General features: G+C 47.0%; 1 protein-coding gene across 1 annotated transcript; it reads left to right on the top strand.

Moving 5' to 3' along the window:
• Window positions 1-32,328: 32,328 nt before the first annotated feature.
• On the top strand, window positions 32,329-59,691 carry LOC141153487 (alpha-1-antitrypsin-like protein GS55-MS). The gene is made up of 5 exons (XM_073638320.1): window positions 32,329-32,485; window positions 35,086-35,728; window positions 44,218-44,488; window positions 58,946-59,093; window positions 59,458-59,691. Exons 2-5 carry the CDS (start codon window positions 35,092-35,094, stop codon window positions 59,644-59,646), a joined length of 1,245 nt encoding a protein of 414 aa, XP_073494421.1. The 5' UTR covers window positions 32,329-32,485; window positions 35,086-35,091; the 3' UTR covers window positions 59,647-59,691.
• Window positions 59,692-72,089: the final 12,398 nt, after the last annotated feature.

Raw genomic sequence — 72,089 nt, 5'->3', positions numbered from 1 at the left:
AGTGGGATCTCCAACCTCGTCATCATCACCCTGTGTGTTATCACACCCGTCGTCCTCAAAGCCAACCTCTTCCTGCCCTGACCGAAAAGTCAAGTTGTCGCTCCAATCAGGTATTTGAGTCTCATCATCGTCTTCATCATTGTCTCCACCAACAGGAGCGACAGTTTGGGAACGAGGGTCTACATTATGCTCAGAACCTTCTTCATCTGGTCCTGGATCCGACTTATAAAGATTCTGGGCATCAGTGCAGATCATTTCCTCGTCTGGATTAACAGAAGCTCTGGAGCAGACTTACGTTTCCCAGGCTATAGTATGAGTAAACAGCTCTGCAGACTCAACCATCTGTGTTACCCCATACTCAGACGGGCAGCTGGAGACTTGGGAGCTGTGAGGAAGCAAGTGCGATTGGGGTGACACCTCTGAGGACTGGAATATTTGTGATGTTGAAATTGAGGTGGAGGAGAGCCCACTTGAAGGAGCACTTGATATCCGCTGAAGCACCTGCTGTTTTTGTGCCTCATCTGGAATTTGTAGCGATGGGCGTGTCCGTAAGAAAGGGATCGTATCACATTGTCCACGAAAAGAAGTCGACATTTTAGCTTGGCTGGAAGATGGTCTTTCTTCTGCAGATGTTACCCCCCCCACTGCGGGGGGGCTCGACCCACCAGCGGACAGGCACCAGTATTGGGAGAGGGGGGCTGGCCGTCAGGGTCCACCGCGGCTCTGGCACAAACCTGGCGACACGGAGGTGGCACGGGCAGGAACGAACTGGCCGTGTCGGCTTCTCACTTTTTGGATTTTAGAAGGGCATGACATGCCTATATCTGTGTCTCCCCCTCCTTTTACTCCTCCACCTCTTTTCTTTTTGCATGACTATATGTACTTGTCACTTTTCCATGTGTTAGTTATGTCTTCTGAGCAGTTTGTCAGCTTTTGGACACCTTTGAAGGTGTTTTCTATGTGTTTCTATGTGTTTTTGATTGCCTGCCATTGGTTTTAACGGTGTTCGAAGGTGTTCGACGAACAGTTCGGCAAACACACGGGTGTTCGACGAACCGAACCGAACTCGAACACTACGGGGGTGGCTCAACACTACTGATAATGTAGACAGACTCACGTTCATAAAGATGAACAAATCATGGATCTGAAATGACTTTTCTACCCCTGTGTCATCCTGGGGAGAGTAAAAGCTTGATGATTTGTTAAAATCACCTCACCAACCGTTTAAAGCTTTAAAATTACTAATCATGTTTATCTTTATCTTGGCTGGAAAATAATTTGGGCTTTGTAGCAGTGTGCAGTACTGATTCTATTAGGCCATCTATACTAAGCTCCACCAGATTTAAAATTAATAATAATTTTTAGCTGCATCTAGCCCGGAAAAAAATTTTGGGGCTCCTAGATGCGCAAGACACATGAGTGCCTTCTTGCTGCACTACCTGCAACATGACCCTCAGATTGTCAGAATTCGAAGTAGTCCTGACTACTGGGTTGCCGCACTCTTAGATCCCCCACACTCTTCGATCAACCTTTTCATTTTAACAAAGAACAAAAAAATGGACATTTTTGAAATTATAAGCATTAGCAGGTTATTAGAAACTGAAATCAAACAGTTTTCAACTCAAAACTTTATTCTAGGTGATGTTACATTTGCACATAGGACCCCTTGTTCGAAAGGAGCTTATGAATTGTCTCGTTCATTGAATTTGTCAGGTTTTGGATGGTTTCTGCTTCAATTGTTTTGCATGAGGACAGAATACCCTCCCAGAGCTGTTGCTTAGATGTGAACTGCCTCCCGCCATCATAGACACTCCTTTTGATGATGCTCTAGAGGTACTCAATGGGGTTGAGGTCAGGGGAGATGGGGGTCACACCATAAGTTTGTCCCCTTTTATGCCCATATCAGCCAGAGATGCAGATGTGTTATGTGCAGCATGAGACGGTGCATTATCATGCATGAAAATGATCTTGCTGTGGAATACATGGTTCTTCTTCTTGAACCATGGCAGGAAGTGCTGTTTGAGAAACTCCACATACATTATGGAGTTCATCTTTACCCCTTCAGGGATCCTAAAGGGGCTGACAATCTCTCTCCCCATGATTCCAGCCCAAAACATTACTCCACCTCCTCCATGTTGGCACCGTAGCCGTGTTTGTGTGGGGTGTCCATCAACCAGCCATCCTCCAGTCCATCCATCTGGACCATCGAGCGTTGCACGGCACTCATCGGTGCACAAAACAGTTTTGAAGTCAGTCTTCATGTATTGTTTGGCCCACTGGAGCCGTTTCTGCTTGTGTGCAGTGGATAGCGGAGGTCGACAGGATGGCTTACGCACAGCTGCAAACCTCTGAAGGACTCTTCTATTTTTTTGTTCGGGGGACGTTGGAGGCACCAGCAGCTTCAAAAACTTGTCTGCTGCTATGACAAGGCTTTTTTGCCGCTGCTCTTTTAACCTGACGTAATTGCCTGTAGGAAAGAGTCCTCAATAGTGTTGAGCATTCCGATACTGAAATATCGGGTATCGGCCGATATTCGCGGTATCGGAATTCCGATACTTAATTCCGATACTTTTGCAATATCGTATACCGGAATCGGAAGTACCCATAATGCAATGAGCCAGTTTCATTTTATTCAGCCAATGAGGATCCTAAGAAGTGTGGGCACATCCTGTTAGGCATGTAGGCATCTTAACTAATAGCATGGCTGTGATTGGCTGCTGAAATGATGTCATGATGCACTATAAAAGCCGCCGCCGCCATTTTCAGCTCACTCTGCTGTGAATTCAGTTAGGGATAGGATGCTGTTGTTCTGAGGGACAGTTTTAGCTACCTATTTGGTCGATTCTGCTTTACCCAAGCTACTTTATAAATCGCTGTGCCTTGCAGTGCTAGTGCACAGTTCTCTGTACTGTTCACCGCTGTCTGCAAGGTCTGTGTGTGAGAGTGCAGCTCACCCTGTAGTGTGTGCTTCAGCCACGTCTGGTTGTAGTGCACTCAGTGTGTGTCACTGCCTCATACATTGTCCTTTTTTGCCAATTCATAATTTTTCCTGATATCTCCTATTAGTGTGGTGGTTCCATCCGTATTCAGCTAAATTGGTTCCAAACACACTATATAGGAGTAGATAGAGAAGTTTTTTTGGTCTTGCAGCGCTAGTGCACAGTGCTCTGCATCTGCACTGTTCACCGCTTTCTGCAAGGTCTGTGTGTGAGAGTGCAGCTCACCCTGTAGTGTGTGCTTCAGCCACGTCTGGTTGTAGTGCATTCAGTGTGTGTCTCTGCCTCATATATTGTCCTTTTTTTCCAATTCATAATTTTTCCTGATTTCTCCTATTAGTGTGGTGGTTCCATCCGTATTCAGCTAAATTGGTTCCAAACAAACTATATAGGAGTAGTTAGAGGAGCCTTTCTGCAGCATTGTGCCCTGCAGCCCCAGCCAGATTAGTATTAGCCAATTTTTTTTAGCCTCATCTATTGCATTGTAGGTTACCTTCCTACATTGTAATAGCTACAAAAAGTTTGTGATACTATCGGTATTACATCTTTGGGCACATCCAGTGTCTTTTTGTGACAAAAAAAACCTAAATAAAGTTCACCAAACACTCCACTTTACAGTTGTGTAGGCCACATTAGCTCATATTAAAGTCTAGTCCACACTTTATAAAATTAGAGTTTCTTATACCTGTTAGCTGCTGTTCAGGAATAGCACACTAAGCCCTTAGTACTTTTCTGCCTATCTTTATCAGTCTACCAAGATGTAGAAGGCAGGGAGTAAGGCATGTGGTCGTGGGCGTGGGCGTGGAGTTTCTGTAGGGAGAGGACGTGAGGATTCTGTGCCTGCAGGGAGAGGACGTGGGGATTCTGTGCCTGCTGCGGGCACCAGTGACTCAGCATCCCCCAGTTTTACCAGGGAACAGTACTTTATGCGCAGCTTTGTAGGAGCTAGCCGTACCCCACTGCTGCGGGAGGACCAAATTGAAGCCGTTGTTGGATGGATGGCAGCTAACGCATCGACTTCAATTAGTTCCAGATCCTCTCAGGTCCTGAGCACTGAAGAGCACCCATCTGTCTCTTCACCACCTGCCAAATTGCTCAGGCAGTCAGAGAGCCCTGAACAGGAGCCATCTCTTCTTCTGTTCTCTGAATCTCTTGACTTGGAAAGAGGGGGCCAGCCAAGCAGAATTCGAGAATTTGAAGAAGAGGTAGTATGCAGTGATGCGCAACCGTTTTGTCTCTCTGAATCTGAAGAGGCGGGTGGGCCAGTGCCTATGGTCAGCAGCACACCTCAGTACGCATCTGATGATGAGACTCAGGTGCCACTTTCTGGTGCGTACTGTGCTGTCGAGACTACCCAGGAGAAGCAGTTGTTTGAAGAGGGTGGTGTAGATGATGAGGTCCTTGACCCATCATGGCGTGAGGGACAGGAAGGTGGTGGGAGCAGCTCTGAGGAAGAGATTCCCCGAACAGCCCAAAAAGGAGGGAGAGGGAGGGGGCAGACTTGGTTGCCTGTAGCCTCCACTTCGTCACCCATTAGGAGCATGGCTCTTACAAAATCCAAAGCGGGCGCTCCCAAGACTTGCAGTGCCTGGTCCTTTTTTGACACAGTTGCAGATGACATTTGCTTTGTCAAATGCAAGCTGTGTAATCAGAAGGTGAAAAGAGGGAAAAGTGTCAGCAACCTCAATACTAGAGATGAGCGTTGTTCTACTCGAACTGTTCGCCAATCTCAAATTCGAGCTGTTTTGGGCGGTGTTCGAGCCGTTCGGCGAACACGAACAATTTGAGAAAAATTCGGCTGTTCGAGGTTATGTTCGATAACTGTTCGTGCACCAAAATCATAACTGGATTTTTTCTCAGTAATGATGAAAATTAATGTTAATACGCAGTTTGAGTGTACAGCGGGGTGGGGGGAGGGGCAGGGGATGGATCTCTGCAGGAACAATGAAGATCTCCATTTTTTTTTCTCTTTCCCGCATTTACAGTGGGGAGGTGCAATCTGTCAGCCTATCAGCAGCGCACACACGGAGCGAAGTGCTTTTTTTCACACAAGCAAGGGCATGTGTCATTGGCAGTGTATGTCACATGTCCTTGCCCTATAAGACCAAGCCATTTTCCCCGTCGCCACCATTTTCTCACTGCTGCAGCTGCGTGTTAGACGGCACCGCTGTTGCTGTGTGCGCTATACCTTGTTAATTTCAAGCCAATTTTCGCACAAATATACAGATAGCTTGGGAGTAGGGAATAGTTGTGATTGCAGTCCTTTTAAGGACTAGGTTACAGCATTTCCTACGACTTTTATCAGGGAGGTCTGTGCTTTTAAATAGATAGGTTGTGGGAGTAAAGACTAATTGTAATTGGAGTCCTTTTCAGGACTAGGTTACATGAGTTCCTATCAGTTTTTGCCAGGCAGGTCTGTGCCAGTGCTGTGCAAGTTTTTTTCACAGCATTTGGCTGAATCTAGCAAAGCTAATCTTTTTTGGCTTATTGCAGAGTGTGTTAGTCAGTGGAGTAGCCTATCTGTGTTGCAAGATATACCACCTGTGTATAGAATACCAATTTTTTTACTGCACCTAGTGAAGTAAAATCTTTTGGGCATAGCATCATTCTATTAGTCCATCTATACTGACCTCCATCAGGTTGCAAATTAAAACTAATTTTTATCTGCATCTACAGTACCTCTGAAAAAATATTTGGGCTTCTAGCTGTGTGTGGGACTTGTTGTATTAGTCCATCTATACTGACCTCCATCAGGTTGCAAACTGAATATATTTTTTTCTGCATCTACCTCTGAAAAAATATTTGGCCTTCTAGTAGTGTGTCGGACTTTCTCTATTAGTCCATCTATACTGACCTCCATCAGGTTGCAAATTAAAAATAATTTTTATCTGCATCTACAGTACCTCTGAAAAAATATTTGGGCATCTAGCTGTGTGCGGGACTTGTTGTATTAGTCCATCTATACTGACCTCCATCAGGTTGCAAATTCAAAATAATTTTTTTCTGCATCTAACCCAGCCAATAGTTTTGGCCTAATACCACAGTTTGGCCACTCAGCTCTGCTCGGTTACCATCCATTGTTTTTTTGTGCAAACAACTCCAGAGTTGTGAATTAGTTAACCACCAAAATGAGTGGAAAAAGGCCTGCTGCTGGTGGAAAGGGGAATAGGCGTGTTGGGAAGGGGAAAAAAGGTTGTGTCCGTGGGGTAGGTGTTAAAGCAACAGTAACATCTGCAGAAGAAAGACCATCTTCCAGCCAAACTAAAATGTCTACTTCTTTTAGCGGACAATGTGATAAGATCCCTTTCTTACGGCCACGCCAATCGCTACAAATTCCAGATGAGGCACAAAAACAGCAGGTGCTTCAACGGATATCAAGTGCTCCTTTAAGTGGGCTCTCCTCCACATCAACTTCAACATCACAAATACTCCAGTCCTCAAAGGTGTCACCCAAATCGCACTTGCTTCCTCACAGCTCCCAAATCTCCAGCTGCCCGTCTGAGTATGAGGTAGAACAGATGGTTGAGTCTGCAGAGCTGTTTACTCATACTATAGCCTGGGAATCAGAGGTCGACTCCAGCGCTTCTGTGAATCCAGACGAGGAAATGATCTGCACTGATGCCCAGAATCTTTATGAGTCGGATCCAGGACCAGACGCAGAAGGTTCTGACCATAATGTAGACCCTCATTCCCAAACTGTAACTCCTGTTGGTGGAGACAATGAGGAAGACGATGATAAGACTCAAATACCTGATTGGAGCGACAACTTTAGTTTTTTGTCAGGGCAGGAACAGGTTGGCTCTGAGGACGACGGGTGTGATAACGCACAGGGTGATGATGATGAGGTCGGAGATCCCACTTACTGTCAACCCACAGTCAGCCAAGAGATGAGGTCAGCAGAGGAGGTGGAGGAAGATGCTAGTGACGACGAGGTCAGGTTGCGCCTTCCTGGACAGAGACGTAGTACTGGAAGCACGTCAACAACTGCATCCTCAAACACAACTCTGCCTCTCACCACAAGTCGTGGTGGCTCTTCAGGTCGCATGGGTGCTAAGCCTTGCATAGCCTGGGCATTTTTTCAGATCGATAAAGATGACCCAACTCGTGTTATCTGTAACATTTGTCAGCAAAAGCTAAGTAGAGGCCAAAAAATACATAGTTTGAGTACTTCATGCATGAACCGGCACATGGACATGAAGCATAAGTTGCAGCGGGAAGCTCAGTGTGCTACAATGCGGCCTAGCCGGCCGGGCCAACCACCGTCTGCCATATCTTGTGCATCCGCGGCCTCTTCATCCTCTGTGACTGGGGGGACAGCAGTCACACCTGTTTTGGGGCGCAGACCTGCCACCTCTTTACCCGCAACAGCCAGCGTGATTGGCAGGTCATCATTTTCTTTGGAGGTGGTAACAGCAGCTGGTGTTGAGCGCTGTCCGACATCGATAGCACCACCTTTGGATGAAGGCAACCTAACATGTCCGCCTGCATCTTCCTCACAGACCGGCAGTTTGCCGGGGACACCCTTATCAACCCCGTCTAAGCACAATAGCCAGCCCTCGGTCCCTCAGATGTGGACAAGTAAAAGACCATTTCCTCCTAGCCATGAGAAAGCTAAGAGGTTGAATTTCACCATCTGCAAGCTCTTGGCTACAGAAATGCTGCCTTTCCGCCTGGTGGACACAGAGGATTTTCGAGACCTTATGTCCGTCGCAGTGCCCCAGTACCAGATGCCCAGTCGGCACTACTTCTCAAAGAAAGGTGTGCCTGCGCTCCACCAGCATGTCGCACACAACATCACCGCTTCTTTGAGAAACTCTGTGTGTGACAGGGTGCATTTCACCACAGACACTTGGACGAGTAGGCATGGACAGGGGCGTTACATGTCGCTGACTGGGCACTGGGTAACTATGGTGACAGCAGGACAAGGGGCTGCTGTCCAAGTCTTGCCGTCCCCACGAGTTGTGCGTCAATCCTCTTTATGTCAAAGTTCCTCCACTGCTTCTGCCTCCTCAACCTCCTCTCGGTCTTCCACCTGCACCCAAAGCCTGTCTGGTCATGCCACAAGCTTTCTAACTGCGCAGAAGGGATCCTGCACACCTCCTTACTATGCTGGCAGTAGGGCTCAACGTCATCAGGCGGTTTTTACATTGAAATGTCTGGGAAATGTGAGTCACACAGCTGAGGAGTTGTGGTCAGCTCTGGAGAACCAATTTCATGAATGGTTGTCTCCACTGGACCTGAAACCAGGGAAGGCCGTGTGCGACAATGCTGCAAACCTGGGTGCGGCCCTTCGCCGGGGCAATGTCACACACATGCCTTGTATGGCTCACGTGTTGAACCTGGTTGTCCAGCAATTTTTAGCCCACTATCCCAGACTAGATGGCCTTCTGCAGAGGGCACGGTCGCTGTGTGCTCACTTCCGCCGTTCGCATCCCGCAGCTCAGCGACTTACATCTCTACAGAAGTCGTTGGGCCTGCCACTTCACCGTCTAAAATGCGATGTGCCTACCCGGTGGAATTCAACTCTGCACATGTTGCAGCGACTGTGGCAGCACCGACAAGCCCTGGTGCAATACGTTCTGACGTATAGCCTGGGCCAACGAGATTCAGAGGTGGGGCAAATCACGCTGGAGGAGTGGTCTCAGATCAGGGACCTATGCACCCTTCTGCACAGTTTTGAAATGGCGACGAAGATGTTTAGTGCTGACGATGCCATTATCAGCATGACTATTCCGGTGATTTACATGCTGGAGCACATGTTAAACAGAATTCGGAGTCAGGTGGTGGCACAAGAGGAGGTGGAGGAAGTAGAGGAGGAGGAGTTGTATGCGGAAGGGCTAACATCTGCAAGGTCCAGAAGGTCGGCAGCACCAAGGCGGCAGGCATGTGAGGGTGGGGGAGATGGTTTTACCAGGGCGCATGGTAGCAGCCAAACTAGTGAGGAAGGTGCAAGAGCCCAGGAAGAAGTGGAGGACGAACTGATGGAAGACTCATCAGATGAGGGAGACCTTGATCACATTTCTGTTGTGCGAGGTTGGGGGGAGAGGACAGAGGAAGGAAGCATGATTGTTACCTCGCCACCAACACAACAGGGACTTGGTGCTCCTGGATGCGCAACACACATGAGTGCCTTCTTGCTGCACTACCTGCAACATGACCCTCGAATTGTGAGAATTAGAAATAATCCTGACTACTGGGTTGCCACACTGTTAGATCCCCGGTACAAAAGTAAATTTGCAGAAATTATTCCTGCCATAGAAAGGGATGCACGCATGCAGGAGTATCAGCAGAGACTGTTGCAGAATCTTACATGTGCTTTTCCACAAAATACCAGTGGTGCACGTAGTGAATCTCACAGTTCCAACTTGCCAACCGTGGGACCGTCAAGTGTTCAGCACTCAAACCGTAACAGAACCACAGTATCTGCTGGTAACATCAATTTTGCGGAATCATTTCACCACTTTTTTAGCCCATCCTTTGCAAGGCCACAGGAGACAAGAAGTCTGACACATAGTCAACGCCTAGAGACGATGGTACAGGAGTATCTCCAAGTAAACATTGAAGCCACGACTGTGTCACTGGACCCTTGCTCTTTTTGGGCTTCCAATCTGGATAAATGGCCGGAGCTAGCCACTTACGCCTTGGAGATCTTGTCATGCCCCGCAGCCAGCGTTCTGTCTGAACGTGTGTTCAGCGCTGCTGGTGGTGTGCTGACAGATAAGCGCACGCGGCTCTCCACTGATAATGTAGACAGACTCACGTTCATAAAGATGAACAAATCATGGATCCGAAACGACTTTTCTACCCCTGTGCCATCCTGGGGAGAGTAAAAGCTTGATGATTGGTTAAAATCACCCTACCAAATGTTTTAAGCTTTCAAATTACTAATCATGTTTATCTGTATCTTGACTGGAAAATAATTTGGGCTTTGTAGCAGTGTGCAGCACTGATCCTATTAGGCCATCTATAATAAGCTCCACCAGATTTAAAATTAAAAATAATTTTTAGCTGCATCTAGCCCGGAAAATAATTTTGGGGCTCCGAGATGCGCAAGACACATAAGTGCCTTCTTGCTGCACTACCTGCAGCATGACCCTCATATTGTCAGAATTCGAAGTAATCATGACTACTGGGTTGCCACACTCTTAGATCCCCCAAACTTTTCGATCAACCTTTTCATTTTAATAAAGACCAAAAAAATGGTCATTTTTGAAATTATAAGCATTAGCAGGTTGTTAGAAACTGAAATCAAACAGTTTTCAACTCAAAACTTTATTCTAGGTGATGTTACATTTTCACATAGGACCCCTTGTTCGAAAGGAGCTTCTGAACTCTCTCGTCCATTGAATTTGTCAGGTTTTGGATGGTTTCTGCTTCAATTGTTTTACATGAGGACAGAATACCCTCCCAGAGCTGTTGCTTAGATGTGAACTGCCTCCCGCCATCATAGACACTCCTTTTAATGATGCTCCAAAGGTTCGGAATGGGGTAGAGGTCAGGGGAGCATGGGGGTCACACTATAAGTTTGTCCCCTTTTATGCCCATATCAGCCAGAGATGCAGATGTTTTATGTGCAGCATGAGATGGTGCATTATCATGCAGAAAAATGATCTTGCTGTGAAATACACGGTTCTTCTTCTTGAACCATGGCAGGAAGTGCTGTTTGAGAAAATCCACATACATTATGGAGTTCATCTTTAGCGCCTTCAGGGATCCTAAAGGGGCCGACAATCTCTCTCCCCATGATTCCAGCCCAAAACATTACTCCACCTCCTCCTTGTTGGCGCTGTAGCCGTGTTTGCGTGGGGTGTCCATCAACCAGCCATCCTCCACTCCATCCATCTGGACCATCGAGTGCTGCACGGCACTCATCCGTGAACAAAACAGTTTTGAAATCAGTCTTCATGTAATGTTTGGCCCACTGGAGCCATTTCTGCTTTTGTGAAGTGGATAGAGGAGGTCGACAGGATGGCGTATGCACAGCTGCAAACCTCTGAAGGACCCTGCATCTTGTTGTTCGGGGGACGTTGGAGGCACAAGCAGCTTCAAAAACTTGTCTGCTGCTATGACAAGGCTTTTTTGCCGCTGCTCTTTCAACCTGACGCAATTGCCTGTAGGAAAGAGTCCTCAATTTGCCCTTATCAGCACGCACACGTGTGTACTGTGAATCAGCTACATACTTCTTGATTGCCAAGACACTTCCTCCTGATCATCGCACAATGTTGATTGTAGTCATGCCTTGACCTAAACACTCCACAATTTGTTGCTTCTCAGCAGCCGACACATCCTTTTTCTTTCCCATTTTGGCAGAAAATGTAGGCTGCTTAATAATGTGTGAGAGCCTTCTTAAGTAGTCTTGCCTTTCATTGGACACACCTGCCAAACTAATTAGCACAGGTGTCTGCAATTGCTTACAGTGATATAAAGAGCCCTGACACACATCACCATCAATGAGTTTAACTGACAAACAAACAAATTCTTCCCTTATCACTCCTAAACACTTTTTGCATAATAATTTGGAACGCGGTGTACATGTGCTTTTCCACAAAACACCAGCGGTTCACGTAGTGAATCTTACAGTTCTAACTTGCCAACCGTGGTCTGTATGGAATTGTTCAATAAAGGGCCCAAAATTAAGATAACATAGATGGGAGAGGTCTCTATGAATAGGAATTCCTAAGTATTTGATACCCTGTGAGGGCCAGGCAAAGGGAAAGTTGGACTGGATGGAATCCTATATGGATTTGGGGAGGGAGACATCGAGGGCCTCAGACTTCGCTGCATTGATTTTAAAATTTTACCATGTAACAAAGTGATCTATTTCAGCCATAACAGCATGGATGGATATATGTGATTGAGTGATATATACTAGGACATCATCAGCAAATAGAGAGCACTTGTACTCGGTGCCTCCCACCTCAATCCACCTAATATTGGGGTTATGGCGAATTGATGAGAGCAGGTGCTCCGTCACTAGGATGTATAAGAGAGGGGACAGAGGACATCCCTGCCTTGTCCCATTGGTGATTGTGAAAGGTGATGAAAATGTTCTGACGCACCCCCTGGGCCTTGGGACACCCGGAGCCGGACCCTTTTTGGTGGATGCTGGTGGTTGTAGTCTTCGTGGCGGCGACCCGGTTCCGTGGCTCAGGGCGGTCAAACCAGTGGCGGAACTATTTATGTGGTTTTGATGTTTAAATGTCCGACTACGCCACCCGTGGATTGCGGTCAGAGTGAACCGCCGCTACAGGGCAGACCGCTGAGGCTGGTGTTGTGGGTGCAGCAGAGCGTAGCATAACTCCCCACGGGAGGAGTATAGCCTCAGGGCAGTGTATGCGGAGGATGGGGGTGATGGTGCAGGGCAGCAGCAGTAACGACACGGAGTCAGTGATGCAGTCCAGGGCCTTTACTCACAGTTCTTATTATCCAGACCACGTCTGCAGGTAACGGCTGCCCACGTCGTACTGTGCTCACCAGGTGAGGGGCTCAGACAACTCCCAGATAACTTTGGAGCACTTCACAGGACCCCCTTTGTGTGTCCTTTGTCTGGCCTTTCTTACCAACACTTCTGTCCGGCTGCCTCGGGCCTCCTCTTGGTAAACTTGGCGCCAGTTTCCCTGACCCTATGTGGTGCCTTCCTAGCGGGTGTAGTGAGGGGCTGCGCCACATAAAATGTCAGAGCCTCCGGTTTCTAGCTGAGGGTCGTTTCCTGCCTCCACTAGTTCGGGGACCGGTCTCCCCCTTTGGCCTGACCCCTCCACGCAGGTGGATTCGGGCGTGCGGTGGCGACTCGCCCGTCCGCACCCCTGGGATCCCTTCATTCCTCGTTCCTGGAGCCTTCTCCGCTCCTCTTCCTTCCTTCTCCCTCTTCCAGGCCTGGGCCTCTGTTACTAGGCCCGCCTCCGGAGCAGAGCTCATGCAGAGCCCCTGCTCCCTGCCACTTCTGCTCAGACTTCTCTGCACTGAACTAAGATGGTGCCCACCTTTTATACTCCCTTCTCAATGCACCCAGGAACTGCTTCCTCCCTGCTCCTGCACTACAGGGTTCCCCTTCCTCAGTGTTCCCTCCCCCCACTCCAGCCAGGGACAGGGACTGTCGTGCCCATCTCAGGGGCATATTGGTCGCCCTGTCCCACGGCAATGTGGTGTAATGCATGCAGGTGTCGGGTCCTGATCCACACTCCATCCTTACCTGAGAGTGAGATATCACACCTCTGGGTGAGGTGCAATACGTCTGTAGCAACCGAGCCCTCAGGGTGCTACAGTTCCATTTATCTTCAGCCTAGGTGACGTATTGCGATACAGGGCCGTGATTTTGGCTATAAAAGGGTCCCCTAGACCCCTACCCCAAGCTTTTTAAGAGAATCATATATGGCGTGCCAGGAGACTCTATGGAATGCTTTCTCAGCATCCAACGAGAGTATCTAATTACAAATTTTTAACTGCATCTAGCCCAGGAAATACTTTGTGCCTAGTAGCAGTGTCTGCTAGTCAGCGGATTATCCCGGCTGTTAAGCAAGCTACACCACCTGTAGTTTAGACACTTAATTTTTTCAAAGGAAATGCTTCGGGACCATGGGATACTCAGTGAAGAGCATCAGGAGGCACCCCAAGGCATAGGGGCTGGGACTGGCAGTAGGATGCCTTGCGGTGGACAGCCGAGCTCGATCCTTATAAAAGCTTTTTAACTGCAGCAGCTTTAGTGGACGCTACTGGAGCTGGAATTACACGGCTGCTGGCATGAGACTTGCCCTCCAATAGATCCTTGTAAATGGATTTAAAGTGTATTCATTCAAATTAGAGAGACAATTTAAATTAAAAAGCTTAGAGCTGCCTCCACCACAGGGGGGCTCGCTCGACCCACCAGCGGACAGGCACCAGTATTGGGAGAGGGGGGCTGGCCATCAGGGTTCACCGCGGCTCTGGCACAAACCCGGCGACACGGAGGTGGCACGGGCAGGAGCGGACTGGCCGTGTCGGCTTCTCACTTTTTGGATTTTAGAAGGGCATGACATGCCTATATCTGTGTCTCCCCCTCCTTTTACTCCTCCACCTCTTTTATTTTCGCATGACTATATGTACTTGTCACTTTTCCATGTGTTAGTTGTGTCTTCTGAGCAGTTTGTCAGCTTTTGGACACCTTTGAAGGTGTTTTCTATGTGTTTCTATGTGTTTTTGTTTGCCTGCCATTGGTTTTAACGGTGTTCGAAGGTGTTCGACGAACAGTTCGACGAACAGTTCGGCGAACACACGGGTGTTCGACGAACCGAACCGAACTCGAACACTACGGGGGTGGCTCAACACTACTCAATACCACAAATATGTGGAAACATGTGCGGACCAAGCACGTGGTGGAGTTACAAAAACACACTGAAGACCTAGGCCAACCTACAGCGCCACCTACCACCTCTTCAGCTCGTGTTGTATCCTCTTCCTCCAGCTCACACACAGCTGGCTTGGCTTCCTCACAGGATCGCCATGGAAGAATCTCTGGCACTGTTGTACAGAGACACAGTGTAATTCCATCCACAGCACCACTTTCTGAATGCTGGCATTGATAAACTACTTGCCCTTGAAATGCTATCATTCAGGCTGGTGGAGACTGACACCTTCCGTAACTTTATGGCATTGGCAGTCCCACAATACAACATGCCCAGCCGCTTTTATTTCAGCAGGCAAGCCATCCCTGCCCTGCAACAGCATGTGGAGGGAAAAATTAAACATGCGCTACAAAATGCCGTCATTAGCAAGGTCCACCTGACCACCAATGCGTGGACCAGTAAGCATGGACAGGGATGATACCTTTCCCTCACTGCCCATTGGGTAAATGTTGTGGATCCGGGTACAGATCTTGAGAGTGGCGCTGTACGTGTTCTGCCAACTCCAAGGATTGCAGGAATCCAGTCTGTACACATTGACTCCTCCTCATACTCCAGTTCCTCTGAATCAGCGCTGCAGGAGCCGTCACGGTCTACCTCCACATCGACTCGTGAACGGTTACCTGTTATGATGATCGATATGAGCACAGCCGTGGCCAAACGTCAACAGGCCGTATTAAAATTAATTTCTTTGGGGAATCGAAGCCACACAGCGCAGGAGCTCTGGAATGCCATCAAGCAGCAGAGCGACGTGTGGTTTGTGCCAGCGAATCTCCAGCCAGGCATGGTAGTGTGTGACAATGGCCGAAATCTGGTGGCAGCTCTGTGCCTAGGCAACCTCACTCACATCCCATGTCTGGCACATGTGCTCAACTTGGTCGTGCAGAGTTTTTTGAGGGACTATCCGGATCTTGATGCACTGCTTCACAAGGTCCGCATAGAGTGCGCTCACTTGCGGCGTTCCAGCAACGCAAGCTCGCGCATTGCTGCTCTGCAGCGCCGATTACGTCTTCCGGAGCATCACATCATATGTGACCTACCCACCAGGTGGAATTCAACGTTACATATGTTGGAGAGGTTGTGTGAGCAGCAGGCAGCAGTAATGGAGTACCAGCTGCAGCAGGCGCAAACAAGTCTCAGTGCGCGCCATTCACACTTCACCACCACTGAGTGGGCCTCTACGAAGGACATTTGCCACGTTTTGCGTGCCCTCGATTATTCCACGCGGATGGCGAGTGCAGATGATGCACTAGTCAGCATGACTATCCCCCTTATCTGCCTGCTTGAAAAACACTGCAAGCACTAAGGGAGGAGGTTTTGGAAGAGGTGGAGCATGAGGAGTCACAAATGCCATCTGCTTCTCTACAGTCTGCGCAACGTGGTTCCTCACAAAGGCCTAGGCAGGGGACACTTTGTGAGGAGGATGAGGAGGAGTCAATGGAGGAGGAAGAGATCTGTCCAGAGGAGGGAGGTACACAATGCTCTAGTAGTCAGTATCTAGAGCGAGGGTGGGGTGATGCAGAAAAGGCAGAGATCACGCCTCAAGCAGGGGACAGCGTTTCTTGGCCAATTGGCACTCTGCAGCACATGGTTGATTTCATGCTGCAGTGCCTGAGAAACGACCGCCGCATCGCCCACATTCTCAACATGGCTGATTATTGGGTGTCCACCCTCCTAGATCCTCGCTACCGGGACAACTTACAAAGCCTCATAACACCGTTGAACCGGGAGAGTAAAATGCGGGAGTACCAAGACGCACTGGTGCATTCCATCATGTTCTCCATTCCAACCGAGAGCAGTGCTGCTAGTGCTTTACAAAGCAGCTCAGTGCGTCGAGGCAGTGGAGGAAGCTCTGCACAAAGAGGGAGCAGAAGCAGCGCCTCAGCACAAGGCAAGACCAGTATGGCCGAAATGTGTCAAAGTTTTGTGTCCCCGCCGCCACAAAAGTCTAAACCATCACAGACGGCTCCAGTCAGCAGGAGGCAACGTTTCCGTCAGATGGTGACAGACTACATGTCTTGCCCTCTCAGTGTACTCCCAGACGGCTCTTCTCCCTTCAAGTTTTGGGTCTGTAAGCTGGATACATGGCCAGAGCTTAGCCAGTATGCATTGGAGGTGCTAGCTTGCCCTGCTGCTAGTGTATTATCGGAACGCATCTTTAGTGCTGCAGGTGGTGTACTAACAGACCGTCGCATGCGACTATCCTCCGATAACGTTGACCGGCTTACTTTTCTCAAAATGAACAAGGCCTGGATCTCTCATGAATTTGCCAGTCCTCTTCCAGAATAAATAATTGGTTGGCAACAGTATCCAGGTCTCCTGTTGTGTTCATGTTTCTACCACCTGAACTTGCTGCCATGTTATTGGGGTTCAGTAACGTCAGCTGTTCCCCTGCTGTGCGGACGGCAATTTCTCCTGCTCTGTCCACATTCACACTACTACAGATTTTAAAGTTGCTCCAATTACACCTCTGGCTCCTCTGTTTTCAGTATTATCCCTGAGCTCCAACACCGCCAGTTGGCGCTCGGAAGTGCTGTCTGCACAGTCAACACTTGCTGCTATGTTTTTGGGGTTCAGTAACGTCAGCTGATCCCCAGCTGTGTGTCTGGCAAATTCTCCTGCTTTGTCCACATCCACTGTACTACTGATTTAAAACTTGCTCCAATTACACCTCTGGCTCCTCTGTTTTTAGTATTTAAACTGGGCTCCAATACCGCTAGTTGCTGCTCAGAAGTGCCGTCTGCACAGTCAACGCTTGCTACAGTGTTATTGGGGTTCAGTAACGTCAGCTGATCCCCAGCTGTGTGTCCGGCAAATTCTCCTTCTCTGTCCACATTCACACTACTACAGATTTTAAAGTTGCTACAATTACGCCTCTGGCTCCACTCTGTTTTTAGTATTTACCCTGGGTTCCAGCACCGCCAGCTGTTTCCCAGCAGTGTCTTTGGCACGGGTGCTCCCGCCTGCCCAGCCTGGTCCCAGCACGTCAGCTGTTTCCGGGTAGTGTCAATGTCACTTTGCCTCCAATGCGTTGTCCTGTCGTGTTGCGGTCGGGTTAACCGACTCTATGGTGCCTGCAGTTTAGGTGACTCCTATGTGGGCTGCGGGATCTGGCAATGAAGGCTGGTTCCATAGTGCCAATAAGACAAGCACCCCCTGTAGGACTGTGGGTTTCGGTAACTGCGGCCGGCTCGCGGCCTTGCAACTTTTTTTTTACATGGGTACCTTCTGCTATCCATCCGGGTTCCAGTACAGTCAGCTGGTTCTCGGCAGTGCCTTTGGCTTAGGTGCCTCCTTCTCGATATCCAAGTTCCACCAATGTCTGCTGGTCCTTGGTAGTGCTTTCTGGCACAGGTACCTCCTGCTTAGTAACCGAGTTCAAGTACCGTCAGCTGGTCCTTGGTAGTTCCATTGGCTCTTGTACCTTCTGCTACCCATCCGGGTTCCAGTACCGTCAGCTGGTCCTCGGTAGTTCCATTTGCTCTTGTACCTTCTACTACCCATCCGGGTTCCAGTACCGTCAGCTGGTTCTCAGCAGTGTCTTTGGCACGGGTACTCCCTCCTGCCCAGCCTGATTCCAGCACGCCAGCTGTTTCCGGGTAGTGTCAATGTCACTTTGCCTCCAATGCATTGTCCTGTCGTGTTGCGGTCGGGTTAGCCGACTCTATGGTGCCTGCAGTTTAGGTGACTGCTATGTGGGCTGCGGGATCTGGCAATGAAGGCTGGTTAAATAGTGCCAATAAGACAAGCACCCCCTGTAGGACTGTGGGTTTTGGTAACTGCGGCCGGCTCGCGGCCTTGCAACTTTTTTTTACATGGGTACCTTCTGCTACCCATCCGGGTTCCAGTACCGTCAGCTGGTTCTCGGCAGTGCCTTTGGCTTAGGTGCCTCCTTCTCGGTATCCAAGTTCCACCAACGTCTGCTGGTCCTTGGTAGTGCTTTCTGGCACAGGTACAGTACCTCCTGCTTAGTAACCGAGTTCCAGTACCGTCAGCTGGTCTTCGGTAGTTCCATTGGCTCTTGCACCTTCTGCTACCCATCCGGGTTCCAGTACCATCAGCTGGTTCTCGGCAGTGCCTTTGGCTTAGGTGCCTCCTTCTCGGTATCCAAGTTCCACCAACGTCTGCTGGTCCTTGGTAGTGCTTTCTGGCACAGGTACCTCCTGCTCATTAACCGAGTTCCAGTACTGTCAGCTGGTCCTCGGTAGTTCCATTGGCTCTTGTACCTTCTGTTACTCATCCGGGTTCCAGTACCATCAGCTGGTTCTCGGCAGTTCCTCAGCCTTCTTGTACCTTCTGCTACATTTCCAAGTTCAAGCTTTTTGAAATGGTTCTTGGGAATCACTCTGGATCTCCCTGACGAGGACCCTGAAGACGAGGATCCTGAAGACCACCCCGAAGAAGACGCGGACCCCGAAGACGAGGACCCTGAAGACGAGGACCCTGAAGACCAACCTGAAGAAGACGAGGACCCCGAAGACGAGAACCCTGAAGACAAGGACCCTGAAGACGACCCCGAAGAAGACGAGGACCCCGAAGATGACGACCCTGAACACGAGGACCCTGAAGACCACCCCGAAGAAGACGAGGACCCCGAAGACGATGACCCTGAAGACGACGACCCTGAAGACCACCTCGAAGAAGACAAAGAAGATGACCCTGAAGAAGTTGACCAAGAGGACAAAGAAGAAGAAGACAACCACCAAGATACAGAAGAACAAGAGACAGAAAACCAAGAAGCAGAAGAACAAGAAGCTGCAGATCAAAAAGCGGAAGAACATTAAGCATAAGACTAAAAATCAGAGCAAAAGATAATATCTAAATTATAAGCAGAAGATGACTAAGCAGTGTATGGGGGTGAGTCCGTTCCTCCTTGTGGTGCCCCTGGAAAAGACCTGCTGCTGCAGGCCAAACTGAACGCGGACAAATCCTGTTGTTAATCTTTTGTGACGGGCAGAACGAAAGGTGTAATTTTCAAACTTTTATAGATAACAACTACAGGAATGCCTGTCACAAATAGGAATATGATGAAGAAGAAGAATATGAAGAAGATGAAGAAGTAGAATATGAAGAAGAATAATAGTTGAATAAGAAGAATATGAAGAATGTAAAAAAAAGAATAATACGAAGAAGGTGAAGAAGAAGAAGATGAAGAAGGTGAAGAAGAAGTTGATGAAAAAGATGCTAATGCTGAGGATGATGAAGGAGAAAGTGTGGGAGAAGTAAAAAAAGAAGGTGAAGAGTATGGAAGTAGTGAAACATAAATATCTGACAAAATAGAAAAATACTTAACATAGTCAATATTTCCGTAACTCAGAACGTCTTAAAAAAATATTAATTCCTGCTATTCCATTTGATTGGGCTAAACCTCTATGCCTTTATTGTCTCCCCCACCTCCCCCAATACATTCTACATTATTCTTAGTTGTTTTCCTTCATGTAGAATTAACCTACAAGGAAAGAAAGGGTTTATTTTCATTCCGATATTTCTGTCCCATTGACTTACATTGGTTTCCGGTATCGGAATCGGCGATATCCGATACTTTTTGTGTATCGGTCCGATCCAATCCGATCTGATATTTCCCGATATCGGAAGGTATCGCTCAACACTAGTCCTCAATTTTCCCTTATCAGCACACACACATGTGTACTGTGAATCAGCTACATACTTCTTGATTGTGCGATGATCAGGATGAAGTGTCTTGGCAATGTTGATTGTAGTCATGCCTTGACCTAAACACTCCACAATTTGTTGCTTCTCAGCAGCTGACACATCCTTTTTCTTTCCCATTTTGGCAGAAAATGTAGGCTGCTTAATAATGTGAGAGAGCCTTCTTAAGTAGTCTTGCCTTTCATTGGACACACCTGCCAAACTAATTAGCACAGCTGTCTGCAATTGCTTACAGTGATATAAAGAGCCCCGACACACATCACCATCAATGAGTTTTAACTGACAAACAAAAAAATTCTTCCCTTATCACTCCTAAACACTTTTTGCATAATAATTTGGAACACAGTGTACATGTGCTTTTCCACAAAACACCAGTGGTTCACGTAGTGAATCTTACAGTTCTAACTTGCCAACCGTGGTCTGTATGGAGTTGTTCAATAAAGGGCCCAAAATAAAGATAACTGTCACACTGTCTCTGTATACTGGAGGTAGGGGGCCTAAGCTGACCCTAAGCTGGGGCCCTGACTAATCCCTCAACCTGGAGGTACTGTTAAAGGTACAGAGGTCCAAGCCGCCAGCGTAACCCCTACCTCCTGAGGATCCCTGCACCTAAGTAATCTAGTCCTGAGAAGGACCCCGATCACAACAAAAGAGGACAAGTAATAATATGCCCACACACAGTACTTAGACGAACGAGACAGTACAAGGGAAAAACCAAAACCACCTTGCATACAAAGACTACACAACTACAACAGAGGGAACACGAACGGGAAAGGAGATAAATGATAAAGCGAGGAAGGGAAAATACACTCCAAATACACTTATCTCAGAAACTCCAAATACCACGATCCGCTCTGTAAGTCTGTATGAAATGCTTTCACCGACACTTCCCAAACAGACCAGCAGGCATTTGAAGGAGACTCACTACAGCAGCATTGATTGCAGCTGGGCGAGGCTGGACCTCGTCTAGCACAGAGAGAAAGAGAATTAACTCCCTCACTGCCGAAAACACAAAGCACCAAAAAGTCAGCTGCGAGAAGTCAGGCTGTGTAATCGTGACGATCTTCGTGGCGACACACCCGTGACAGTACCCCCCCTTCTACGAGGGGCCTCCGGACCCTCAGGGCCAGGTTTATCCGGGTGAGTCGTGTGGAAGGCCCGAACTAATCGGTCTGCGTTAATATCCGACGCAGGAACCCACATCCTCTCCTCAGGACCATACCCTTTCCAATGAACCAGGTACTGAAGGGACCGGCAATTAAAGCGTGAATCGATGACCCTCGATACCTGGAACTCCAAGTTACCATTGACCACCACTGGAGGGGGAGGCAAAGGTGACGGTACCACCGGCGCCACATACCTCTTAAGCAACGATCTGTGGAACACGTTGTGAATTTTAAACGTAGGGGGGAGGTCAAGACGGAATGCCACCGGATTAATAATAGAACTGATTCTGTACGGCCCGATGAACCTGGGACCCAGTTTCCAGGAGGGAACCTTAAGTTTAATATTCCTGGTAGACAACCATACCCGATCGTTCACACTTAGGTCCGGACCAGACACTCTCCTCCTATCAGCCATACGTTTGTATCGGTTCCCCATAGTATTCAGATTCTTCAGCACCCCTCTCCATACTGAAGCGAGTGATGAGGAAAATCGTTCCTCCTCAGGAACCCCCGAAGAGCCCCCCCTACTGAAAGTACAAAACTGGGGGTGAAAACCATATGCCCCAAAAAACGGGGACTTACCAGTGGACTCGCTCCGCCTATTATTGAGAGCAAACTCTGCCAGAGGTAAGAAAGAAGCCCAGTCCTCCTGGTTCTCTGACACAAAACACCGGAGATATGTCTCCAAGCTCTGGTTCATACGTTCCGTCTGACCGTTGGTCTGAGGGTGAAAAGCCGATGAGAATGACAAATGCATCCCCCGCCGTGCACAAAACGCCTTCCAGAACTTGGACACAAACTGAGACCCCCGAACAGACACCACATCGGAGGGTACCCCGTGAAGCCTCACAATCTCCCCAATGAACACCTGCGCAAGAGTTTTAGCATTAGGGAGAGCCGGAAGAGTGATAAAATGTGCCATCTTGCTGAACCTGTCCACTACAACGAGTATGACCGTTTTACCCGAAGACGGAGTGAGGTCCGTAATAAAGTCCATAGACAGATGAGTCCAAGGACGCTCCGGGATCTTCAAAGGTAAGAGGGCCCCAGACGGACGGGTATGTGAGGTCTTAGAGCGCGCACAAACCCCACAGGACGCGACAAAAGTTACCACCTCCTTATGTAAGTTAGGCCACCAAAACCGACGCGAGAGAAGATCCACAGTTGCTTTACTCCCCGGGTGTCCTGCCAAAACTGAGTTATGGTGTGCCTCGATCACCTTTTGTCGCAACTGATCTGGAAAAAACAGTCTCCCCGGAGGTCCAACAGGGGCGTCCCCCTGAGCCTCCAATACCTCCTCCTCCAGCTCAGAGCATACTGCCGAAACCACCACCCCCTCCTGAAGGATAGGAATCGGGTCGTCCGTATTCCCGGCCCCAGGGAAACTACGAGATAAGGCATCCGCCTTTACATTTTTTGACCCAGGACGATATGTAACGACAAAATTAAACCTGGTAAAAAACAATGACCACCTAGCTTGTCTGGGATTCAGACGTTTCGCGAACTCCAGATATAGCAGGTTCTTGTGATCGGTGATGACGGTGACCGGATGGACTGCCCCCTCCAAAAAATGGCGCCACTCCTCAAAAGCTAACTTAATGGCTAAGAGTTCCCTATTGCCGACATCGTAATTCCTCTCAGCGGACGACAATTTTTTAGAGAAAAAGGCGCACGGATGCCACTTACCAGGGGACGAACCTTGTGACAATACTGCTCCCACCCCTACCTCGGAAGCGTCTACCTCTACAATGAATGGCTGTGACGCATCAGGTTGAATGAGTATGGGTGCCGAGGCAAAACATTTTTTCAAGCAGGAGAATGCTTGACAAGCCTTGTCAGACCACCTAGAAAAATCCGTCCCCTTTTTAGTCATGTCTGTGAGAGGCTTAACCATGGACGAGAAATTACGAATGAACTTCCGGTAATAATTAGCAAACCCCAGGAAACGTTGTAGTGCCTTAAGATTCTCTGGCCGATCCCACTCAAGAACTGCCCGCACTTTCCCAGGGTCCATACGAAAACCGGACGCTGAAACCAGGAAGCCTAAAAACTGGAGTTCCTGTACGGCGAACACACACTTTTCCCATTTGGCATACAGTTTATTATCCCGCAAGATCTGTAACACCTGCCTAACGTGCTCCTGATGAGACACCAGATCCGGCGAGTAAATTAAGATATCATCCAGATATATGACAACAAACTGTCCCACCAGGCGGCGAAAAATGTCATTAACAAAGTGTTGGAACACCGCTGGGGCATTAGTCAGACCGAATGGCATGACAAGGTTCTCATAATGCCCCTCCGGAGTGTTAAACGCCGTCTTCCACTCATCCCGCTCCTTCATCCTAATCAGATTGTACGCCCCCCTGAGATCCAACTTAGAGAACCATTTGGCGCCCACGATCTGATTAAAGAGATCGGGAATAAGTGGGAGTGGATACGGATCTCGGACCGTAATCCGATTAAGTTCACGGAAATCCAGGCAAGGGCGTAGGCCTCCATCTTTCTTCTTAACAAAGAAGAACCCCGCAGCCACCGGTGAAGATGAAGGTCTAATATGCCCCTTAGCCAGACTTTCTGAAATATAATCCTTCATGGCCTGCCTCTCAGGACCAGAAAGGTTATACAACCTAGCTTTAGGTAACTTGGCCTCAGGGAGCAGTTTTACAGAACAGTCATACTCGCGATGAGGAGGTAGTTCCTGACACCCTTTCTCCGAGAATACATCCTCAAAGTCCGCCAGAAATGGAGGTAAGACCCAAGGAGTAACCGCACCGATGACCGTGTTCATGCAGTTTTTATTACAGAATTTACTCCATTGGCTTATCTCTCTGGTTTGCCAATTAATAACCGGGTTATGCTTAGTTAACCAAGGAAGGCCCAACACTATAGGAGTGGGAAGACCCTCCAACACGTAGCAAGACAACAGTTCTTTATGTATCGCCCCCACTTGAAGTTTTACGTCATGCACAGCTTGCAAAAAACTTCCCTGACCGAGAGGCCTGGCATCGATCGAGAATATGGGGATGGGTTTAGCCAACTCACTCAATCGCATACCTTGAACCCGGGCAAACCGAGCATCAACCAGATTAGCCCCGGCCCCACTATCCAGAAGAACAGATATCCTCTCAGTTCTCGTACCCACCACCACCTCCGCCGGTACGAGAAACTGAGACGAACCTAGGGACGAAATACCTACTCCCAGATTGCCGTCCACCACACAACCTGGGATCAACAGTTTTCCGACGACTCTTCACTCTGCAAGGGACGGGATGGACACCCCCCAATAAAATGTCCCTTTCTCCCGCAGAAGAAACACCTTCCTGTCTTATGGCGCACCACCGGTCCGCTCCCCCGAAATGATGTCCCTCCTAATTGCATAGGCTCCTCTGGACTGACCAGGGGAACCACCATATGAGGGGACCTTGTAGGAGGTGGAGTCATCACAGGGGGTCGAGTTATCCCGCACCTCTCCCGAAGCCGTCTGTCAACGCGAATAGCCAGGGCCATAGCGGCTTCCAGTGACGCGGGAGAGTCATACTGTGCCAACACATCCTGTAATTTGTCGGATAAACCTTGACAAAACTGGCTCCTAAGAGCCGGGTCATTCCACTGGGTGTCCGTGGCCCACCTACGGAACTCCGAACAGAATTCCTCCGCCGGACGATCTCCCTGCTGGATCCTACGTAACTTAGACTCAGCAAGGGAGATCCGATCTGGGTCATCATATACGAGTCCCAGAGCAGCGAAAAACCTATCCACTGACTGGAGAGCCGGGGAGCCCGGGGGAAGAGAGAACGCCCAAGACTGTGGGTCCCCTTGTAGGAGCGAGATGACAATTCCCACCCTTTGTTCTTCACTCCCCGATGACCGAGGCCGCAGCCGAAAGTACAATTTGCATGCCTCCCGGAAAACAAAAAACTTGTCCCGCCCCCCAGTGAACCTGTCAGGGAGAGCTACTTTAGGTTGTGGTCCGGCTTGCTCCAGAGGATGCAAAACCTTGGACCTAACGTCCGCCAGCTCCATGGACAAACTCTGCAACTGCCGAGCTAGACCGGCTACTGGATCCATGGTAGCTGGAGAAAAACTAAGTGGGTCGGTGAAAATGTCACACTGTCTCTGTATACTGGAGGTAGGGGGCCTAAGCTGACCCTAAGCTGGGGCCCTGACTAATCCCTCAACCTGGAGGTACTGTTAAAGGTACAGAGGTCCAGGCCGCCAGCATAAGCCCTACCTCCTGAGGATCCCTGCACCTAAGTAATCTAGTCCTGAGAAGGACCCCGATCACAACAAAAGAGGACAAGTAATAATATGCCCACACACAGTACTTAGACGAACGAGACAGTACAAGGGAAAAACCAAAACCACCTTGCATACAAAGACTACACAACTACAACAGAGGGAACACGAACGGGAAAGGAGATAAATGATAAAGCGAGGAAGGGAAAATACACTCCAAATACACTTATCTCAGAAACTCCAAATACCACGATCCGCTCTGTAAGTCTGTATGAAATGCTTTCACCGACACTTCCCAAACAGACCAGCAGGCATTTGAAGGAGACTCACTACAGCAGCATTGATTGCAGCTGGACGAGGCTGGACCTCGTCTAGCACAGAGAGAAAGAGAATTAACTCCCTCACTGCCGAAAACACAAAGCACCAAAAAGTCAGCTGCGAGAAGTCAGGCTGTGTAATCGTGACGATCTTCGTGGCGACACACCCGTGACAATAACATAGACGGGAGAGGTCTCTATGAATAGGAATTCCTAAGTATTTGATACCCTGTGAGGGCCAGGCAAAGGGAAAGTTGGACTGGATGGAATCCTATATGGATTTGGGGAGGGAGACATCGAGGGCCTCAGACTTCGCTGCATTGATTTTAAAATTTAACCATGTAACAAAGTGATCTATTTCAGCCATAACAGCATGGATGGATATATCTGATTGAGTGATATATACTAGGACATCAGCAGCAAATGCAGAGCACTTGTACTCGGTGTCTCCTACCTCAATCCACCTAATATTAGGGTTATGGCAAATTGATGAGAGCAGGTGCTCCATCACTAGGATGTATAAGAGAGGGGACTGAGGAAATCCCTGCCTTGTCCCATTGGTGATTATGAAAGGTGATGAAAATGTTCTGACGCGCCCCCTGGGTCTTGGGACACCCGGAGCCGGACCCTTTTTGGTGGATGCTGGGGGTTGTAGTCTCCGTGGCAGCGACCCGGTTCCGTGGCTCAGGGCGGTCAAACCAGTGGCGGAACTATTTACGTGGTTTTGATGTTTAAATGTCCGACTACGCCACCCGTGGATTGCGGTCAGAGTGAACCGCCGCTGCAGGGCAGACCGCTGAGACTGGTGTTGTGGGTGCAGCAGAGCATAGCATAACTGCCCATGGGAGGAGTATAGCCTCAGGGCAGTGTATACGGAGGATGGGGGTGATGGTGCAGGGCAGCAGCAGTAACGACACGGAGTCAGTGATGCAGTCCAGGGCCTTTACTCACAGTTCTTATTATCCAGACCACTTCTGCAGGTAACGGCTGCCCACGTCGTACTGTGCTCACCAGGTGAGCGGCTCAGACAACTCCCATATAACTTTGGAGCGCTTCACAGGACCCCATTTGTGTGTCCTTTGTCTGGCCTTTCTTACCAATGCTTCTGTCCGGCTGCCTCGGGCCTCCTCTTGGTAAACTTGGCGCCAGTTTCCCTGACCCTATGTGGTGCCTTCCTAGCGGGTGTAGCGAGGGGCTGCGCCACAAAAAATGTCACAGCCTCCGGCTTCTAGCTGAGGGTCGTTTCCCTCCTCCACTAGTTTCGGGGACCCGTCTCCCCCTTTGGCCTGACCCCTCCACCCAGGTGGATTCGGGCGTGCGGTGACGACTCGCCCGTCCGCACCCCTGGGATCCCTTCGTTTCTCATTCCTGGAGCCTTCTCCGCTCCTCTTCCTTCTTTCTCCCTCTTACAGGCCTGGGCCTTTGTTACTAGGCCCGCCTCCGGAGCAGAGCTTATGCAGAGCCCCTGCTCCCTGTCACTTCTGCTCAGACTTCTCTGCACTGAACTAAGATGGTGCCCACCTTTTATACTCCCTTCTCAATGCACCCAGGAACTGCTTCCACCCTGCTCCTGCACTACAGGGTTCCCCTTCCTCGGTGTTCCCTCCCCCCACTCCAGCCAGGGACAGGGACTGTCGTGTCCATCTCAGGGGCATATTGGTCGCCCTGCCCCACGGCAATGTGGTGTAATGCATGCAGGTGTCGGGGTCCTGATCCACACTCTATCCTTACCTGAGAGTGAGATATCACACCTCTGGGTGAGGTGCAATACCTCTGTAGCAACCGAGCCCTCGGGGTGCTACAGTTCCATTTATCTTCAGCCTAGGTGATGTATTGCGATACAGGGCCGTGATTTTGGCTATAAAAGGGTCCCTTAGTCCCCTACCCCAAGCTTTTTAAGAGAATAATTTTTGGCGTGCCAGGAGACTCTATGGAATGCTTTCTCAGCATCCAACGAGAGTATCTAATTACAAATTTTTAACTGCATCTAGCCCAGGAAATACTTTGTGCCTAGTAGCAGTGTCTGCTAGTCAGCGAATTATACCAGCTGTTAAGCAAGCTACACCACCTGTAGTTTGGACACTTAATTTTTTCAAAGGAAATGCTTCGGGCCCGTGGGATACTCAGTGAAGAGCATCGGGAGGCACCCCAAGGCATAGGGGCTGGGACTGGCAGTAGGACGCCTTGCGGTGGACCGCCGAGCTCGATCCTTATAAAAGCTTTTTAACTGCAGCAGCTTTAGTGGACGCTACTGGAGCTGGAATTACGCGGCTGCTGGCATGAGACTTGCCTTCCAATAGATCCTTGTAAAAGGATTTAAAGTGTATTCATTCAAATTAGAGAGACAATTTAAATTAAAAAGCTTAGACCTGCCTCCACCACAGGGGGGCTCGCTCGACCCACCAGCGGACAGGCACCAGTATTGGGAGAGGGGGGCTGGCCGTCAGGGTCCACCGCAGCTCTGGCACAAACCCAGTGACACGGAGGTCGCACAGGCAGGAACGGACTGGCCGTGTCGGCTTCGCACTTTTTTGGTTTTAGAAGGGCATGACATGCCTAAATCTGTGTCTCCCCCTCCTTTTACTCCTCCACCTCTTTTCTTTTCGCATGACTATATGTACTTTTCACTTTTCCATGTGTTAGTTGTGTCTTCTGAGCAGTTTGTCAGCTTTTGGACACCTTTGAAGGTGTTTTCTATGCGTTTCTATGTGTTTTTGTTTGCCTGCCATTGGTTTTAACGGTGTTCGAAGGTGTTCGACGAACAGTTCGACGAACAGTTCGGCGAACATACGGGTGTTCAACGAACCGAACCGAACTCGAACACTACGGGGGTGGCTCAACACTGGTCATGATGAGCAGCACGGACAGGAGGTTATGATGCAGCGGAGCTGAACATGCCGGACAATATGTAAAACAGTGAGAACCAGTAGAGATGGATATGCAGGCTAGCAGGTGCATCTGTGGAAGCACTAAATGCAACAGAGCCAAATGTGTGGACAGCACATGCACATGAACCTTAACTTCAAGAGTGTAGTAGCACACAGTAACAACAGATTTGTGTAGTAATTCATAGTACACATAGCTTAGGAGCAGGAGGGCTTCTTCCTCCATTCTGCACCCAGCGATTTAATGATAAAGACTCTGGAGAGATCTATTTCTTATCTATGTCACCTATGTCCTTGCACCTGTAATCTTTGGCCGCATGTCTGCACAATAAATAAACTATTTTCATCCTTAAAATAAGAGTGTGTGGTGATTTAGTCTCCTACCTAATCACGGGTTCCAAACCCGCTTTACCAGCACCTCCACAAACCCATTATGCACAGGACAATTTCCTCTACCAACAGAGTTGTGCAGGCAATCAGCAGAGTTGAGGCTACGGAGATGATCAGGAATAGCAGGGATGAGCTGGTTATCAGGTACCTTGATTTGGTAGAGTTGCAAGTAGGGCATATAGAGAAAAAACAATGATCAAGGAATCCCAGTCACAAGAAAGAATATATAAAAAGCTACACATAGTGTAAGAGAACTCGTGGAAACAACGTGTACAAATAATAGCAAAACACAAAGGACGTTCTGCACAAACGAAGGTGCGGCAAGGGAAATATATAAATAGTTCTAGACACTCACTCATGAGACTAATAAATCAGCAATTCCCTTATGACTATAAAAACATAAGTTACCCAAGAGCTTACAGCAAATCGGTAGTGCAATATCTATATTAACAATAGTATATCAGATAGCTACTGGGAAGCAACAGGAGATAGGCACACACCACAGGTGGTTACAAGTTCACCCCTGCGCGCGTTTCGGTGTTCCTTCATCAGGGGGCGATGTTAGAGAGGGTTAGCCAACTATTTATACTATAATCCACCAATCAGCTTCCACTCAACCTTTGGTGACGCATGCTGCATCACCGCTGGCCAGATAACCCGCGGCATAGGCATCTGGAAGGACAGCCTCCGGGTCATGAGGGGGACCCGTCATCTCATAAGGTCCTAGCAGATAGATGTCGAGAGCCGGGAGATGTGAGGAACGCCGCGATGTGAAATCATACAGGTCCGGTGGTGGCTGTATGGGGGCCGTAATAAAGGGCAAAAAGCTATAAGGCCAATAGTATTTGGTGGTGTGTCAACTGTGGAGCATAATATATATTATATAGGAAAGAACGCAAGAAGGCTCACTGATTAAAAAACATAAATAGAGCAGACAGAGAATGACTGATGGCTAGATTGCACCAATCATAGCGCAGGTATAAGTAACCGATTCAATAAAAATATTGGTAAGTATATATTATAATAAAATAAAATCATCAGCGCTATGATAGTTAAAGAAAGTCATAAGTCAATGCTGCTATACACAAGGTAAGGGACATGCATGATACTACAGGATAAAAAATCCTAGAATGTACTTGATGATACAAACTGGTCTTAAAACACCATACAGCAAACATATCCCATAGCAAAAACTCTAATAATCAATATAAAGCACATAGATATTATCACAAATATATCGAACACATAGAATATATCAAATAACATTGGGCTAAAGTAGACCAATGCAAAATATAGTGCTAAAGATAGATGAAGTAGCAAAGAATACAAATAATCAAAAATGAGCCTTCAGATGATAACAATAGTCTTCATCCACAAATGACTATAAATCATAGCTGTATACGGCAAATACACACTCAAATCTAAATGCATTTTAAAGATGGCCAAATCCTATAGTGGAAAGGACGACCCGCAACAGACAACACAGGAATCCATATGAGGTAACCAGCAGGAAGCGACTATGTGAATATCTAAAACGATAAAAGAAGAATTAAAACCAAACACCTAAAAACAGTATCTGAACACGCTACAGCACACTGATGATCAAATGAATGGGACAAAACTAAGAAGTTCATTTAGCCCTTTGGGGTGAACCGTATTCAGCGTCCATTTCATCTCGATTCAAGTCTAGCCAGACGCTGACTAGTTACCCCCACGTATATCGATCTCCATAGTATAAATAGTTGGCTAACCCTCTCTAACACCGCCCCCTGATGAAGGTATGCCAAAACGAGCGTAGGGGTGGACGTGCGACCACCTGTGGTGTGTGTCTATCTCCAGTTGCGTCCCAGTAGGTATCTGATATACTATTGTTAATATAGATATTGGATTACCAATTTGCTGTAAACTTTTGGGTAACTGGTGTTTTTATAGTCATATGGGAATTACTGATTTATTAGTCTCATGAGTGAGTGTCTAGGACTATTTATACATGTCCCTTGCTGCACCTTAGTTTGTGCAGCACGTCCTTTATGTTTTCCTTCTATTTGTACATGTTGTTTCCACTTACACCGAGTTCTCTTACACCATGTGTAGTTTTTAATTTTATTTCAAAAAAAGATGATAGAATATATAAAAATATCTTGTGACTGGGATTCCTTGATCGTTGTTTTTTCTCTATATGATGTTGTTATATCCCTGCGGTATAGAGTCCTAGTGCATTCTAAATGTACTTCCCTTAATACTTTATATAGTGTATTAAGTATGATGCACATGTATTGGGTTCATCCTATACAAAGTTGAAAGTACGTACAGTAGTGGGATTAGCAGGGCTAAGCTACTAGTAAAAGCTGAATGCAGGATAGCACTTAGGAGCAGCTGAGAAAATAATCAGACTCCTGGCTGATGCAGAGACAAGTGGGAAATGACACTTGACTCCTGGAAAGCTCATAGTAGCAGAGCGCACATCTACCTGAGTACTGATCCAGCCTCAGTGACATCGGACCTACATGCCGGGCTACTGTAGTACCTGGCGCGGACGAACACAGAGCGAGCTGGCCATAAGGGAAAGAAGCAGAAGCCGGCGCTGCACTTGGGACAGGTGAGCAGCAATATTGATGCTATACTGGGTCATTTAAGATGTCTAATGGAACAGAAATGGTGACCAAATAGAGAACAATATAAGTGGAAATAAATCATACAAGCAAACATAAGAAATTCTGTAACATATCTTATCAGAGGAATATGATCTCATATAGACCTGGATTCACAGCTACACTGCTAGGTATTGCTGTATAATGTCCTCCATGTTGCTGTTGCTTAATGATCCAAAAGAAAAATTCAAAGCTACCCTGATCAGTTTTGCTATAAAATGACCTTCATGCTTTTGCCACTGCTTTCTAGTAAGTGTGTTATCTTATCCAGAGATGGATTCTGAGCTGCACAGCTCAGTATTGGCTTATAATATCCTCCATGCTTCTGAGCATGTGCTACATAGTGACAGAATAGCAGGAATCCCTCATGTCTGGGTTTAGGATACATGAGAGATATTATAGCATCTAGTCCGCTCCTTCTAGGTAAGAGACAGGTGAAAATTTTGGATAGCGCCTGGGAAACCGGTTAAAACTGCAGAACACAAGTGATTTAATGACCAGAGGTAGTGTTATTCCTTACTAAAACATGACAGCTTATTCTGAACAGTCACCTAAAGCAGAAGACATTGTTTAAAGATTTTGTAATTTTTCCACCCCACAGTTTTGGGCAGAGCTGGCCTCACTGTTGCATCACTGTTTAATCAGTTGAATTAAGGATACAGGAGAAAGGTTGCTGCAATCTAATTGGAAGAACTTCAGCATTGCCAAAGTACAAGAGTAAATATACCTATATACATACTGGGAGAGGTGGCTTTATAACTCCACTCATCCCGGAGAGCTCCACAAGCTGCTGGTGAGTATTACATCTATAATTTCTACCTAGTCTTCTGTCCATGCTATAATTCAAATAATCTCTCCTCGTGGTGACTTCTTGTATTTTATCTAAACAAGCAAAGCTTAAGTGTAAAGTATGGGAGCGATAAAGGACAGCGTCCTGAGGCTCTGATAAAACAGAAGGCATATTTGAGACTAATGGAGAGACTATGCGATAATCTTACCGATGCTCATTCCCAATTATTGGCCCCTGTAAACATGTCTGCGATCACTTGACAAACAAACATTATGATCAGACGTTTTATGCCGACATAAGAATAGCTATTATTGGCAGAACATCGCACTCCTCCACTTTCTTTCTTTCTTTTCCATCCTAGTAACTTTATTTTCTATTTCTACTTCTCTTTTCTTTATTCTTCTTTGTGTCTGATTCCTGAATTTCCTCTTCTTTTTATATCCTTCTCCTTCTTGTTTTTCTTTCTTTCTCATTTATTCTCCTCTTACTTTTCGTCTACTTTGTGTTTCCTCCTACTTTTCTTCTTTTCCTTCTTTACCTATTTCTATTTGTCCTTTTTTCTTGCCCTCTTTTATGTTCATTTTCTCTATTGCATATTTCCTCTTTCCTCTTTTTCTTGTCCATTTTTCTCCTGTATTTCCTTTTATTTGTCCTTTTCATTTCCTGCTTCTTATTCTTCTCCTCATTGCTCTTCCCAGCTTCATATTTTGACTTATCTTTTTGTCTTATCTTACTGTGTTTTCTTTCTTTTCTTTCCCCACCTCCTTCTTTTTCATTCTTCTTCCAATTGTTCTTCTTTTTATTTATTCACATTTCTTCCTCTTATTTTCCTTCTTCTATTTTTAATTTTCATCTCTTCTAATATTCCTGCTTGTTGTCCTTCTTCTCTCTCTCTTTTTCCTTTTCCATTTCATCTTCCCTTTTCTCCCCTTGTTTTATTTTTGATTTTCCTCTTCTCTTTGTGTTTTCCTTCTTATTTCCATTTCTTTTTCCATTTTGTCTTTCATCTTCCTAATTCTCTTTCTCCTCATTATTCTTCTTTGCTCTCTGATCTTTTACTTTTTTACTTCCATTAACTCCTTCTACTTATTTTCTTTCTTTTCTTCTACTTCTCATTCATCTCATTGCTCTTATTCTTCCTTACCTTCCTTTCTTCTCCTCCATTTATTTTTCTCTTCCTTTATCTTGCATTCCCCAATTCTTCTTCTTCTTGACTTTCTCTCCTATTCCTAATTTTCTTTTCTATTTATCCTCCTCCTTATTGCTTTTCATCTTAATCTTTTTCTCCTTTTCTTCCATTTTCTTCTTTCTAATCTTCTCTCTACTTTGAGAAGTTGCTGTTGTCTTTCCTCTCTGCTGTTGAATCTTTTGCCTTCTCTTTGTATTGTTTCTTCTTGGACCTTCCATCACTTTTGTTCTCTGTGTTTTAGTGAGCTGATCTTCTTCCAGATATTTTCTCCTTGGTATTTCTTATCCACATTGGTATTTTTTAATATATTCTTTATTATTTTGTAAGTGAAAAATGAACATAGAAGTGAACAATCACATTGATACAAAATGCTACATGTGTACAAGCAGAAAACAAGAAAACAATTATAAAATGTAACAATATAATATGGTGCGATTCCATTCAGTCATTAAAACTTAAAGGAGTTGTCTTTTAATACTTTTGTCTTTCTTTTAAAGGCTCACACATGTGGAAATTAATAAATACACTAATAGTCACCTTCCCTTGGCCCAGGAATTCCTTTCCATCATGCTCTGATCTTTAGTATTTATTCTCTGCAGCAGCCAATAAAGTTGCTAAACCTAGTGATTGGCTGCAGTGGTCACATGCACTAGAGACATTACAGCACAGTTTTTTTGAGGATGTTTGTATTTACAACATTTAGCGTGCAGTAAGAAAAAGGCCTTTTAATTTAAAGAGGACGCGTCACCAGGTCAGAAGGAAGCAGGTTCTTATCCGATATAATTCCTGCTGCTTCCCTGAATATCACATTTTTTTTATTTTTTTATAAAATCCGACATGTTTCCAAAGATATGTGTCTTTTAATTTAGTGCTAATTTTTATGGTCTTTATCAAGAGGGCGGTGCTCACAGGGAAATTATGCAGAGCAGCTCAAGACACTCCCCCAGAAAAAAATGTAATGAGTCACGCCCATTTGGTAAAAAACATAGAAATCAGCATTCAATAAAAAGCCACATCTCTGGACCCATATGGTGGATTTTAATAAAAGAAAAAATGGCATACTCAGAGGAGCAACGAGAATAAAAGAACAAAAACTGGTGAAAAAAAATTGTTAAAAAAAAATCAAAGAATAACAAAATAAATTTGTCTGTATCTCCTTTTTCTGAGACGCATAACTTTTTTTATTTTTACATCTATAGACACGTGTGGGCTTGTTTTTTGACTGACGAGTACATTTTTTGTGGGGTACATACCATGTTTTCATTATTTTTTACTGCATTATTTTGGGCAGCCATAAAGACCTTAATACAGCAGGAGCTTTGTTCACCAAGCTATACAAAAAGCCCTGAATATAATTAATGAAAAATATAGGGGTTCACATACTTATGATGAATTAATAATATGTCTGTTTCAGAGAAAAATGAAGCTTTTTGTCTTCCTGTGCTTCAGCCAAGCTCTGCTTAGTGCACTTGTGTGTGGTCACCATGGAGGACCACATGATGATGACCATGACCACCATAGCCACCACGACAACAATGAAGCAGAAGCTTTGCTCCCGATATCCAGAGCAAACCTCAAGTTTACCTTAAAGTTCTACTACACAATGGCTGACGCTCACCCCGATGACAACTTTTTCTCCTCTCCAATTTGTATCGCAATAGCATTTTCTTTACTCTCACTTGGTGCCAAGTCCAAGACCCTCAGTCAGATCCATGAAGGATTTGGTTTCAACACATCATCGATCTCAGAGGAAACGATCCACAAAGGCTTCCAGAAGCTTCTAAAGATCATGAACCAACCAGAAGGTAGACAAAAGCTAGACTGCGTCAGCGCGCTCTTCATTGATAACAAGTTGAATCTTGAAGGAAAGTTCGGAGACAACACCAAGAAATTCTACCAATTGGAAGCCATCGCCACCGACTTCCACGAAGAACCAGAAGCCAAAAAACAAATGAATAGTCATGTGGAGAAGAAAACCAATGGGAATATTAAAGATCTCTTAGACAATCTGGATCCGCTGACGGCTCTGATTATCGTCAGCGCAATATCCTTCAAGGGTAAGGAGCAAAGCTATTATTAATTGATTTTAGGTAGTGAATATATCAAATATGGCTGCTATGGGACTCAAGAGAGGGGGAAGCCCCTATTTCCCCTAAAAACCATAGCAGGACTCCATATGCAGCACAAAGTACACAAGAGAACGTAGAATGTTTTTATTTTCTATTGGGCTCTTCCTCATGAAAGAGGTTTTATGGGGGTTGAATTCTCTTCACCTTCACCAGCTAAATGAAAGAGGCCAAGTTGCTCTTTTGAGTGTTGCGTTCCTTTTTTGTTTACCAGTCATGGTCCTGGATATTTGGTAGTGACTGTTCCTGGTGCCTGAGATCAGTCCTAATCAAGTGATTGAGCTGTTGGATCGAGCACAGTCACTACTAAATGTACAGGACTGTGCCTGGTAAACAATAACATAGTAACATAGTTTTTAAGGTTGAAGGAAGACTAAGTCCATCTAGTTCAACCCATAGCCAAACATGTTGATCCAGAGGAAGGCAAAAAAAAAACACGTGGCAAACTCTAAGCTCCACATTGGGGAAAAAAATCCTCCCTGATTCCATAAGGCAATCAGACTAGTTCCCTGGATCAAAGCCCTATCAAGGAATCTAGTATATATAACCTGTAATATTATACTTTTCAAGAAAGGCATTCAGGCCCTTCTTAAATTTTAGTAGTGAATCACTCATTACAACATCATGCGGCAGAGAGTTCCGTAGTCTCACTGCTCTTACAGTAAAGAATCCGCGTCTGTGATTATGATTAAACCTTTTTTCCTCCAGATGTAGAAGATGCCCCCTTGTCCCCGTCTCTGGCCTCAGAGTAAAAAGATCAGTAGAAAGGTCTTTGTACTGTCCCCTCATATACTTGTACATAGTAATAAGAACACCCCTAAGCCTTCTTTTTTCCACAGTAAATAACCCCAAGTTTAATAACCTGTCTTGGTATTGCAGACCCCCCAGTCCTCTAATAACCTTGTTTGCTCTTCTCTGCACCTGCTCTAGTTCAGCTATGTCTTTCTTATACACCAGAGACCAGAACTGTACACAGTATTCTAAGTGTGGTCGCACTAGTGACTTGTATACTGGTAAAATTATGTTCTCCTCATGAGCATCTATGCCTCTTTTAATGCATCCCATTATTTGATTTGCCTTTGCAGCAGCTGCCTGACACTGGCCACCAAACGTAAGCTTGTCGTCCACCAATACACCCAGGTCTTTTTCAGTGACGGTTTTGCCCAGTGATTTACTGTCTCAATCTTTGCTGCCTTGATTTGGTTTTTACAGAATTTATTTAATTTTCTGTATTTATTTAATGCCTCATCACTACCTACTTGCTTTAGTTCTCTAAATGCTTTCTTTTTGTCACTGATTGCGACCTTTACAGCTCTATTTAGCCATAGTGGTTTCCTCCTATTTCTAGCATGTTTATTCCCATAGGGTATATATTGTGCACAGGTCCTATTCAGGATTCTAATAAATGTCTCCCATTTGCTTTGTGTAGTTTTATGTCTCAGGATATCGTCCCAGTTTATTGCACTAAGATCATCTCTCAACCGTTGGAAATTTGCCTTCCTGAAGTTTAGTGTCCTTGTAACCCCTCTACTACACATCTTATTAAAGGATACATGAAAACGTATTATTTTGTGATCACTATTACCCAAGTGACCCCCAACTCGTATATTTGATATGCGATCTGGCCTGTTGGTTAATATTAGGTCTAGCAGTGCCCCCCTTCTTGTTGGGTCCTGAACCAGTTGTGAAAGGTAATTGTCTCTCATAGTTGTCAAAAACCTATTACCTTTGCTTGAACTACAGGTTTCTGTCCCCCAATGTATTTCAGCGTAGTTGAAGTCCCCCATAATAATGACTTCTCCTTGAGTCTCTGCTTCATCTATTTGCTTTATGAGGATATTCTCCGCTGCTTCTATTATTTTTGGAGACTTATAACAAACCCCTATCAGTAATTTTTTTTTTTCCCCTCCCCTTATCTCCACCCACAGGGACTCTACATTTTCATTAGATTCACATATATTCTCACGCAAGACAGGTTTTAAGGATGATTTTACATATAAACACCCCCCCTCGCTTGTTTGTACGGTCATTTCTGAACAGACTATAGCCCTGCAAATTAACTGCCCAGTCATGGCTCTCGATCAGCCATGTCTCAGATATCCCCACCGTGTCATAATTATTTTCCAACAATATTAATTCTAATTCCTCCATTTTGTTGGTGAGGCTTCTGGCATTAGTGTACATGCATTTTATGTATCTCTCTGTACCTCTATTCCTTCTTACTATATTGACTGTTCTAACCCCACCCCCAATTTATTTATTTGAGCCCAGGTCACTATCTACACTATCTTCCCCACCTATAAAATGAATACCCCCCAATCCCTAGTTTAAACACTCCTCCAACCTTCTAGCCATTTTCTCCCCCAGCACAGCTGAGCCCTCCCCATTGAGGTGCAGTCCGTCCCTAGCATAGAATCTGTAGCCAACTGAGAAGTCGGCCCAGTTCTCCTGGAACCCAAACCCCTCCGTCCTACACCAGTTCCTGAGCCACTTATTTATCTCCCTAATCTTCCATTGCCTCTCTGGCGTGGTACAGGCAGTATTTCGGAGAATACCACCTTCGAGGTCCTTGTTTCAAGCTTGCAGCCTAATTCCCTGAAATCATCTTTAAGGACCTTCCACCTTCCTCTAGCTTTGTCATTTGTGCCAATGTGCACCATGATCGCTGGGTCCTCACCAGCCCCTCCCAGTAATCTGTCAACCCGATCAGCGATGTGCCAGACTCGAGGGCCAGGTAGGCAGCACACTGTTTGATGATCCCTGTCTTTGTGACAGATTGCCCTAACTGTTCCCCAAATAATTGAGTCCCTCACTACCAGCACCTGCCTGGCCTGCCCTGCTCTCCTATTTCCCCCCTTACTGGAGCTGACACTCCTCCGGCATTCAGAGGACATGCCTTGCTGCAGCAGTACTACCCCTGTACTGACACCCCCGTCATCTGCCAACTTTGCAAACTTATTGGGGTGTGCCAGATCAGGACTAGCCTCCCTGGCACTCTTCCCTCTACCCCCCTTCTAACTGTCACCCAGCTAGCTGCCTCACTGTCCTGCAGCTCCATACTACCACCCTCCCCCACATCTACCCCAGTGAGCAGCAGCTCACTGAGCAGCAGACTCCTTTCTATATTGTCAATGGATCTCAGTGTTGCCAGCTGCTCATTTAGATCCAGTACCTGGGCTTCCAAACGCACAACGTGCACACCTCTCGCACAGCAGTATGCACACATGACCAGCTGTTCAAGGATTGCATACATGTGGCAAGATGTACACTGGATATCATTGTCAATAATGGAGCTCATTTCCTAATGGGGATTGCACTAGACACAAATGTTAAGTAAAAAGAAATGTAAAGAATTAATAAAATACAGACAGCAATTCAGTCCAAATTCCTCCCTTCCAAACTCCCTGAATCCAAATCACTGAAAAACAAGACACACACTTACTTCTGTTTGCACTTATGCTCCAGTCACACTCAGCTCATTCACACTCGCTAAGGAAGAATCATAGAATGGTAGAGTTGGAATGGACCTCCTGGGTCATCTGGTCCAACCCCCTGCTCAAAGCAGGATTCACTAGATCATCTCAGACAGATGTCTGTCCAGCCTCTGTTTGAAGACGTCCATTGAAGGGGAACTCACCACCTCTCGTGGCAGCCTGTTCCACTCATTAATCACCCTAACTGTCAAAACGTTTTTTCTAATATCTAATCTGTGTCTCCTCCCATTTAGTTTCATCCCATTGCTTCTAGTCTTTCCTTGTGCAAATGAGAATAAAGATGATCCTTCTACAATGTGACAGTCCTTGACATATTTGTAGACAGCTATTAAGTCTCCTCTCAGTCTTCTTTTTTGCAAGCTAAACATTCCCAAATCCTGCAACCGTTCCTCATAGGACATGGTTTGCAGACCAGTCACCATTCTGGTCGCTCTTCTCTGAACTTGCTCCAGTTTGTCTATGTCTTTTTTAAAATGTGGTGCCCAAAACTGTACACAGTATTCCAGATGAGGTCTGACCAAAGAATAGTAAAGACCGATAATGACTTCACGTGATCTAGACTGTATGCTTCTGTTAATACATCCCAGAATTGTATTTGCCTTTTTTGCTGCTGCATCACACTGTTGACTCATGTTCAGTCTATGATCTATTAGTATACCTAAGTCTTTTTCACATGTACTGTTGCTTAGCTCTATTCCTCCCATTCTGTATATGCTTTTTTCATTTTTATTGCCCAGATGTAGTACTTTGCATTTTTCCCTGTTAAAAACAATTCTGTTGGTTGCTGCCCACTGCTCCAGTTTATTTAGGTCTTTTTGAATCCTCTCTCTCTCTTCTCTAGTATTAGCTATCCCTCCTAGCTTTGTGTCATCAGCAAATTTAATCAGTTTACCCTCAATTCCTTCATCTAAATCATTGATAAAGATGTTGAACAATACAGGTCCCAGGACGGAGCCCTGTGGTACCCCACTTGAGACATTCATCCAGCTGGATGTGCAGCCATTTACAACCACCCTTTGAGTCCGATCACTAAGCCAGTTATGAATCCACCTAACAGTTGCCTGGTCCATTGCATACTTGGTCATTTTTTCAATAAGGATGGTGTGAGATACTTTGTCAAATGCTTTGCTGAAGTCAAGATATACTATATCTACAGCATTTCCCTGATCCACCCAGTCAGTGATTCTGTCATAGAAGGAAATTAAGTTAGTCTGACATGACTTGTTAGTTACAAACCCATGCTGACTCTGGTTAATCACTTAATTCTTATCCATGTACTTACATACATGTTGTTTAATAATTTGTTCAAAGATCTTTCCTGGTATAGAAGTCAGACTCACCGGCCTATAGTTTCCTGGGTCCACCTTCTTCCCCTTTTTGAAGATAGGAACAACATTTGCTCTTCTCCAGTCTTCTGGGACTTCTCCTGTTCTCCAAGAATTTTCAAAGATTATGGAGAGTGGTTCTAAAATTTCTTCTACGATCTCCTTCAGTACTCTGGGATGTAATTCATCTGGACCTGGAGACTTGAACTCATTTATGTTAGCTAAATATTCCCTCACAATCTTTCTGTTTACAGATAACTTGGATTCCTCTATTCCTTTAAAAGGACAGTGAAGATCAGTTGTTGTTACATTTTCTTTCTGAGAGAAAACAGATGCAAAATAGGAATTAAAAAGTTCGGCCTTCTCAACATCCTCTCTTACCATTTCTCCATTTTCTTCCTGTAAAAATCCTATAGCATATTTGACTTTTCTTTTACCTTTGACATACCCCCAAAATCCTTTTTTATTGCTTTTGACATCTCTTGCAAGCCTTAATTCATTGTCAGCTTTAGCTAACCTGATATGTGCCCTACAGGATCTGCAGACTGCATTATAATCTTCTTTAGATATGCCTCCCTCTTTCCATTTAATAAACATTTCTTTCTTTCTTTTTAGCATGTGTTTAAGTTCTGTGTTCATCCATCCTGGTTTCCTTAAATGCTTCCCATTCTTCCTACTTTTCGGGATTGTTAACGATTGTGCTTTGAGAATCTCATTTTTAAAAATTTCCCATCCTTCCTGGACATTTTTGTCCTTAAGGACATCCACCCATTGGATCCCTCCTATTCTCTTTCTGAGTCTCTTAAAATCTGCCTTTCTAAAATCTAACCTTGAAGTTTGAGTCTTCACATGTCTTCCTCCTCTAGTTATCCAAAATTCTATAATAGCATGATCGCTGCCTCCTAGGGTCCCAGCCACCTTTACCTCCTCAACCATTTCCTCCCTGTTTATAAGGATTAGATCCAAAGTAGCAGATCCCCTTGTTTTCTCCCCTACCTTTTGGAAGATAAAGTTGTCAGCAAGAGAGGATAAGAATTTGCTTGACCTGTTAGTTTTACTTGAGAGAGATTCCCAACAAATGTCTGGATAGTTGAAATCTCCCATGACCACTACGTCATATTTTTTGGAGAACTTGGTCATTTGATACATAAAGAGTTCATCCATATCTTCAGCTTGCCCAGGTGGCCTGTAGTAAATGCCTACAATGGTGTCCTTTCCGTTGTTCTCTCCTTGTATTCTTACCCAAACAGTTTCCACAGAACTCCCAGTCTCTGAAGCTTCAATCTCTGTGCAGATATACGCTTTTCTAACATACAATGCAACACCTCCTCCTCGTTTATCAAGTCTGTTTCTTGCATATAAGTTGTATCCTTTTAGCCTTTTATTCCAATCATGTGTATCGTCCCACCAAGTTTCAGTGATTCCAATGACATCATATTCCTTTTCCTGCATTAGTAGTTCCAATTCTCCTTGTTTGTTGCCCATGCTTTGTGCATTTGTATAAAAACATTTTAGTTTGTGATTGGTTTCTTTTCCTCCCATATTTTTATTATTTAGATTTTTTTGTCTTTGTTCTTCTTTTCCACTTCCAGTAGCAGAGATCTCAATAGTATTTGTCAGCTGTATGGCTTTTTCTGGCCTTTTGCTTCCCTTCCCACATTGTTCTAGTTTAAAGCTCTTCTGATGAGTGTAGCAAGGCGACTTCCAAATACATGTTTTCCAGTCTTCGTAAGGTGCACCCCATCTCTAGCAAGTAGTCCATCGTATAGGTAATTCATTCCGTGATCCAGAAATCCAAATCCTTGTTGACGGCACCATCGACGTAGCCAGTTGTTCACCTGTAGAATCTTATTCCACCTCATTGTTCCATGGCCATCCACTGGGAGGATGGATGAGAAGACCACCTGCGCTCCCAATTCTTTCACTTTCTTGCCTAAGTCTTCAAAGTCACTGCAGATGGTTTCCAGCTCCTTTCCTGCGGTGTCATTTGTCCCCACATGTATTAGCAGGAATGGGTAGTGATCTGTAGGTCTGAAGAGTCTTGATATCCTGTCAGACACATCTTTAATTTTTGCTCCTGGAAGACAGCACATTTCTCTTGAGGTTATGTCTGGTCTGCAGATAGCGGCCTCTGTTCCTCTTAACAGGGAATCCCCCATGACCACCACTCTCCGTTTTTTCTTCACAACATTCTTCTTTCTCCATCCAGGAGGATTCTGAGGGCTTACAAGGTTATTCATTGCTGGCAAAGTCTTATTTTGCTGTATTTCTTCATGGTTCTCCTGCGTGAGAGCCTGGTACTGGTTCCTGAGCAGTATGGGTGCTGACTGCCTCTCGATCCTCCTGCTTCTGTGGGTCACAGGCTTCCATTCCTCTGTTTCGTCAGGTGCAGTTCGAATTTCTTCTCTTTCTGAATCATGAAGAGATAATTCTGCTCTGTCTAAGAACTCTTCACCTTCCTTAATGATTTTCAAGGTAGTTAACCTCTCTTCTAGATTTCGCAACTTTTCCTCCAACAGGGACACAAGTTTGCATTTCTGGCATGTGAAGTTTGGCTTTTCCACTGGCAAGTCTGTGAACATGTAGCAGGATATGCAGCTCACCAAATGGCTCCTGGACTCTTCCATGTTCTTATTGTTAATGTTCTGAAAACAGTGAAAAAAGCTTAAAAAAAAAGCTTCAAAATGCGCGCGCCGGTAGGCGTGCGGTTTACCGATGTCCTCTTTTCAGCTCCAACAGCCAAAATCCAGTGTTCTTTGAGCTCGCGGAGACTCTTCACTTACCCCAAAATGCAGTGGGAATATGCAAATTATCTCCTCAGGACTCCTCCCCTGGAGAAGATTTAAACAGTTTATTTTTTTTTCCCCTTTAGCAGTAATGCACCCTACAGCTCAATGCACTTCTAAAGAACTGGATGCCCCAACTAGCTGCCCCTTGTAAACCCTTAATTATGACCCCTCACCCTTAATTAACCTCTTGTGAGCATAGTTACACCTCAGGATTTAAGTACAATGTAGTTAACCCTTAAATACACAGGTAGTAAAATAAGAGACTGTAAAACTGTAGAGAGAAAATAGGTTTTAAAAAGCCCAATAAAACTAAACAAATAGAAAAGCACTGAGCAGGTCACAATGCAGCAACTCACAGCAATTCACACAGGTATTTTCTGCAGGATTCCCAAATACTTCTTCACTGAACAACAAGTCACACACTTACTTCCGTTTGTAGGTACACTCCGTTCACACTCGCTAAGGAAGAAGATTTAAAGAGGTTTTTTTTTTTTTCCCTTTTAGCAGTAATACACCTTACAGCTCAATGCACTTCCAAAGGACTGGATGGAGCAGGGAGTGAGACCCTTGATGATCAGATTTAATGACCTAATATAAAGGAAAAGTATCAATTTTCTAGAGCCTGACATTCCCCAATAAAGAAATGTAAGGATGGAGTTACTGATTTGTAAAGAAAAGCAACAGGTTTCACATCACCATGAAACAAATAGAGAAAGAATGAAAACTTTGGAAGATCAAAAAGTTCAAAAACTGCAAAAATGTAACAAATGCTAAATAAGTAATAAGTGAAATACTGATGGGATTTCTTGTAGGATCCTGGGTAGACGCGTTCAATGTAGATCATACCAGAGAAGAGGACTTCCATGTGGATGAGAACACCGTAGTGAAGGTGCCGATGATGACCAGACAAGGAGAATATATCACGGGTTATATTTCTGAGGCTGAATGCACAGTGGTCGAGGTCCCCTACAAAGGAAACATCACGGCAATATTTATGTTACCAGATAAAGGGAAACTGCATGATTCTGAAAAAGCTTTTCAGAATATGACAGATGACACATGGAACAACGCATTGAAATCAAGGTAACAAAGGACGAAAGACTATAGGATTTCATTATACACGTTCACTATGTATAGAACTGACCACATAAAATTCTCCAGAGCTGCACTCACTATTCTGCTGGTGCAGTCACTATGTACATACATTACATTACTGATCCTGCGTTACATCCTGTATTATACCCCAGAGCTGCACTCACTATTCTGCTGGAGCAGTCACAGTGTACATACATTACATTACTGATCCTGAGTTACATCCTGTATTATACTCCAGAGCTGCACTCACTATTCTGCTGGTGCAGTCACTGTGTACATACATTATATTACTGATCCTGTACTGATCCTGAGATACATCCTGTATTAAACTCCAGAGTTGCGCTCACTATTCTGCTGGTGCAGTCACTGTGTACAAACATTATATTACTGATCATGTACTGATCCTGAGTTACATCATGTATTATACTCCAGAGCTGCACTCACTATTCTGCTGGTGTAGTCACTGTGTACATACATTACATTACTGATCCTGAGTTACATCCGGTATTATACTCCAGAGCTGCCCTCACTATTCTGCTGGTGGAGTCACTGTGTACATACATTACTGATCCTGAGTTATATCCGGTATTATACCCCAGAGCTGCACTCACTATTCTGCTGGTGCAGTCACTGTGTACATACATTACATTACTGATCCTGTACTGATCCTGAGTTATATCCTGTATTATACTCCAGAGCTGTACTCACTATTCTGCTGGTGCAGTCACAGTGTACATACATTACATTACTGATCCTGAGTTACATCCTGTATTATACTCCAGAGCTGCACTCACTATTCTGCTGGTGCAGTCACTGTGTACATACATTACATTACTGATCCTGAGTTACATTCTGTATTATACTCCAGAGCTGCACTCACTATTCTGCTTGTGCAGTCACTGTGTACATAATTACATTACTGATCCTGAGTTACATTCTGTATTATACTCCAGAGCTGCACTCACAATTCTGCAGGTGCAGTCACTGTGTACATACATTACATTACTGATCCTGTACTGATCCTGAGTTACTTCCTTTATTATACTCCAGAGCTGCACTCATTATTCTGCTTGTGCAGTCACTGTGTACATACATTACATTATTGATCCTGAGTCACATCCTGTATTATACTCCAGAGTTGCACTCACTATTCTGCTGGTGCAGTCACTGTATATATACATTACATTACTGATCCTGAGTTACATTCTGTATTATACTCCAGAGCTGCACTCACTCTTCTGCTGGTGCAGTCACTGTGTACATACATTACATTACTGATCCTGAGTTACATCCTATATTATACCTCAGAGCTGCACTCACACTTCTGCTATCTACAAGCTTTGCCTGGTATTGCTATTCATCCTGGTGAAGGTTAGTTGCTCGGTATGGTTTTTGCAGATGATAATTAGCCTGTTATTACTGTAACTAGATGGTGGCCCGATTCTAAAGCATCGGGTATTCTAGAATATGTATGCGTCCGACCAGCGAAGCAGTGTTTAAATGGGTTGTGCACTACTTTAAATTAACTGCCAAATGTATCCCCCCGGGGCCCCTAATGAATTTTGGAGGACCGGGGAGCGAGGCTGCCGGTCGGGGTACTTCTGCTGCGAGCAGCCGGGAGATGACCGGCTAGAACAGGGTGAGCGTGTGAGGGTGAGCATGGGAGCATGTGAGAGTGAGCGTGGGAGTGTGAGAATGTGAGCATGAGAAGGTGAGCATGTGAGGGTGAGCGTGTGAGGGTGAGCGTCTGAGGGTGAGCATCTGAGGGTGAGCGTCTGAGGGTGACCGTCTGAGGGTGAGCGGGTGAGGGTGAGCATCCGAGGGTGAGCGTCCGAGAGTGAGCATCAAAGCATGAGTGTCTGAGCGTGAGCGTCAGAGCGTGAGCGTCTGAGCGTGAGCGTCCGAGCGTGAGCGTCCGAGCGTGAGCGTGATCGTCCGAGCGTGAGCGTCAGAGCATGAGCGTGAGTTTCTGAGCGTGAGTGTCTGAGCATGAGCGTCCGAGCGTGAGCGTCAGAGCGTGAGCGTCTGAGCGTGCGAGTCAGAGCCTGAGCGTGAGCGTCAGAGCGTGAGCGTCAGAGCGTCTGAGCAAGAGCGTCAGAGCGTGAGTGTCAGAGCGTGACCGTGAGCGTCATAGCGTGAGCGTCCGAGCGTGAGCGTCAGAGCGTTAGCCTGAGCGTCCGAGCATGAGTGTCAGAGCCTGAGCGTGAGCGTCAGAGCGTGAGCTTCAGAGCGTGACCGTCCGAGCGCGAGTGTTAGAGCTTGCGCGTCAGAGCGTGAGCGTGAGAGTCTGAGCGTTAGCGTCAGAGTGTGAGCGTAAGCGTCTGAGCGTGAGCATCAGAGCGTGAGCGTCAGAGCGTAAGCGTCAGAGCGTGAACGTGGGAGCATGAGAATGTCAGCGAGTGAGGGTGAGCGTGTGAGGGTGAGCGTGTGAGGGTGAGCGTCCGAGGGTGAGCGTCAAAGCGTGAGCGTCTGAACGTGAGCGTCTGAGCGTGAGCGTCCGAGCGTGAGCGTCAGAGCGTGAGTGTCAGAGCGTGAGCGTCCGAGCATGAGCGTCAGAGCGTGAGCGTGAGCGTCAGAGTCTGAGCGTCCGAGCGTGAGCGTCAGAGCGTGAGTGTCAGAGCGTGAGCGTCCGAGCATGAGCGTCAGAGCGTGAGCGTGAGCGTCAGAGTCTGAGCGTCAGAGCGTGAGCGTTAGCGTCTGAGCATGAGCGTCCGAGCGTGAGCGTCCGAGCGTGAGCGTCAGAGCGTGAGCCTCCGAGCGTGAGCGTCAAAGCGTGAGCGTCAAAGCGTGAGCGTCCGAGCGTGAGCGACCGAGAGTGAGTGTCCGAGGGTGAGCATCAAAGCGTGAGCGTCAGAGCGTGAGCGTCCGAGCGTGAGCGTGAGCGTCTGAGCGTGAGCGTCCGAGCGTGAGCTTCAGAGCGTGAGCGCCAGAGCCTGAGCCTGAGCGTCAGAGTGTGAGCGTCAGAGCATGAGCAAGAGCATCCGAGTGTGAGCGTCAGAGCGTGAGCGTGAGCGCCAGAGCCTGAGCCTGAGCGTCAGAGTGTGAGCGTCAGAGCATGAGCGTGAGCGTCCGAGTGTGAGCGTCAGAGCGTGAGCGTCAGAGCGTCTGAGCGTGAGCGTCAGAGCGTCAGAGCGTGAGCGTCAGAGCGTCTGAGCGTGAGCGTCAGAGCGTCTGAGCGTGAGCGTCTGAGCAAGAGCGTCAGAGCGTGAGTGTCAGAGCGTGACTGTGAGCGTCAGAGCGTGAGCGTCCGAGCGTGAGCGTCAGAGCATTAGCCTGAGCGTCCGAGCATGAGCGTCAGAGCCTGAGCGTGACCGTCCGAACGCGAGCATCAGAGCGTGAGCGTCAGAGTGTGAGCGTGAGCGTCCGAGCGTGAGCGTCAAAGCGTGAGCGTCAGAGAGTGAGCGTGGGAGCATGAGAATGTGAGCGTGTGAGGGTGAGCGTGTGAGGGTGAGTGTCTGAGGGTGAGCGGGTGAGGGTGAGTGTCCGAGGGTGAGCGTCCGAGGGTGAGCGTCAAAGCGTGAGCGTCGGAGTGTGAGAGTCCGAGCGTGAGCGTCAGAGCGAGAGCATCCGAGCGTGAGCGCAAGCGTCCGAGGGTGAGCATCAAAGCGTGAGCGTCCGAGGGTGAGCATCAAAGCGTGAGCGTCCGAGCGTGAGCGTCTGAGCGTGAGCGTGAGCGTCCGAGCGTGAGCGTGAGCGTCAGAGCCTGAGCGTCAGAGCGTGAGCGTTAGCGTCTGAGCGTGAACGTCCGAGCGTGAGCGTCAGAGCGTGAGCCTCCAAGCGTGAGCGTCAGAGCGTGAGCATGAGCGTGAGCGTCCGAGAGTGAGCGTCAGAGCGTGAGCATGAGCGTCAGAGCGTGAGCGTCAGAGCGTGAGCGTGACCGTCAGAGCGTGAGAGTCAGAGCATGAGCGTCCGAGCGTGAACGTGAGCGTCAGAGCGTGAGCGTCAGAGCCTGAATGTGAGCGTCAGAGCGTGAGCGTCCGAGCGTGAGCGTCAGAGCGTGAGCGTCCGAGCGTGAGCTTCAGAGCGTCTGAGCATGAGCATCCCAGCGTGAGCGTCAGAGCGTGAGCGTCCAAGCGTGAGCGTCAGAGCGTGAGCATCAGAGCGTGAGCATGAGCATCAGAGCCTGAGCGTGAGCGTCAGAGTATCAGCATCAGAGCTTGAGTGTCAGAGCGTGAGCATCCGAGCGTGAGCGTCTGAGCGTGAGCGTCCGAGCGTGAGCATCCGAGCGTGAGCGTCTGAGGGTGAGCGCCTGAGTGTGAGTGTCAGAGCGTGAGCTTCCGAGCGTGAGCGTCAGAGGGTGAGCACGAGCGTCAGAGCGTGAGCGTCCGAGCGTGAGCATCAGAGCGTGAGCGTCAGAGCGTGAGCGTCTGAGGGTGAGCGTCCAAGCGTGAGCGTCAGAGCGTGAGCGTCCAAGCGTGAGCGTCAGAGCGTGAGCATCAGAGCCTGAGCGTGAGCATCATAGTGTCAGCGTCAGAACGTGAGCGTCAGAGTGTGAGCGACTGAGCGTGAGCGTCAGAGCGTGAGCATCCGAGCGTGAGCATCAGAGCGTGAGCGTTCGAGCGTGAGCGTCCGAGCGTGAGCGTGATCATCAGAGCCTGAGCGTGAGGGTCATAGTGTCAGCGTCAGAGCGTGAGCGTCAGAGCGTGAGCGTCAGAGCGAGAGCGTCTGAGCGTGAGCGTCAGAGCATGAGCGTGAGCATCCGAGCGTGAGCGTCAGAGCGTGAGCATGAGCATCAGAGCGTGAGCGTCCGAGCGTGAGCATCAGAGCATGAGCGTGAGCATCCGAGCGTGAGCGTCAGAGCGTGAGCATGAGCGTCTGAGGGTGAGCGTCCAAGCGTGAGCGTCAGAGCGTGAGCATCAGAGCATGAGCGTGAGCATCAGAGCGTGAGCGTGAGCATCAGAGCCTGAGCGTGAGCGTCATAGTGTCAGCGTCAGAGCGTGAGCGTCCGAGTGTGAGCGTCTGAGCGTGAGCGTCAGAGCGTGAGCGTCCGAGCGTGAGCGTCAGAGCGTGAGCGTGAGCATCAGAGTGTCAATGTCAGAGCGTGAGCGTCAGAGTGTGAGCGTCTGAGCGTGAGCGTCACAGCGTGAGCGTCCGAGCATGAGCGTCAGAGCGTGAGCGTCAGAGCATGAGCGTCCGAGCGTGAACGTTAGAGCGTGAGCGTCAGAGCGTGTGCGTCCGAGCGTGAGCGTCAGAGCGTGAGCGTCCGAGCGTGAGCGTCCGAGCATGAGCGTGAGCGTCTGAGCGTGAGCGTGAGAGTCAGAGCGTGAGCGTCCGAGCGTGAACGTGAGCGTCAGAGCGTGAGCGTCAGAGCCTGAGTGTGAGCGTCAGAGCGTGAGCGTCAGAGCCTGAGTGTAAGCGTCAGAGCGTGAGCGTCCAAAAGTGAGCGTCAGAGCCTGAGTGTGAGCGTCAGAGCGTGAGCGTCCGAGCGTGAGCGTCAGAGCGTGAGCGTCAGAGCGTGAGCTTCAGAGCGTCTGAGCGTGAGCATCCCAGCGTGAGCGTCAGAGCGTGAGCGTCCAAGCGTGAGCGTCAGAGCGTGAGCATCAGAGCCTGAGCGTGAGCGTCAGAGTGTCAGCGTCAGAGCGTGAGTGTCAGAGCGTGAGCATCCGAGCATGAGCATCTGAGCGTGAGCGTCAGAGCATGAGCGTGAGCGTCCGAGCGTGAGCATCTGATCGTGAGCGTCCGAGCGTGAGCGTCAGAGCGTGAGCGTCCGAGCATGAGCGTCAGAGCCTGAGTGTGAGCGTCAGAGCGTGAACGTCAGAGCGTGAGCGTCAGAGCGTGAGAGTCAGTGCTTGAGAGTCAGAGCACGAGCGTCAGAGCGTGAGCGTCCGAGCGTGAGCGTCAGAGCGTGAGCGTCAGAGCGTGAGTGTCAGAGCGTGAGCGTCTGAGGGTGAGCGTCCAAGCGTGAGCGTCAGAGCGTGAGCGTCCAAGCGTGAGCGTCCAAGCGTGAGCGTCAGAGCGTGAGCGTCAGAGCGTGAGCATCAGAGCCTGAGCGTGAGCATCATAGTGTCAGCGTCAGAGCGTGAGCGTCAGAGTGTGAGCGACTGAGCGTGAGCGTCAGAGCGTGAGCGTCCGAGCGTGAGCATCAGAGCGTGAGCGTTCGAGCGTGAGCGTCCGAGCGTGAGCGTCAGTGCGTGAGCGTGATCATCAGAGCCTGAGCGTGAGGGTCATAGTGTCAGCGTCAGAGCGTGAGCGTCAGAGCGTGAGCGTCAGAGCGAGAGCGTCTGAGCGTGAGCGTCAGAGCATGAGCGTGAGCATCCGAGCGTGAGCATCCGAGCGTGAGCGTCAGAGCGTGAGCATGAGCGTCAGAGCGTGAGCGTCCGAGCGTGAGCGTCAGAGCATGAGCGGGAGCGTCAGAGCGTGAGCGTCAGAGCGTGAGCATGAGCGTCTGAGGGTGAGCGTCCAAGCGTGAGCGTCAGAGCGTGAGCATCAGAGCATGAGCGTGAGCATCAGAGCGTGAGCGTGAGCATCAGAGCCTGAGCGTGAGCGTCATAGTGTCAGCGTCAGAGCGTGAGCGTCCGAGTGTGAGCGTCTGAGCGTGAGCGTCAGAGCGTGAGCGTCCGAGCGTGAGCGTCAGAGCGTGAGCGTGAGCATCAGAGTGTCAGTGTCAGAGCGTGAGCGTCAGAGTGTGAGCGTCTGAGCGTGAGCGTCACAGCGTGAGCGTCCGAGCGTGAGCGTCCAAGCGTGAGCGTCAGAGCGTGAGCATCAGAGCCTGAGCGTGAGCGTCAGAGTGTCAGCGTCAGAGCGTGAGTGTCAGAGCGTGAGCATCCGAGCATGAGCATCTGAGCGTGAGCGTCAGAGCATGAGCGTGAGCGTCCGAGCGTGAGCATCTGATCGTGAGCGTCCGAGCGTGAGCGTCAGAGCGTGAGCGTCCGAGCATGAGCGTCAGAGCCTGAGTGTGAGCGTCAGAGCGTGAACGTCAGAGCGTGAGCGTCAGAGCGTGAGAGTCAGTGCTTGAGAGTCAGAGCACGAGCGTCAGAGCGTGAGCGTCCGAGCGTGAGCGTCAGAGCGTGAGCGTCAGAGCGTGAGTGTCAGAGCGTGAGCGTCTGAGGGTGAGCGTCCAAGCGTGAGCGTCAGAGCGTGAGCGTCCAAGCGTGAGCGTCAGAGCGTGAGCGTCAGAGCGTGAGCATCAGAGCCTGAGCGTGAGCATCATAGTGTCAGCGTCAGAGCGTGAGCGTCAGAGTGTGAGCGACTGAGCGTGAGCGTCAGAGCGTGAACGTCCGAGCGTGAGCATCAGAGCGTGAGCGTTCGAGCGTGAGCGTCCGAGCGTGAGCGTCAGAGCGTGAGCGTGATCATCAGAGCCTGAGCGTGAGGGTCATAGTGTCAGCGTCAGAGCGTGAGCGTCAGAGCGTGAGCGTCAGAGCAAGAGCGTCTGAGCGTGAGCGTCAGAGCATGAGCGTGAGCATCCGAGCGTGAGCGTCAGAGCGTGAGCATGAGCGTCAGAGCGTGAGCGTCCGAGCGTGAGCGTCAGAGCATGAGCGTGAGCATCCGAGCGTGAGCGTCAGAGCGTGAGCATGAGCGTCTGAGCGTGAGCATCCCAGCGTGAGCGTCAGAGCGTGAGCGTCCAAGCGTGAGCGTCAGAGCGTGAGCGTGAGCATCAGAGCCTGAGCGTGAGCGTCAGAGTGTCAGCGTCAGAGCGTGAGTGTCAGAGCGTGAGCATCCGAGCATGAGCATCTGAGCGTGAGCGTCAGAGCATGAGCGTGAGCGTCCGAGCGTGAGCATCTGATCGTGAGCGTCCGAGCGTGTGCGTCAGAGCGTGAGCGTCCGAGCATGAGCGTCAGAGCCTGAGTGTGAGCGTCAGAGCGTGAACGTCAGAGCGTGAGCGTCAGAGCGTGAGAGTCAGTGCTTGAGAGTCAGAGCATGAGCGTCAGAGCGTGAGAGTCAGAGCCTGAGAGTCAGAGCGTGAGCGTCAGAGCATGAGTCTGAGCGTCCGAGCATGAGTGTCAGAGCATGAACGTGAGCGTCCGAGTGTGAGCGTCAGAGCGTGAGCGTCAGAGCGTGAGCGTTAGAGCGTCTGAGCGTGAGCGTCAGAGCGTCTGAGCGTGAGCGTCTGAGCGTGAGCGTCTGAGCAAGAGCGTCAGAACGTGAGTGTCAGAGCGTGACCGTGAGCGTCAGAGCGTGAGCGTCCGAGCGTGAGCGTCAGAGCGTTAGCCTGAGTGTCCGAGCATGAGCGTCAGAGCCTGAGAGTGACCGTCCGAACGCGAGCGTCAGAGCGTGAGCGTCAGAGCGTGAGCGTGAGCGTCTGAGCATGAGCGTCAGAGTGTGAGCGTGAGCGTCCGAGCGTGAGCGTCAGAGCGTGAGCGTCAGAGCGTGAGCATGGGAGTATGAGAATGTGAGCGTGTGAGGGTGAGCGTGTGAGGGTGAGTGTCTGAGGGTGAGCGGGTGAGGGTGAGCGTCCGAGGGTGAGCGTCCGAGGGTGAGCGTCAAAGCGTGAGCGTCGGAGTGTGACAGTCCGAGCGTGAGCGTCAGAGCGTGAGCATCCGAGCGTGAGCGCAAGCGTCCGAGGGTGAGAATCAAAGCGTGAGCGTCCGAGGGTGAGCATCAAAGCGTGAGCGTCCGAGCGTGAGCGTCAGAGCGTGAGCGTGAGCGTCCGAGCGTGAGCGTCAGAGCCTGAGCGTTAGAGCGTGAGCATTAGCGTCAGAGCGTGAACGTCCGAGCGTGAGCGTCAGAGCGTGTGCCTCCGAGCATGAGCGTCAGAGCGTGAGCCTTCGAGCGTGAGTGTGAGCGTCCGAGGGTGAGCATCAAAGCGTGAGCGTCAGAGCGTGAGTGTCCGAGAGTGAGCGTCAGAGCGTGAGCATGAGCGTCAGAGCGTGAGCGTCAGAGCGTGAGCGTTAGCTTCTGAGCGTGAGCGTCCGAGAGTGAGCGTCAGAGTGTGAGCATGAGCATCAGAGCGTGAGCGTCCGAGCGTGAGCTTCAGAGCGTGAGCGTGAGCATCAGAGCCTGAGCGTGAGCGTCAGAGCGTGAGCGAGAGCGTGAGCGTGAGCGTCTGAGCATGAGCGTCCGAGCGTGAGCGTCAGAGCCTGAGCATGAGCGTCATAGCGTGAGCGTCAGAGCGTGAGTGTCAGAGCGTGAGCGTCTGAGAATGAGCGTCAGAGCATGAGCGTGAGCATCCCAGCGTGAGCGTCAGAGCGTGAGCGTCCAAGCGTGAGCGTCAGAGCGTGAGCGTGAGCATCAGAGCCTGAGCGTGAGCGTCAGAGTGTCAGCGTCAGAGCGTGAGTGTCAGAGCGTGAGCATCCGAGCATGAGCATCTGAGCGTGAGCGTCAGAGCATGAGCGTGAGCGTCCGAGCGTGAGCATCTGATCGTGAGCGTCCGAGCATGAGCGTCAGAGCGTGAGCGTCCGAGCATGAGCGTCAGAGCCTGAGTGTGAGCGTCAGAGCGTGAGCGTCAGAGCGTGAGCGTGAGCGTCAGAGCGTGAGAGTCAGAGCCTGAGAGTCAGAGCGTGAGCGTCAGAGCGTGAGAGTCAGAGCCTGAGAGTCAGAGCGTGAGCGTCAGAGCGTGAGTCTGAGCGTCCGAGCATGAGTGTCAGAGCATGAGCGTGAGCGTCCGAGTGTGAGCGTCAGAGCGTGAGCGTCAGAGCGTGAGCGTTAGAGCGTCTGAGCGTGAGCGTCAGAGCGTCTGAGCGTGAGCGTCTGAGCAAGAGCGTCAGAGCGTGAGTGTCAGAGCGTGACCGTGAGCGTCAGAGCGTGAGCGTCCGAGCGTGAGCGTCAGAGCGTTAGCCTGAGTGTCCGAGCATGAGCGTCAGAGCCTGAGCGTGACCGTCCGAACGCGAGCGTCAGAGCGTGAGCGTCAGAGCGTGAGCGTGAGCGTCTGAGCATGAGCGTCAGAGTGTGAGCGTGAGCGTCCGAGCGTGAGCGTCAGAGCGTGAGCATGGGAGTATGAGAATGTGAGCGTGTGAGGGTGAGCGTGTGAGGGTGAGTGTCTGAGGGTGAGCGGGTGAGGGTGAGCGTCCGAGGGTGAGCGTCCGAGGGTGAGCGTCAAAGCGTGAGCGTCGGAGTGTGACAGTCCGAGCGTGAGCGTCAGAGCGTGAGCATCCGAGCGTGAGCGCAAGCGTCCGAGGGTGAGAATCAAAGCGTGAGCGTCCGAGGGTGAGCATCAAAGCGTGAGCGTCCGAGCGTGAGCGTCAGAGCGTGAGCGTGAGCGTCCGAGCGTGAGCGTCAGAGCCTGAGCGTTAGAGCGTGAGCATTAGCGCCTGAGCGTGAACATCCGAGCGTGAGCGTCAGAGCGTGAGCCTCCGAGCATGAGCGTCAGAGCGTGAGCGTTCGAGCGTGAGCGTGAGCGTCCGAGGGTGAGCATCAAAGCGTGAGCGTCAGAGCGTGAGTGTCCGAGAGTGAGCGTCAGAGCGTGAGCATGAGCGTCAGAGCGTGAGCGTCAGAGTGTGAGCGTTAGCTTCTGAGCGTGAGTGTCCGAGAGTGAGCGTCAGAGCGTGAGCATGAGCGTCAGAGCGTGAGCGTCAGAGCGTGAGCGTTAGCTTCTGAGCGTGAGCGTCCGAGAGTGAGCGTCAGAGTGTGAGCATGAGCATCAGAGCGTGAGCGTCCGAGCGTGAGCTTCAGAGCGTGAGCGTGAGCATCAGAGCCTGAGCGTGAGCGTCAGAGCGTGAGCGAGAGCGTGAGCGTGAGCGTCTGAGCATGAGCGTCCGAGCGTGAGCGTCAGAGCCTGAGCATGAGCGTCAGAGCGTGAGCGTCAGAGCGTGAGTGTCAGAGCGTGAGCGTCTGAGAATGAGCGTCAGAGCATGAGCGTGAGCATCCCAGCGTGAGCGTCAGAGCGTGAGCGTCCAAGCGTGAGCGTGAGCATCAGAGCCAGAGCGTGAGCGTCAGAGTGTCAGCGTCAGAGCGTGAGCATCCGAGCATGAGCATCTGAGCGTGAGCGTCAGAGCATGAGCGTGAGCGTCCGAGCGTGAGCATCTGATCGTGAGCGTCCGAGCATGAGCGTCAGAGCGTGAGCGTCCGAGCATGAGCGTCAGAGCCTGAGTGTGAGCGTCAGAGCGGGAGCGTCAGAGCGTGAGCGTGAGCGTCAGAGCGTGAGAGTCAGAGCCTGAGAGTCAGAGCGTGAGCGTCAGAGCGTGAGAGTCAGAGCCTGAGAGTCAGAGCGTGAGCGTCAGAGCGTGAGTCTGAGCGTCCGAGCATGAGTGTCAGAGCATGAGCGTGAGCGTCCGAGTGTGAGCGTCAGAGCGTGAGCGTCAGAGCGTGAGCGTTAGAGCGTCTGAGCGTGAGCGTCAGAGCGTCTGAGCGTGAGCGTCTGAGCGTGAGCGTCTGAGCAAGAGCGTCAGAGCGTGAGTGTCAGAGCGTGACCGTGAGCGTCAGAGCGTGAGCGTCCGAGCGTGAGCGTCAGAGCGTTAGCCTGAGTGTCCGAGCATGAGCGTCAGAGCCTGAGCGTGACCGTCCGAACGCGAGCGTCAGAGCGTGAGCGTCAGAGCGTGAGCGTGAGCGTCTGAGCATGAGCGTCAGAGTGTGAGCGTGAGCGTCCGAGCGTGAGCGTCAGAGCGTGAGCGTCAGAGCGTGAGCATGGGAGTATGAGAATGTGAGCGTGTGAGGGTGAGCGTGTGAGGGTGAGTGTCTGAGGGTGAGCGGGTGAGGGTGAGCGTCCGAGGGTGAGCGTCCGAGGGTGAGCGTCAAAGCGTGAGCGTCGGAGTGTGACAGTCCGAGCGTGAGCGTCAGAGCGTGAGCATCCGAGCGTGAGCGCAAGCGTCCGAGGGTGAGAATCAAAGCGTGAGCGTCCGAGGGTGAGCATCAAAGCGTGAGCGTCCGAGCGTGAGCGTCAGAGCGTGACCGTGAGCGTCAGAGCGTGAGCGTCCGAGCGTGAGCGTCAGAGCGTTAGCCTGAGTGTCCGAGCATGAGCGTCAGAGCCTGAGCGTGACCGTCCGAACGCGAGCGTCAGAGCGTGAGCGTCAGAGCGTGAGAGTGAGCGTCTGAGCATGAGCGTCAGAGTGTGAGCGTGAGCGTCCGAGCGTGAGCGTCCGAGCGTGAGCGTCCGAGCGTGAGCATGGGAGTATGAGAATGTGAGCGTGTGAGGGTGAGCGTGTGAGGGTGAGTGTCTGAGGGTGAGCGGGTGAGGGTGAGCGTCCGAGGGTGAGCGTCCGAGGGTGAGCGTCAAAGCGTGAGCGTCGGAGTGTGACAGTCCGAGCGTGAGCGTCAGAGCGTGAGCATCCGAGCGTGAGCGCAAGCGTCCGAGGGTGAGAATCAAAGCGTGAGCGTCCGAGGGTGAGCATCAAAGCGTGAGCGTCCGAGCGTGAGCGTCAGAGCGTGAGCGTGAGCGTCCGAGCGTGAGCGTCAGAGCCTGAGCGTTAGAGCGTGAGCATTAGCGCCTGAGCGTGAACATCCGAGCCTGAGCGTCAGAGCGTGAGCCTCCGAGCATGAGCGTCAGAGCGTGAGCGTTCGAGCGTGAGCGTCCGAGGGTGAGCATCAAAGCGTGAGCGTCAGAGCGTGAGTGTCCGAGAGTGAGCGTCAGAGCGTGAGCATGAGCGTCAGAGCGTGAGCGTCAGAGCGTGAGCGTTAGCTTCTGAGCGTGAGCGTCCGAGAGTGAGCGTCAGAGTGTGAGCATGAGCATCAGAGCGTGAGCGTCCGAGCGTGAGCTTCAGAGCATGAGCGTGAGCATCAGAGCCTGAGCGTGAGCGTCAGAGCGTGAGCGAGAGCGTGAGCGTGAGCGTCTGAGCATGAGCGTCCGAGCGTGAGCGTCAGAGCCTGAGCGTGAGCGTCAGAGCGTGAGCGTCAGAGCGTGAGTGTCAGAGCGTGAGCGTCTGAGAATGAGCGTCAGAGCATGAGCGTGAGCGTCCGAGCGTGAGCGTCAGAGCGTGAGCGTCAGAGCCTGAGCGTGAGCGTCACAGCGTGAGCGTCACAGCGTGAGCGTGAGTGTCTGAGTGTGAGCGTCAGAGCGTGAGCGTCAGAGCATGAGCGTCAGAGCATGAGCGTCCGAGCGTGAGCTTCAGAGAGTGAGCATGAGCGTCAGAGCGTGAGCGTCTGAGCGTGAGCGTCAGAGCGTGAGCGTGAGCGTCCGAGAGTGAGCGTCAGAGCATGAGCGTGAGCATCCGAGCGTGAGCGTCTGAGCATGAGCGTCATAACATGGGCCTGAGCGTCAGAGCGTGAGCGTCAGAGCATGAGCGTGTGCATCCGAGCGTGAGCGTCAGAGCGTGAGCGTGAGCGTCAGAGCGTGAGCGTCAGAGTGTGAGCGTCAGAGCGTGAGCGTGAACATCAGAGCCTGAGCGTGAGCGTCAGAGTGTCAGCGTCAGAGCGTGAGTGTCAGAGAGTGAGGTTCTGAGCGTGAGCGTCAGAGCGTGAGCGTCTGAGCGTGAGCGTCCGAGCGTGAGCGTCAGAGCGTGAGCGTCCGAGCGTGAGCGTCAGAGCGTGAGCGTCTGAGCGTGAGCGTCTGAGCGTGAGCATCTAAGGGTCAGAGCGTGAGCGTGAGCATCAAAGCCTGAGCATGAGCGTCATAGTGTCAGCGTCAGAGCGTGAGCGTCAGAGCATCAGCGTCAGAGCTTTAGCGTCAGAGTGTGAGCGTCTGAGCGTGAGCATCAGAGCGTGAGCGTCCGAGCATGAGCGTCAGATTGTGAGCGTCAGAGCGTGAGCGTCTGAGCATGAGCGTCAGAGCATGAGCGTGAGCGTCCGAGCGTGAGCGTCTGAGCGTGAGCGTCCGAGCGTGAGTGTCAGAGCCTGAGTGTGAGCGTCAGAGTGTGAGCGTCAGAGCGTGAGAGTCAGAGCGTGAGCGTCAGAGCGTGAGAGTCAGAGCGTGAGCGTCAGAGCGTGAGCGTCAGAGCATGAGCGTGAGCGTCCGAGCGTGAGCGTCAGAGCGTGAGCGTCTGAGCGTGAGCGTCTGAGGGTTAGCGTCCGAGCGTGAGCGTCAGAGCGTGAGCGTCCGAGCGTGAACGTCAGAGCCTGAGCGTGAGCGTCAGAGCGTTTGCGTCCGAGCGTGAACGTCAGAGCCTGAGCGTGAGCGTCAGAGCGTGAGCGTCCGAGCGTGAACGTCAGAGCCTGAGCGTGAGCGTCAGAGCGTGAGCGTCCGAGCGTGAGCGTCAGAGCGTGAGCGTGAGCGTCAGAGCGTGAGTGTCAGAACGTGAGCGTGAGCATCTGAGCGTGAGCGTCAGAGTGTCAGCGTCAGAGCGTGAGCGTCAGAGCGTGAGCATCAGAGAGTGATCGTCAGAGCGTGAGCGTCAGAGCGTGAGCGTCAGAGTGTGAGCGTCTGAGCGTGAGCGTCTGAGCGTGAGCGTCTGCGGTTGAGCGTGTGAGGGTGAGCTGCTAACGGCCGCCATCTTGTTCTGAAATCCCGCGTCGCTGATTGGCCGCGGCCTGACCAATCAGCGACGAGGGATTTCCTGGAAAGACAGACAGACAGACAGACGGGATAAGACAATTATATATATTAGATGGCACAATTAAGAACTTATGATTGCAGTGTGAACATGGACATTTTAGAGAGACATTTCTATGACATAATGAGACTTTTATCCTTTTGCACAGAGAGATTATTCTATCAATTCCGAAATTTTCCATTTCTCAAAAACTTGATCTTATGAATGTACTCGAACCCATGGGTATCACAGATGTATTTTCTGACCACGCCGACCTGTCCGGGATTACGGGAGACTCCAGGTTAAAAGTGTCAGAGGTAAAATTTATTTGGGTTTGAGCAATGAATCATTTTTCAGGGACTGAATCTCCTTAATGAGACTGACTGGAAGCACATTGGCAATGCTCCATGGGGAAAATTATGCAAATTAGTTCACCCCTATCAACATTATTTGTCAAAAAAATATTTTTTTATTAAAATAAGTTGTCCAAAGATTTAAGCATCATTTCTGCAGCAGCTGAAGGAGGGGTCAGTTGCATCCTGAATTCACTGCAGCTGATTCTAGTGGGGTCTTGTGGGGTCTTGCGGGAGGGAATGTTCTTAATTTGCCCACCCCCTTAAAGACTCAAGACAAGAACAAATGATCTATGTTTTATAACTTTTCTGCTCTCAACCTCTATAGGCTGTGCATAAAGCCGTGCTGGTAATGGATGAGGAGGGAACAGAAGCCGCTGTCGACATGACCATTGAGCGAAGAAAGCTCAGTCTCCCACAACACATCACAATAAACCGTCCATTCTTACTCTCCATCTTCAGGAAAGATCTAGGTATCGAAGTTTTGAGCGGAAGAATAATAAACCCAACGAAATAGAATGAGACCCGACGCGTTCCTCACACAATAAAGTGCTTCATCTATTCTCCGTGTCTGTGCCGTCCTTGCTCCAGTCTTGTATTATCAGCGTGACACGTCTAGACAGCTGCACTGATAACGTGATGCACATCGCTCCATGACTGTGGCCGCCAATATCACTGTCCTTAGCTGTCACTCATACATGTGAGTCCAATGATTGGCTGCAGTGGTCACATGGATGCTCAGTAGGTGACAGGTGCAGGATGAATGTAGACACCTGTGGTGCGGCACCGGCCAGCGGAGTAGTCAAAGTTTAAAGTTGGGTCCCAAATGCTGACATATTGCACCATCACACAGAAACATTCAGACCGTGAAACGAGCGCGATCAACAATAGTGAAATCATTTGGTGCTTGTTTCCCGGCATCTTTACACCGGCTGAGGAAGAATGATGGGCACAGAACGATCACTAGTAGATCAATCTGTCCCCATACAGTATCATTTATCAGCAGCAGATCTGCAGTTTACACTAGGCGTTGTGCTGCTGAGAACAAGGATTTTTGTTCCACTATATACAATTCAATAAAAAAAAAAAAGTAAGTAAAGTCCGCTCACCATTGATGTGTGGTGTAGCTTCAGCATCGCTCGGATCCAGCCAGGGCAGCCTGGTTCATGATTATTCTGCACAGAGACCTAGTGTGAATAGCTTCACCGACACAATGCAACGGAATGAAAATGGAAGAAATGTATGATTTTTGAAGTCTTTTCAGTGATATGTCTGATGGAGAACCACAGCTTTAAATTGTAGGCCTGTTATTAACTTATATTATTCTACACGGAAACTTAGTGTGAAAAGTTCCACCGACACACAGCAACAGAATGTAAATGGTAGAAATGTATGATTTTAGAAGTCTTTTCGGTGATATGTCTGACAGAGAACCACGGCTTTAAATTGGAGGCCGGTAATTTACTTAATATTATTCTACATGGAGACCTAGTGTGAATAGCTAATTAACAGTCTGAAGACCAGGCTCAACTATACGGGATAGGTGCCAGGAACACAACGTAATCCAAATATACAAAGAAATAAGGTTCTGGCACTCAAAAATAATGTAGACAGTCAGATAGTTGCAATTTCAAACATAATTTCCTTTAATGGTTGTTCAGTGAAAAATGGCCCAACGTTTCAACCCCATAGGAGTTTTCATCAGGGGCTTCAAATAAAATAATATTTACATGTGAACAAAAAGAACAAAAAAAGCAGGTATTAGTGCTAGTTACATACACTTCAATGTGACTAGAAAAACATCAATATACGCAATGTGACTATGAAAAAAAGTGAAAACAATGTTGAGGAAACTGCAAAAAGGAAATGCAAGTGTCCAAAATTAATAGGCATATTGAGAAAAGCACTGTAATCTACATTAAGGACCAATAACATCGACTCATAGAATACATGTAATAGAGACTAATTACACTCTCTCCAATGATAGAAAATAATGAGGATACCAAAGATAAACAACAAAACAAGGAAAAAATGAAAAATAGAATAAATGAGATATGGAGACAGTGGAGATAATTGCAACTATCTGACTATCTAGTGTGAATAGCGTCACCGACACACTGCAACGGACTGAAAATAGAGAAAATGTATGATTATTGAAGTTTTTTCGGTGATATGTCTGACAGAGAACCACGGCTTTAAATTGTAGGCCTGTAATTTACTAATATTATTCTACACGAAAACCTAGTGTGAATAGCTTCACCGACACACTGCAATGGAATGAAAATTGAAGAAATGTATGATTTTAGAAGTATTTTCGGTGATACATTACAGACCAAAGTTGGGACACACCTTGTCATTTAGAGATTTTTCTATATTTTCATGACTATGAAAATTGTACATTCACACTGAAGGCATCAAAACTTTGAATTAACACATGTGGAATTATATACTTCACAAAAAAGTGTGAAACAACTAAAAATATGTCTTATATTCTAGGTTCTTCAAAGTAGCCACCTTTTGCTTTGATGACTGCTTTGCACACTCTTGGCATTCTCTTGATGAGCTTCAAGAGGTAGTCACCAGAAATGGTCTTCCAATAATCTTGAAGGAGTTCCCAGAGATGCTTAGCACTTGTTGGCCCTTGTGCCTTCACTCTGCAGTCCAGCTCACCCCAAACCATCTCGATTGGGTTCAGGTCTGGTGACTGTGGAGGCCAGGTCATCTGGCATAGCACCCCATCACTCTCCTTCTTGGTCAAGTAGCCCTTACACAGCCTGGAGGTGTGTTTGGGGTCATTGTCCTGTTGAAAAATAAAAGATGGTCCAACTAAACGCAAACCGGATGCAATAGCATGCCGCTGCAAGAAGCTGTGGTAGCCATGCTGGTTCAGTATGCCTTCAATTTTGAATAAATCCCCAACAGTGTCACCAGCAAAGCACCCCCACACCATCACACCTCCTCCTCCATGCTTTACGGTGGGAACCAGGCATGTAGAGTCCATCCGTTCATCTTTTTTGCGTCGCACAAAGACACGGTGGTTGGAACCAAAGATCTCAAATTTGGACTCATCAGACAAAAGCACAGATTTCCACTGGTCTAATGTCCATTCCTTGTGTTCTTTAGCCCAAACAAGTCTCTTCTGCTTGTTGCCTGTCCTTAGCAGTGGTTTCCTAGCAGCTGTTTTACCATGAAGGCCTGCTGCACAAAGTCTCCTCTTAACAGTTGTTGAAGAGATGTGTCTGCTGCTAGAACTCTGTGTAGCATTGACCTGGTCTCTAATCTGAGCTGCTGTTAACCTGCGATTTCTGAGGTTGGTGACTCGGATAAACTTATCCTCAGAAGCAGAGGTGACACTTGGTCTTCCTTTCCTGGGGCGGTCCTCATGTGAGCAAGTTTCTTTGTAGCGCTTGATGGTTTTTGCAACTGCACTTGGGGACACTTTCAAAGTTTTCCCAATTTTTCACACTGACTTACCTTCATTTCATAAAGTAATGATGGCCACTCGTTTTTCTTTACTTAGCTGCTTTTTTCTTGCCATAATACAAATTCTAACAGACTATTCAGTAGGACTATCAGCTGTGTATCCACCAGACTTCTGCACAACACAACTGATGGCCTCAAACCCATTTATAAGGCAAGAAATCCCACTTATTATACATGACAGGGCACACCTTCGAAGTGAAAACCATTTCCGGTGACTACCTCTTGAAGATCATCAAGAGAATGCCAAGAGTGTGCAAAGCAGTCATCAAAGCAAAAGGTGGCTACTTTGAAGAACATAGAATATAAGACATATTTTAAGTTGTTTCACACTTTTTTAAGTATATAATTCCACATGTGTTAATTCATAGTTTTGATGCCTTCAGTGTGAATGTACAATTTTCATAGTCATGAAAATACAGAAATGAGAAAGGTGTGTCCAAACTTTTGGTCTGTACTGTATGTCTGACAGAGAAGCATGGCTATAAATTGTAGGCCTGTATTTTACTAATATTAATCTACACAGAGATCTAGTGTGAATAGCTTTACCGACACACTGCAACGGAATCAAAATGGAAGAAATGTAGGATTTTTGAAGTCTTTTCGGTGATATGTCTGACAGAATGACAGCTTTAAATTGTAGGCCTGTAATTTACTAAATTTATTCTAAAGGGAGAACTAGTGTGAATAGCTTCACCGACACACTGCAATGGAATGAAAATGGAATAAGTGTATAATTTTAGAAGTCTTGTCGGTGATATGTCTGACTGAATCATGGCTTTAAATTGCAGGCCTGTAATTTACTAATATTATTCTGCACGTTGACCTAGGGTGAATAGCGTCACCCACACACTGCAGCGGAATGAAAATGGATAGAAATGTATGATTTTAGAAGTCTTTTCGGTGATATGTCTGACAGAGAACCACGGATTTAAATTGTAGGCCTGTAATTTACTAATATTATTCTACACGGAGACCTAGTGTGAAGAGCGTCATCAAAACACTGCAACGGAATAAAAATGGAAGAAATGTATGATTTTAGAAGTCTTTTCTGTGATACATCTGACAGAGAACCACGGATTTAAATTGTAGTCCTGTAATTTACTAATATTGTTCTACACGGAGACCTAGTGTGAATAGCTTCACGGACACACAGCAGTGGAATGAAAATGGATAGAAATGTATGATTTTCAAAATCTTTTAGGTGTTATTTATGACAGAGAACCACGGATTTAAATTGTAGGCCTGAAATTTACTAATATTATTCCACACGGAGACCTAGTGTGAATAGCATCGCCAACACACTGCAATGGACTGAAAATGGAAGAAATGTATGATTTTAGAAGTCTGCTCCGTGATACATCTGATAGAGAACCATGGATTTAAATTGTAGGACTGTAATTAACTAATATTATTCTACACGGAGAACTAGTGTGAATAGCTTCACCGACACACTACAATGGAATGATAATGGAAGAAATGTATGATTTTAGAAGTGTTTTCGGTGATATTTCTGACAGAGAACCACAGCTTTAAATTGTAGGCCTGTAATTTCCTAATATTGTTCTACAGGGAGACCTATTGTGAATAGCGTCATCAAAACACTGCAATGGAATGAAAACGGAAGAAATGTATGATTTTAGAAGTCTTTTCATTGATATGTCTGACAGAATCATGGCTTTTAATTTTAGGCCTGTAATTTACTATGATTATTCTACACTGAGAACTAGTTTGAATAGCGTCACCGACACACTGCAGTTGAATGAAAATGGAAGAAATGTATGATTTTTGAAGTCTTTTCGTTGATATATATGACAGAGAACCACGGATTTCAATTGTAGGCCTGTAATTTACTAATATTATTTAACACGGAGAACTAGTGTGAATAGCTTCACCGACACACTGCAATGAAATGAAAATGGGAGAAATGTATGATTTTCCAAGTCTTTTCGGTGATACATCTGACAGAGAACCACAGATTTAATTTGTCAGCCTGTAATTTACTAATATTATTCCACCCAGGGACCTAGTGTGAATAGCGTCACCAATATTCTTCAGCAGAATGAAAATGGATAGAAATGTATGATTTTCGAAGTCTTTTCAGTGATATGTCTGACAGAGAACCTCAGATTTAAATTGTAGGCCAGTAATTTACTAATATTATTCCACACGGAGACCTAGTGTGAATAGCTACACCGACACACTGCAATGAAATGAAAATGGAAGAAATGAATGATTTTAAAAGTCTTTTCGGTGATATGTCTGACAGAGAACCACGGCTTTAAATTGTAGGCCTGTAATTTACTGATATTATTCTACACGGAAACCTAGTGTGAATAGCTACAACGACACACCGCTATGGAATGAAAATTGAAGAAATGTATGATTTTTAAATCTTTTCGGTGATATGTCTGACAGAATCACGGCTTTAAATTGTAGGCCTGTAATTTGCTAATATTATTCTACACAGAGACCTAGTGTGAATAGCGTCATCGACACACTGCAATGGAAGAAATTTATGATTTTAGAAGACTTTTCGGTGATATGTCTGACAGCGAACCACAGCTTTAAATTGTAGGCCTGTAATTAACTAATATTATTCTACACGGAGACCTAGTGTGAATATCTTCACCGACACACTGAAACGGAATGAAAATGGAAGAAATGTATGATTTTAGAAGTCTTTTCAGTGATATGTCTGACAGAGAACCACGGCTTTAAATTGTAGGCCTGTAATTTACTAATATTATTCTACATTGAGACCGAGTGTAAATAGCGACACCGACAGACTGCAATGGAATGAAAATGGAAGAAATGTATGATTTTAGAAGGTTTATCGGTGATATGTCTGACAGAGAACTACAGACTTAAATTGTAGGCCTGTAATTTTCTATTATTATTTTACACAGAGACCTAGTGTGAGTAGCGTCACCGACACACTGCAACGGAATGAAAATGGATGAAATGTATGATTTTCGAAGTCTTTTCGGTGATATGTCTGACAGGGAACCACAGCTTTAAATTGTAGGCCTTTAATTTGCTAATATTATTCTACATAGAGTCCTAGTGTGAATAGCGTTACCAAAAAACTGCAATGGAATGAAAATGGAAGAAATGTATGATTTTCGAAGTGTTTTCAGTGATATGTCTGACAGAATCACGGCTTTAAATTGAAGGCCTGTAATTTACTTATATTATTCTACACGGAGACCTAGTGTGAATAGCGTCACCGACACACTGCAATGGCATGAAAATTAAAAATGTATGATTTTAGAAATCTTTTCGTTGATATGTCTGACTGAATCACGGCTTTATATTGTAGGCCTGTAATTTACTTATATTATTCTAAAAGGAGACCTAGTGTGAATAACTACACCGACACACTATAAAGGAATGAAAATTAAAGAAATGTATGATTATAGAAGTCTTTTCGGTGATATGCCTGACAGAATCACGGCTTTAAATTGTAGGCCTGTAATTTGCTAATATTATTCTAGACAGAGACCTAGTGTGAATAGCATCACCGACACACTGCAATGGAAGAAATGTATGATTTTCGAAGACTTTTTCGTGATATGTCTGACAGAACCATGGCTTTAAAATGTAGGCCTGTAATATACTAACATTATTCTACACAGAGAACTACTGTGAATATAGTCACTGACAAACTGCAATGGAATGAAAATTGAAGAAATGTATGATTTTAGAAGTCTTTTCGGTGATATGTCTGACAGAGAACCACGGCTTTAAGTTGTAGGCCTGTATTTTACGAATATTATTCTACACCAAGGCCTAGTGTGAATAGCGTCACCGACACACTGCAATGGAATGAAAATAGAAGAAATGTATGATTTTAGATGTCTTTTCAGTGATATGTCTGACAGAATCACGGCTTTAAATTGTAGGCCTGTAATTTACTAATATTATTCTACATGGAGACCTAGTGTGAATAACGTCACCGACACACTGCAGTGGAATGAAAATGGATAGAAATGTATGATTTTAGATGTCTTTACATTGATAGGTCTGGCAGAATCACGGATTTAAATTGTAGGACTGTAATTTGCTAATATTATTCTACACAGAGACCTAGTGTGAATAGCATTACCAACACACTGCAATGGAATTAAAATTGAAAAAATGAATGATTTTAGAAGTATTTTCGGTGATATGTCTAACATAGAATGACGGTTTTAAATTGTAGGCCTATAATTTACTAATATTGTTCTACACGGAGACCTAGTGTGAATAGCGTCACCGACACTCTGCAACAGAATGAAACTGGAAGAAATGTATGATTTTAGAAGTCTTTTCGGTAATATGTCTGACAGAGAACCACGGCTTTAAATTTTAGGCCTGTAGTTTGGCAATATTATTCTGCACGGAGACCTAGTGTGAATAGCTTAACCCACACACTGCAACTGAATGAAAATGGAAGAAATGTATGATTTTAGAAGTCCTATCGGTGATATGTCTGACAGAAAACCACGTCTTTAAATTGTAGGCCAGTAATTCACTGATATTATTCTACACGGAGACCTAGTGTGAATGGCGTCACCGACACACTGCAACAGAAAGAAACTGGAAGAAATGTATGATTTTAGAAGTCTTTTTGGTGATATGTCTGACAGGGAACCACAGCTTTAAATTGTAGGCCTGTAATTTGCTAATATTATTCTACATAGAGACCTAGTGTGAATAGCGTTACCAAAAAACTGCAATGGAATGAAAATGGAAGAAATGTATGATTTTCGAAGTGTTTTCAGTGATATGTCTGACAGAATCACAGCTTTAAATTGAAGACCTGTAATTTACTTATATTATTCTACACGGAGACCTAGTGTGAATAGCGTCACCGACACACTGCAATGGAATGAAAATTAAAAATGTATGATTTTAGAAATCTTTTCGTTGATATGTCTGACTGAATCACAGCTCTATATTGTAGGCCTGTAATTTACTGATATTATTCTACACGGAGACCTAGTGTGAATAGCTACACCGACACACTATAATGGAATGAAAATTAAAGAAATGTATGATTTAGAAGTCTTTTCGGTAATATTTTTGACAGAATCACGGCTTTAAATTGTAGGCCTGTAATTTGCTAATATTATTCTACACAGAGACCTAGTGTGAATAGCATCACCGACACACTGCAATGGAAGAAATGTATGATTTTAGAAGACTTTTTGGTGATATGTCTGACAGAATCATGGCTTTTAAATGTAGGCCTGTAATATACTAACATTATTCTACACAGAGAAATACTGTGAATATAGTCACTGACAAACTGCAATGGAATGAAAATTGAAGAAATGTATGATTTTAGATTCCTATCAGTGATATGTCTGACAGAGAACCACGGCTTTAAATTGTAGGCCAGTAATTCACTGATATTATTCTACACGGAGACCTAGTGTGAATAGCTTCACCGACACACTGCAACAGAAAGAAACTGGAAGAAATGTATGATTTTAGAAGTCTTTTCGGTGATATGTCTCACAGAGAACCACGGCTTTAAGTTGTAGGCCTGTATTTTACTAATATTATACTACACCAAGGCCTAGTGTGAATAGCTACACCGACACACTGCAATGGAATGAAAACAGAAGAAATGTATGATTTTAGATGTCTTTTCAGTGATATGTCTGACAGAATCACGGCTTTAAATTGTAAGCCTGTAATTTACTAAAATTATTCTACATGGAGACCTAGTGTGAATAGCGTCACCGACACACTGCAGCGGAATGAAAATGGATAGAAATGTATGATTTTAGAAGTCTTTACATTGATAGGTCTGGCAGAATCACGGCTTTAAATTGTAGGACTGTAATTTGCTAAAATTATTCTACACAGAGACCTAGTGTGAATAGCATTACCGACACACTGCAATGGAATTAAAATTGAAAAAATGAATGATTTTAGAAGTCTTTTCGGTGATATGTCTAACAGAGAACGACGGCTTTAAATTGTAGGCCAGTAATTCACTGATATTATTCTACACGGAGACCTAGTGTGAATAGCGTCACCGACACACTGCAACAGAAAGAAACAGGAAGAAATGTATGATTTTAGAAGTCTTTTCGGTGATATGTCTGACAGAGAACAACGGCTTTAAATTGTAGGCCTGTAATTTGCCAATATTATTCTGCACGGAGACCTAGTGTGAATAGCTTAACCCACACACTGCAACTGAATGAAAATGAAAGAAATGTATGATTTTAGAAGTCCTATCGGTGATATGTCTGACAGAGAACCACGGCTTTAAATTGTAGGCCAGTAATTCACTGATATTATTCTACACGGAGGCCTAGTGTGAATAGCTTCACAGACACACTGTAACTGAATGAAAATGGAACAAAATGTATTATTTTGGAAGTCTTTTCGGTGATATGTCTGACAGAATCAAGGCTTTATATGGTAGGCCTGTAATTTACTAATATTATTCTACACAGAGATCTAGTGTGAATAGCTTCACCGACACACTGCAATGAAATGAAAATGGAAGAAATGTATGATATTAGAAGTCTTTTCGGTGACATGTCAGACAGAGAACCACGGATTTAAATTGTAGGCCTGTAATTTACTAATATTATTTTACATGGAAACCTAGTGTGAATAGCTACACCGACACACTGCAATGGAATGAAAATTGAAGAAATGTATGATTTTAGAAGACTTTTTGGTGATATGTCTGACAGAATCACGCCTTTACATTGTAGTCCTGTAATTTACTAACTTTATTCTACACAGAGAACTAGTGTGAATATCTTAACCGACACACTGCAGCGGAATGAAAATGGAAGAAATGTATGATTTTAGAAGTCTTTTCAGTGATATGTCTGAAAGAATCACGGCTTTAAATTGTAGGCCTGTAATTTAGTGATATTATTCTACAGGTCGAACTAGTGTGAATAGCTCCACCGACACACTGCAAAGTAATGATAATGTAAGAAATGTATGATTTTTGAAGTCTTTTCAATGATACATTTGACAGAATCACAGATTTAAATTGTAGGCCTCTAATTTACTAATATTATTCTACACGGAGACCTTGAGTAAATAGCGTCACAGACACACTGCAATGGAATGAAACTGGAATAAATGTATGATTTTTGAAGTCTTTTCGGAGATATTTCTGACAGAGAACCACGGATTTAAATTGTAGGCCTGTAATTTACTAATATTATTCTACACGGAGACCTAGTGTGAATAGTTTCACCGACACACTGCAACGGAACTAAAATTGAAGAAATGAATGATTTTAGAAGTCTTTTCGGTGATATGTCTGACAGAGAATCACAGCTTTAAATTTTAGGCCTTTAATTTGCTAACATTATTCCACACAGAGACCTAGTGTGAATAGCGTCACCGAAAAACTGCAATGGAATGAAAATGGAAGAAATATATGATTTTCGAAGTGTTTTAGGTGATATGTCTGACAGCGAACCACGGATTTAAATTGTAGGCCTGTAATTTACTAATATTATTCTACATGGAGACCTAGTGTGAAGAGCGTTACCGACACACTGCAACGGAATGAAAATGGAAGAAATGTATGATTTTAGAAGTGTTTTCCGTGATATGTCTATCAGAAAACAGCGGAATAAAAATTGTAGGCCTGTCATTTACTAATATTAATTTACACAGAGACCTAGTGTGAATAGCATCAACGACAAGCTGCAACGGAATGAAAATAGAAGAAATGCATGATTATTGAAGTATTTTCGGTGATAAGTCTGACAGAATTGAGGCTTTAAATTGTAGGCCTGTAATTTACTAATATTATTCTACACTGAGACTTAGTGTGAATAGCTTCACCGACACACTGCAACGGAATGAAAATGTATGAAATGTATGATTTTAGAAGTTTTTTCGGTGATGCGTCTGACAGAATCGCAGATTTAAATTGTAGGCCTGTAATTTAGTAATATTATTCTACACAGAGACAAAGTGTGAATAGCTACACCGACATACTTCAAAGGATTGAAAATGTATGAAATGTATGATTTTAGAAGTCTTTTCGGTGATATGTCTGAAAGAATCACAGCTTGAAATTGTAGGCCTGTAATTTAGTAATATTATTCTACACAGAGACCTAGTGTGAATAGCTACACCGACACACTTCAAAGGAATGAAAATGTATGAAATGTATGATCTAAGAAGTCTCTTCAGTGATGCATCTGACTGAATCACAGATTTAAATTGTAGGCCTCTAATTTACTAATATTATTCTTCACGGAGACCTTGAGCAAATAGCGTCACAGACAGACTGCAATGGAATGAAAATGGAAGAAATGTATGATTTTTGAAGTCTTTTCGGTGATATGTCTGACAGAGAACCACAGATTTAAATTGTAGGCCTGTAATTTACTAATATTATTCTACAAGGAGACCTAGTGTGAATAGTTTCACCGACACACTGCAACGAAACTAAAATTGAAGAAATGAATGAATTTAGAAGTCTTTTCGGTGAAATGTCTGACAGAGAATCACAGCTTTAAATTTTAGGCCTTTAATTTGCCAATATTATTCCACACAGAGACCTAGTGTGAATAGCGTCACCGAAAAAATGCAATGGAATGAAAATGGAAGAAATGTATGATTTTAGAAGTGTTTTCCGTGATATGTCTGTCAGAAAACAGCGGAATTAAATTGTAGGCCTGTCATTTACTAATATTAATTTACACAGAGACCTAGTGTGTCTAGCATCAACGACAAGCTGCAACGGAATGAAAATAGAAGAAATGCATGATTATTGAAGTATTTTCGGTGATAAGTCTGACAGAATTGAGGCTTTAAATTGTAGGCTGTAATTTACTAATATTATTCTACACTGAGACTTAGTGTGAATAGCTTCACCGACACACTGCAACGGAATGAAAATGTATGAAATGTATGATTTTAGAAGTTTTTTCGGTGATGCGTCTGACAGAATCGCAGATTTAAATTGTAGGCCTGTAATTTAGTAATATTATTCTACACAGAGACCTAGTGTGAATAGCTACACCGACATACTTCAAAGGATTGAAAATGTATGAAATGTATGATTTTAGAAGTCTTTTCGGTGATATGTCTGAAAGAATCACGGCTTGAAATTGTAGGCCTGTAATTTAGTAATATTATTCTACACAGAGACCTAGTGTGAATAGCTACACCGACACACTTCAAAGGAATGAAAATGTATGAAATGTATGATTTTAGAAGTCTTTTAGGTGTTGCATCTGACTGAATCACAGATTTAAATTGTAGGCCTCTAATTTACTAATATTATTCTTCATGGAGACCTTGAGTAAATAGCGTCACAGACACACTGCAATGGAATGAAACTGGAATAAATGTTTGATTTTTGAAGTCTTTTCGGTGATATGTCTGACAGAGAACCACGGATTTAAATTGTAGGCCTGTAATTTACTAATATTATTCTGCACAGAGATATAGTGTGAATAGCATCACCGACACACTGCAACGGAATGA

The sequence above is a fragment of the Phyllobates terribilis genome, unplaced genomic scaffold (genome assembly GCF_046119375.1).
Source record: "Phyllobates terribilis strain yellow unplaced genomic scaffold, ASM4611937v1 Scaffold_7__3_contigs__length_470593459, whole genome shotgun sequence".
Taxonomy (NCBI): domain Eukaryota; kingdom Metazoa; phylum Chordata; class Amphibia; order Anura; family Dendrobatidae; genus Phyllobates; species Phyllobates terribilis.
This window is presented reverse-complemented; position numbering and strand designations above follow the sequence as displayed.

Bases quoted from the DNA above. Each gene is read 5' to 3' on its own strand.
- LOC141153487 (XM_073638320.1), top strand. From the start codon at position 35,092: ATGAAGCTTTTTGTCTTCCTGTGCTTCAGCCAAGCTCTGCTTAGTGCA. The intron at 44,489-58,945 runs GTAACAAAGGAC...CCTTTTGCACAG, and splicing joins AACAACGCATTGAAATCAAG to AGAGATTATTCTATCAATTC. The intron at 59,094-59,457 runs GTAAAATTTATT...CAACCTCTATAG, and splicing joins CCAGGTTAAAAGTGTCAGAG to GCTGTGCATAAAGCCGTGCT.